This window comes from Amblyomma americanum, chromosome 1 (assembly GCF_052857255.1).
Source record: "Amblyomma americanum isolate KBUSLIRL-KWMA chromosome 1, ASM5285725v1, whole genome shotgun sequence".
Taxonomy (NCBI): Eukaryota; Metazoa; Arthropoda; class Arachnida; order Ixodida; family Ixodidae; genus Amblyomma; species Amblyomma americanum.
Window position 1 is genome coordinate 313,254,535 of NC_135497.1, and position 66,824 is coordinate 313,321,358.

Genomic DNA, 66,824 nt, shown 5'->3' on the forward strand with positions numbered 1-66,824 from the left:
AAAGTGGCTATCATTATATGCTGATGCCGTAGTCGTACGTACATTGTGTATCGAATGGTGCATACACAATGCGTCTACTGCTTGTATTCATTTGAAGAGTATCAAGTGGAAGGAATGGCTTGGGCAAGGCTTGTAATGAGAAGGAAAGATAACCACTGGTCCCTAAGGATAACAGAATGGATTCAAAGAGAAACAAGCATAGCAGGGGGCGGCAGAAAGTTAGGTGGGTGGATGAGATAAAGTTTGCGGGTATACGGTGGGCGCGGCTGGCAAAGGACAGACATGGGAGAGGCCTTTGCCCTGCAGTAGGCATAGTCAAGCTGATGATGATGAAATGTAAATAGCACGGCTAGTAAACTGAAATGACTTCTGTATGGCACTGCTAATTGGTGTTATATGTGCAGGATTGTAAACTTTTTGAATTCGTATTTTCTTTCTGTGTAAAATGCTAGGACATTTCATGTAAACTGGCAAGTGCAGGCTGGCCGGACCAGCACGCATTCACACGAGTGTATTACACCACCTGTAACGCAAGTATGTGCCTGAAATTTGGCAGATATGTGCTCTTAGATGCCTGAAGGCTGCATGAAAAAGGAGGGATAATTTTACTGAACAAGAGCCGAGAAATCAAGCTCTCACCTTTTGGGGCTTTCCCTGGGACACACAAACTTTTTGGACACTGCTAGTTGTAGGAATATTTTTTACATGTGTACGGGAAAAATGAGCACCTCCTGGAGAGATTCCAAATGTCCCAATGGCTTATTTTTGGGATATTTTGAGGTGGTTTTGTGTTTGTTGTGCATAGTGCACCAAATCGCGGAGAATATCAGTCCCGCCATTTAAGAGGCTCCCTTTGAGCTTGAATTTCATTTTGGCTGATCAAGTTTTCGATCTCCCTGCAGTTTGAATTAACAAGGAGGCGCTGGTACTGGTGGCGAGTGCGAGGTTAAAAAAAATCCAGCAGTCAGTTGCGGTGCATCTGAAATTTCAGCTGCTCTTATACATTTGCTCTATGGGCCATGTCGCAGTGCTGCGAAAAAGTGCGAACAATCAGGAATGTCCGAAAAATCAGGGTTTCGAATTTTCAGTCGGCGGCTACAGCGAAAGCTGCCTGGCAAGCCAGGACAAACGGAGCTCATCTCCGACCTTTGACGAGCCGGGCACGAGCTCCAACAAAGTGTCCTCCCACATCCGGTTTTAGTGTTCACGGGCATGAGCAGTCGAAGTCTAGCAGCTTCACGTTCCGTAGCGTGTACGGCTGGATTTTCCTTTTACCGACGCTTACACGCTCACGCTGCTGAGCACGCCAACAAGCGACAAGCGCTGCTATTTCCTTCACTGGCTGTCCAAGGAACTACCGGCTGGCCACCGCGCAGCAGCTCTATTATCATTATCCAGCTGTGACATCATATCAACCGCTGCACCGTCCGGGTTTAGCGCACGCACCTGTGTCAACCCCAAACCCCTGCTGCGCCGCTGTGATTCTATGCGCCGCCGCCACGCTGCTGCAGCCTGGAAGGGTTCCGTTCCAACATAGGAGGCCCCTGACACAACTGCCACCAGCTCTGACGCATTACTGCACCACACCATGACAAAGCACTATTACTGGCAAACATGCCATCGGTCAAAGGGCAACAGGCCTGTGCAGCACATTTCAGGTTGATTTCTCAGTGTACACTTGGAACCACGTGCCTATTCTAAAAAAATAAAAAATAAAGTGCACTGCCCTTTCAGAACACCTGCTTCAAGTCTTTCGTGTCAACTCTGACAAACTGTTTATTAAAGATTCTGTAAATTAGCAACACAAATCAAATAAAAGTTGCCATTTAATGTCTGCATAACTGTATATACGGCTTCATTGAAAGCAAGTGAAAAGGTGTCGTGGCTAATTGTTTGGATAACTTTTAACTTATTCATGAACACACGCTATAATAAAAATTCAGCTGCTCAGGCATGACAGCCATGAAAGCAGACATTTTTTACAAACTAAAGAAAGGTTAAACGAAACTACCAGAGCTGACATATAAGGCAAGAGAAACAAAATTAAGGCAGAAGAAAAGTGAGAACTGCTGAAAACACTTTATTTAGTAGTGCTCACTAGAAAGGAGAAGAGTCTAAGAGAGCACTCATCTCCATTAAAAAAGAAAATCTCTGAAAAGCATGCAAAATGTGCGGCTTTTGTTAAGTAGACAGGAAAATGTGGCACACTGTGTATGGTTTATACAAAATCCTTGTCTTATGGCACAATACAATGCCCTCATAAATAGTGACAATGGCAAAAGGAGGTCTCCTGTGTGAGATTGTTGTTTCAAACCAAGCAAAAGCAACGCACCTTGAACTGTTTCAAGATGAAGAAAACAAGAAAACATCAAAGTGAAATGCACCATTTGACACAATGTCTCTACTAGTAGGTGAAATGCCCTTCAACGAACCTGAGCAAGCACACAAGGAGACACTTAACTCACACCATAACCAATACAGTAAAAGATGTGATGAAAACTAAACAAATGCAAAATGTCAGATATTTACCGGATCGGACACCTTCTTCCGGACTTACAACAGTTTACCAAGAAACTGTTTACATCAAAGTTAAAAGAGGACTGGGGCCGTACTGCGTAACTTTTAATTTAATTTTACTTTCCTTTGGTCCACTGTCATTGGTACAGTACATCACAGCCTATGTCACAAGGAAGCCAAGACCAATGACAGAGAACCAAAAATAAAGAATAACAAAATGAAATGTTACAAAATATGGCCCCTGGAGTCTGACAGAGTCCAACTAGCCATGTTGCACAGTCCAGAACCTTCAAACCAGTAAAGAGAGCTGCTGGCTACTGTGACTTGTGCATCATGAACTAACATTTTTAAGAACTCCATTTAGCAGGAGATCCAATGACGCGAGACAAAAAATAAATATTTTAACTTCTGAAAAATTTGGCAGCAAAATGTCACCAGTTAGTCTGTTTGACTTTGTCAGACAATAAAAGTTTGGTTTACCCATATTTATAGCTAGAGCTGTTCCACTTCACTGGCACATTACAGTGTCACACATGCATACAGAGGGCACAGGGAACAATTGATAAATGCAAAAAAAAAACATTCCATTTCACAAGAAAAATCACGACATACTGTACAACTTCAACACAGAAGAGAAGGTCGAAAGAGCATTGTTAAAATGAGTACATGGAGGTGGTTAAGCAGCTTACAAACTACAACTTATTTATAAAAAAACAACAAACAAAAGACCTTGCATGCAAACAAAAATAGATGGATGAAGCCTCACTTTCAGAACATGGCTGTTGAACTCATTGTGGGTACTTGTCACATGGGCAGCACCTTCAAAGCTGCAATGAGTATTTTACACAGAGTACCCTGCACCTTTCACAACAGTGATGTAAAAAAAGAAAGTCAACAACACAAGTTGGAGAAGCATGACAGGTGCTTAGGAACCACATAAAATTTTATACAAAAAACAACTCTGCTCCATCCTCAGAAAGCTTGTGTATGAGATGAGGTCACCAGCTTATAGAGCCTGGTTGACCACAAAGAACACAGCATGATACTGACACTGATCTTTCACTGCCTGCATATGCAACAAAATGAGCAACGGTTGTACTTGTCGGCAGTGGTCTCACAGATGTGCGGGGCAAAATGAACTTGCCTCCAGTGTCCTGACAGAAGCAGCAAAGAGATCACCAAGAGAAAAGTTAACAAGGAGGCTTGAGGATTGAGGCAATAATGAAGAGCTTTTTCTTAACTGTTCTGTTTAACCCATCCTTCCTACCTTTACTAAAAAGAATTCAGTGTTGTCCTTAAAATCAAACCTGAATATAATGTGCTTTGCAGACACGTCTAGTAGGCAAGAAATCTATCACTCGGGCTTTGTGAAAGCTGCCTGCCTACTCTTGACACTACTCCAGGCCTTAGTGGACTAAGAGGGTCAATTACACAATTACAATAAAATAGCGATACTTAAAAAAGAATTAATATTAAATAACATAGAACACAAACTACTGACCCTCGGTGTATTCGTAGACTATTCAAAAGCCTTCGACAGGATGCACCAATAACTCTGATACAGAAGCTCTGTATATATATGGCGTCCGTGGCGTGCCGCTTAATCTATTTTCCAGCTACTTGACTGACCGCACTCAATCTGTTCACTTGGGTCACTATGGCTCGCAATTCAAATCAGTTAGTCATGGTATCCCTCAGGGGAGCATATTGGGGCCCCTGCCATTCGACACCTACATAAATGATTTGGTACAAATAGATAATGAGGCCGATTACATCATTTTTGCCGGTGACATAGTATATTTATTTCAGGAACGAATGCAGAATATTTAATACGTAGAGGAAACTAAGTACTGCCGAAACTGCATGCATGGTCAAGAAAAAATGCGTTGCTCATAAACACAGACAAATCTAAAGCCGTCACATTCAGAGCTAAAATATGTGTACCTTACGACTGACCTCACCTTAAATTAGGCATTAATATTAACGAATTCATGTTGTGGAACAATCATGTGGACGTGATAACCCCTAAGCTAGCTCGTGTTGTAGGAGTATTAAGAAAATTTCAGAGCACATTACCAACTAAGACAAAGATCGCAATATACCATGATTTGTTCAAGTCTTACATTAACTACTGTAATTTGGTGTGGGGAACCACAACATCTACTTGTAAAAATAAACTTCTGAAATTGCAGAAGGCTGCGATGAGAGCCATAGAGAATGTATCTTTTATGTCACACGTTAGCTCCCATTTCTTACCAGATCATGGAAATTGAAAAAATATATGAATTTCGCATTCTTAGGTCCTGTAAGTTCAGGTTAAACAAAACAATATGTTATTTAGAGACATCGCTAAATTACACGAAAATCCCACAAATTACACAACACAATGACGCAAACACTGGCATGTTCCACATCCGCGCATAAACTATGGCTTTAAAACACTTTACTATACTTTGCCATACACATTAAATAAATTTAAAGTTACACAACAAAATATTACCAGCTCTTTTTCTTTTAAACACATAAAAGAACTTTTTTCTAATGCACCTGTATATTTATTGCAAGAGTACCATTTTAAAGTGAACATATAATAATGTCTTGTATTGTTGTATTTGCACAATTTTTGCTGTACTGTACTGCTTCTGGCTGATTTTTGTTATCTGTTATCTTTTTAGTGTAATTTGTGTTTTCTGTCCTTCACTGCCGAGCATAGAAAAGGTGTGGGAGCTTTGTCAAGCTGCTCTTGAGCGGCTTTTACTCCCATAGACCTCGAACATGTATGTAAACATGCTTGTTTGAAATAAATTAAAATTCAATTCAAACAAATACCAGGGCACTGCTAAGCATAATATGTGGTATAGATATATCACTACACTCCCTCTTCAAGAAAGAAAGCTCCCACTGACAGGTTTACACTAGGGGTAGGGGTGGTCAAACTGGGTTCCACAGAACTCTTGGGTTCCTTGTGACCTTTGGGTTCTCCAAGCCCCTAAATGCACGGATGCGTGAACCTCCCATTTCCTTTTACTTACTTAATTTCGATGCTAATCATACTGTAATTGCTTATAGCAGACTGTTTCAGTATACATCCCGTCATTATTCACTGAATTTAGGTATTTTTTTGAGAAGCCATGCATCTTTGTGCTCTTTTTTTTTGCACGCATGTTAGGAACGAAGGAACGAAGCCAAAACGTGGGGTTCTTCAGCGCCATTTGAAGGCTGCTGGGGTTTCTCGTGGCTAAAACGATTGAGCCCCCATACTAGGGTACAGCACAAGACTGCTGCTCCAAAATCACAGGAAGAAAATTTACCATATGAACGCGTGTAAGGGCCGCACCTGTGTATGGGCAGCACCCTGTTTTCCAGAGGGAAATATTAGAAAAAAAATATCCCCGTAAGGGCCGCACCCAAACTTTCCACATGACCCACGTGGGAATAGCCTTTGAAATGCATGCGCTCTGGCCTCCGCGATCAGCTCCGGCTGCGAGCAATGGCGCCCTTGATCACAGAAGCGACACATACGCACAGGAGCTTCCAGGTGCCGCCCATGGATGGCACCAGAGGCTGTGGCTCATGATCATCATAGTCAACTTTTTCCTCCGCCGCGAGCTCCCACCAGCTCCCGCTATCCATATCGGCATCAGTATCACCAGCTCCAGCGTTTTGTGGCTGTCAAAGGCACAGGAGTTGTGGTTCATCATAGTTGTGGCTTTCACGTGCTGCCGCCGAGTATTGTAGTTTTAGCAGTTTTAGCACGATGGGCAAGCACTTTAATAGCTTCACGGCTAGGAGTCTGCTGTCGAACACGGCAATCATGCGGCGGGCAGGAAATTCGATGTGGCCGAGAAGCGCCCGACGATGGTGCAACCAAAAGGATGCATTGAGGAACACAAGCTGCAAAACGCGCACATTCAGAGGCAAGTCGCGCAAGTTTCCCGAACTGAAAGAAGAGCTGCTCAATGGCTACGCATTGACAACGGACGTGCTGCACGACTTCTTGTGGCATGAGCATGCACTAGAGCGACCAGAGCACAGCACCACCTCGGAGTCAGAATACACTGCGAGTGGCGATTGAACGCAGAATAAATGACGCTTATTTCCTGATTGGCCTGTTCTTGCTTTAAAAAAAAAAGTTTTTTTTTTTTTTTCGCAAATCGCGTGTATGGGCCGCACCAAGAAAATTGGCCCTCAAATCTGTAAAAAAAAGTGCGGCCCTTACACGCATTTATACGGTATACGCGTGAAGTAGCACGATAAATGAAACTAGTAAAGAGTACTTGACACAACACATTAATGCATTTTTGAATGATGCTTCTGCAGCAATCAAGACCTCAGATGTAAGTACAAAAGTACAAACTACAGGATATTCAGGAACTTAAACAACAGATTATGACTATCTACATTTACATGGCAAAAGGCAAGTTTACCTGATGAGCATGAAAAAACACATCCATGCACAGAAAAAGAAAAGAGTTCAACAAGCTAAATTCTGAAAGTATGAGGAGAACACTAGGACGTTCACGGGCCAGCTATGAAGACTCAGGAATGTGTGAATGTGACCCCCTTATCTCGGTGAGTAATACAGTAGCCAGTCTATCAAAACAACATCAGATAAAGTTGCAATAGACTGCAATGTTTTATGCGATGGTAATGGGTAGACAAACAATGGCATTCAAATAAAACTAGGGACACAAAACATAAGCTTATTTCATATGAGTTGTGGATGGCTCAGAAGAGGTAGGAACAAAGTAAACGGGATGCCACATTTTCCATGGTACCATGCATATAAGTGCATCAGCATAACTTTTTTTATAAAACAATTAACTGTAACTTTTCAATGCGTACAGCATACCTGCAACAATTAGGTAACTTCTAACTGAAGCAACATAAAGCTGATGAGACACTCTTTGAAAAATATTCATTTAGTGGTGAGAGTCAATCATGCCTCCAAATCAAAAGCGACAGCAGAAGAAGTCTACTAAAGAGTTAATTCAATCTCTTGCCTGCACTAAAATGAGTGCAGAATAAAATGTTTATGATTTCGGGTCTCAAAATGCGATAATTCACAAACAAGCTTGAGGGATCACTTTTGGCACTAACCAAAGGCTCTTAGTGTTGAAAGTGAGCAACAGCAACAGGATGCATACAGCAAGAGCATCTGTGGCACTTACACAAAGGCATTGTCAACACATGCAATGTTGCATAAGAGCACATATGTAAGCTGTCACAAGGCAGAGCTTTACATGGCACTTTATGGCACTTTCATCAACCCCCTCCTTACAAAGTAGCAAATGAAAAACTGCATAGGATTGAGAAAAATTAGGCCCAACAACAGCAGGGAATAATGCAGTAGTTTAGAAAACAAGCACAAGCATTTTTTTTTTCTTTTTAAACCAGAATGGCAATTCAATGCAGTTTTTATCCAATAACCTGTTTCTCTAAACTAGCTGGACCCATAATGTGGCAGCAATGAATTCTAAATCTTGCAATACTAGCAGGTATGGACTGCTTACCAACAAGAATGCATTGCTTCTTTGAAGCAAAGCAGTGACACATGCAAGAGTATAAGCAGCAGCAGTAGGCGACAGTGCACTAAAGGTATATGGGGGAAGCTGGAACATAGGCATGAAGCTGCTGTGCCCAGCTGAACTGTGGCACATTTGCACAACAGTTTCGTGCACGGGGACCTACAGACTAAAAATTTATACGTCCATATCAGGAACTGTACTCAGATACCTATACCAACCCCCTGGTAGCAACTGCATTTCATTTGTTTCTACACGGAACTGGACACTGAGCCACAGCAAGTTACAGGTGTTTGGGGTGATAGACACATCATCTTGCACTCCCTAAAACCAGGAGCAAAAGGACAAGATGCAATTGCCGTGCACACGACTATACTGAATGACGAAATTGCCAACAGAAAAGCAAAACAAAAGCAACGCCACAGTCATCCCAACTTGCACATTTTCATCGCTTCAGTCACCACACGAGGTCAAGGTAACCATTTTTGCTTTACGAGCCAACCATCCTGATATACTCTGAGCCTGAACTAATCCAGCATTATGATATTTAGTTTAAAAAAAGTTCATGCAAGTACATATTACTGCTGCACTTACTGTGTATTTCTGCTACCTCCAGACCTACCACCACAGAGTGGAGCCTGATAATAACAATATTTAAAAAAAAACAAGCCTTCATACTGAGAGAAAAATGTGAGACCTTTATAAGGCGGGATTAAAAAGATTCAGAGCATGTTTATGGCCGCATCAAATGCACAGTGCATTTGATGCGCATTTGATACTTAAGCATGAACCAAATGTGTCACTTTATTTCTTTTTAAAGTTAAATGTAACCCATAGTCTGTGTAGCCGCTTTCTAACGTTCCTATCTGCAAGATGAAGAAAACAAAAATGAAGATATCACATATCCCTCTTGCCAGTAAAACCAATATTTTGTCAATAATAATAAGCACCACAGCTAACACAATAAAATGACCTGTAAATATTTTCAAAACCTTTCAAAGTTCAACAAAAATGACTTCAGGCCATGAGAAAAAATATGGCAAACAAGTCTGCTTTCGCAGTAACTCACAGAATTAGAATAACATTAAGTACTGCATGGCAAACAGAAAAGAACATAATCAGATCAGGAACACATTTCTTTAACAAAGGTGCTTTTGACAACATCACAAAGCATTGTTCAAGTGATAGTGCAGGAATGCTGCTGCTATGACAGCTGCTGCCACTGCAGAGAAAATGCAGCACACAGCAAGCACTTCCTGGTGCTGGGGTTCAACGTCTATATTTCGCTGCTGCTACCTAAGCGAAAACATGCACGAAAGCTTTGTAGGAGCAGGAATGGGCCAGGTAACATTTCACATAACTGTTTTGCCACAAGAAGAAAATCTAATTTGGAGTGCTAATGCATATGTAGAGAGGCCAAGAACAGATCAAATGGCACTTTTGGAGAGCACCCTTCACAGTTATGTCACCGTGCAACTCCAGCTGAGGAGGAAGAAAGAAAGAAGAGGTCAGTTCCACCATGAGATTAGTACGAAAGACAGTTAAGAAAATAAAAAGAAGTAAGGGGCTTCAGTTCAATGACTGTGAGCATTCACATATGGATGAACCACCATGTATCCTCCTGAAAGTACTGCAAATCAAGAGGACTCAGTCTGCCATCGAGCGAGGGAACACATGAGCTAGTGGCGGGTGAAAAAAAAAAGCATTTCCCGAGTTCAAAACCTACAAGACCCAACAAGAATTGTTAGGCCTAAGGAATTTCAATGACAGGGTAAACAAGAACGGTGGGACTGATAAAGGAAAGTGCATCCGCAAGCCACCTTACAAGCATAGATACCATGCAGGACCTGCTCATCATTAGGAAGGCACCAGGCACACGTGGAGAAAGTTGGCGGTGCAGTGATAGCAAGTGCCCCCTCAGCTCTTGCCACTGGCACCAGCTCCAAGAAACTTGTGTAGGCTGGGCTCGCCTTCATCAATGGTGAGCCGACTGATGTCTGGGAGACGGCTCAGGGAAGTTTGGGAGCTGGGTAGAGGGGCACTGAACTGGCGCTGAAATAGGCCTGCACTGCTTATTGACAGGGGTGGCACAGGCCCTGACGACCAGGGTGGTGGTGATGCAGATGAGGTGCTGCTGCCCCCGTCTGCAAACACGGGCAGCTCCGGCAGGCTACCGGGCACAGTGGCCACACGGGCTGCTGGTGACCGACCCCCTCCTCGCATATCTTCATTCGTGGTTCCCTTCATGGCACCCGAGAAACTCAGGTCGTCCAGCTGCAGCAGTTCGTAACACCCAGTTACTCCCGTCTGCTAGAAATGTGCACAGCAGTTAAGCCTCCATCACTCTCCATTATTCTTTTTGATCACAACCATGCGAAAACTGTACGTGCCCAGCATTTCTCCAACCTTCCCCCTCTTTCTCTACTCTTCCTGACATGAACACTTTTGCTTCTTTCACTAAAACAGGCCTTAACCTTTTCAGATGCCACTCACCATTTCTATAAATTCTTTTTTTCTCATAAATAGTCAACAGAGAACAAAAGAAAGCTATTTACCTTGTTCTGAAATGAGATACCTCTACCACTTATTTTCTAGAAGTGTGTACACAATCATGTACAAAGCGCTTCAGTGGTCGTAGATTTGTGATACAGGGGAGTATAGTATAAAACCTGTATTTATTTGATGCCACTATATTCTTATTGCCCTTTACGCCAACTGGCTAAACTGAGTGATAACGAGGACATGTGGCGTGCCTTAACCCAATGACTAAAAGCGAAAAGGATCATTAGAATAATATCGCTAATTATCCTGACCATGGTTTTGATGACAGAATAGGTGAAGAACAGTAACTTGTTCACTTGTTCAATCAGGCAGCACAATCCCCCCAACGAAACGATCGAATTCCCTTTGAAAATATTAGTCTACGGGAAGTAGCCCACAGTTTTTACGATATACCAGCACCGGGCTGCAGCACACATGGCTTCCCTATCAATGGACTGGATAGTAGCGATGGATAGTGTCGATGGACAAGAGGTTTCAATTCCCTTAGCACTGTCTTACTTTGTGATGCGGAAGCATTGTCCTGAAATACACCTCTTCCTTCACTTCTTCACTCACATGTTAAAAGGTCGCTGAAGTGCAATAGTCATGTTCCATTAATTCGTTGACTTTGTCTCCAGAGTAAACGTACGGGATGGTTCCCTATCGCGTTTAAAATTGATCTTGCGCATACTTTCCTACCCGCTGCGGTGGCTCAGTGGTTAGGGCGCTTGGCTACTGATCTGGAGTTTCCGGGACCGAACCCGACCGCAGCAGTTGCGTTTCCACGGAGGCGAAACGCTAAGGCTGTGGGATGTCAGTGCACGTTAAAGATCCCCAGGTGGTCGAAATTATTCCGGAGCACTCCACTACCGCACCTCTCTCTTTCTTTCTTCTTTCACTCCCTCCTTTATCCCTTCCCTTACAGCTCAGTTCAGGTGCCCCCTGAGATGCCAGACAGGTACTGGACCATTTCCTTTCCCCAAAAACCATTTTCATTTCATTTTTTCATACTTTCCTTTGGCACCCTACATTTTTTTTTAATAAAAATGCAGGCAAGAAGGTATTCTGGACAAAAATGCCTCACAACTCACAAGTACACATATGCACCACTGATCACAGCTAGATGCCCACTGGCAAAAAGCATACTGTTCCCTTCCATCAAGGTGCAATGCAGCGTACATGTTTATGTACATTCAGAAATTGTGGTGGTGAAAGATTACCAATCACAGTTAATCACTGCTACTTGCCGAATTATAGGTAATGTGAGAATTTTTCAATCAAATAAAAACTTTTCTGAAGCTGTACTTCAAGCCATATGCGTAAAATAAAATGGTAATATCAGCCTTCACGCCAATGTTGAAGCACATGCAGCTAAGTTCACATTTATGTGAAATGTTATTTATTGAAATGGCTACATAATGTAAAAAAAAAACAGTTATACAGTATGAATGTTTCTGCATTTGTATGCAAGAAAGAAATCAGTGTTAGGTTTAGCAGATTCTCAAAAAAAGCTGACTTTGTAATGCACACAACTGTATAAACAGCACCTTAAAGCGATAAGAGTACACTTTAAATGACTTACTTTAGAGAAGATTGCATACTACAGCAGAGAGCTGGCATTAAGTAGCAATGAAAATATGAACTGAAACTGAGCACAAGTGATCGCCAGGCAACATGGAATTGCATGGACAATTTTATTTGCTGATATGCTAGAAGATCTCAAAACATAGTTCACAAAATTTTTTCTACTGTATTAGGGCTTTTAGTGATGCAGCATTGGCAAAATTACAGGCAACTTCTTTTTACTTCCATTCACCACCATTCTCTTTAAATTAATGCTTACCCTCACTTGCATTTTTAAGCTGACTGCTGCAAGCTCTGCGAGATGATGTGCAACCACAAAGCAAGTTCAAGTAAGCGCTTGTCAACTGCTCACTCTGCACCACAGCCTGCTCACCCATGACAGCTGCCTTCATCCCCCTAAACATGACACTTCTCCAACAACAAAATGCTGCATGCATCTGAATGCTTTGAGTCAATGTAGTACATTACAAAGCTAATGCTAAGCTGATAGCAGTACTCTCGTAAGATCCTTGTCCCTTCCTAATAAAACAATCGGCAATGAGATAAGCATATGTGGAATTTCGATACGCTGCTATGGAGAAACTTGTGCCATTTTTCACATTGTCGCATGTTAGCAATGTCTATGGAAGCTATGATACAGTCAAACCCACTTATAACAATGCCAGTTATAATAATATATCGGCTACAACAATGGTCAGTCGTGGCACCGTCAGCATTACCACGCGTTCTATGGTAAAAATAAACCGCTTACAGCAATGTTGTCATAGCACATTATCGGTTATAACAATTAAATCTGGTCATTGAGTGCCATCCATAAAAGAAACAAAAACATAGAAACGCTACAACCACACTAGCAAACCACGCTGACAGCACAAAAGCGCACACGTGTGGAGCTGACTGACGGACCGAGCCCGCGCAGCGACGGCTTGATAGCGAAAGAACCCATGACACGCACTCGGAGCGCTCGGAGACACCACCACAGGGTGCACCGAGGATGCTTGCTTGTCGCGGCAACGCAGGTGGGAGAAGCAACGGATGCATTCCCCTGTGCAAAAGGCCCACACAGAGAAAGTAGGGAGCATGGATGCATGGTAGGGGGCCTTGGTGGAGCAGTCCATTATTATCGTTTCTAAGGGGCGCGCCACTCACAAAAAGAAAACGCACCAACGCGTTTTTCTTTGTTTTTGCATTCTGAGCTATAGCTGGCACCAGCAGCGCATGCGTTGTCCCATCTTCCCCTGTTCTTCACTAACTTGGCCACTGTCCCTGCTTTGCAGATCTCACGTGCCCCAAGGGCAGGCGTCACTGCGTCAGGCGAACCGCTGCGTTGCTGCAATGGCCAAGCGCACCATGCGTACTCCCAATCAGTCGGTGCGGTGCACACGCGTTGCCAGCGCGGTTTTTCTCTTTTCAGCTGTCGCCGCACCCTTGGCTCTGCATGCTCCTTAGATTTCTCATAAGAATTTTTTCTGGAAAGCAGGGTTGATGCCAGTGATAAGGAGGTGCGCGAAGCTCCTGCCGGTGCAGTGATGACAGTGCTTTGGTCATCGGTGAACGATGACGAATGCAGCGTGTCGAGTCGAAGAATTCTTGCATGCTGACGATGCAGCCATGACAAACTTAGACCTCACCAAGGAGACGATCATGGCAGCTGTCACCGGCGCGGACAGCAATGAACAGGAACCTTTGTAAGTTGTAATACAATAGTAAAAGCTCGTAATTCGGCCTACATTAATTCGGAAATCCATATAATTCGAACTGCCAGCACAGCCCTCGCCAAAGCCCATGTAAGTCTATGGCATCGTATGCTCGCTAATTTGGACCTTACGAGTCTCGCACCAGTTAATTCGGATGGGCTCCCGAACAGAGGCTGCATCCTGTTCAAACTTGAATTCTATGCTGCAGAGTCATCCGTGAACCTGGGACATGCGTACAACGCCAGGCATGACGACACACGCACGGCTCTGTCTCTAAATGAGTCAGACCGCGTAGTTTCGGTTTCGCTTTTCTGAGCTTCAGGCAAGGCCAAAGCAGCTAGCTAACCAACCCACCATGCCTTGTTGCGTGCCTTGCTGCATGCCTTGCTGCACGCCATGCTGCGTGCCATGCTGCGCGCCGTTTCGGGTGCCGATTATCACGATCGCATTCATCCGTATGGTTCTGTCTCCGGTTCTTCCAGTGTGCCGAAATTGTGCGCTCGTCCCGTGCTGTTCGCCGTTTGTGCAGTGAAGCCTCCTCACACACGACACCGCCACTTGTGAAGGGTGTGACACAGTAGCAGTGGAGCTCCAGCGCTTTCGCGTTGCACCGTGAACACTGTCGGAAATGCTCTTACTACCTTTGAGCAGTTCTGCTTCGACACTCTCATGAGTATGCATGCAATAAAGCATTTATAAAAATGAAAAAAAAAAAAATCATCGCACCATTCTCATCTTAAAAGCAAGCAATCATTATCCAGTCTTTCATCAAATATTCAGTGATGCAACTGGTTCTTGTTGTTAAACTTTCAGGACCATTCGATAATTTGAACATTTTTCTGGTCCCCTGAAGTTAGAATTAATGAGCTTCTACAGGCATTAGAACAATCAAACCCCTCTGGATCTTTCTTGTCAATAAATGCTGAAAAAGTTTGTCACCTTTTTTTTTTTTTTCGACACAACCCGGCTATAACAATTATTGTTTATAACAATGGTATTTCTATGGCACTTGAATATTGTTATAAGTGGGCTTGACTATATTTGGCCATGATCATCATGGCCATGTTTTTGAATTACAGCATGTATTGATTTGAGACGTTCAAAGACCTACAGGGGTCCTTTAACAACACTCTCAAGAATCAGACAAAGCTAATACATTCATCAACTAGATACTACCATCTTCTACAGCCATGGCCACTGATACTAAAGGCAGTGATTTGGCCGCTACGAAATATTATTCTCTGATCTAAAAACTATAGTAAAAGCCAAAACTAAGAGCATAGTATTTATGACAGGGCTATAAAAGAAAAAAAAAAAGGTGGGGGGGGAAAGGGGGGGGGGGGTGTAACATATGCAGGCAAGAGTTGAAAGCTTTACCTATAGTGGACAAAGAATTGAAGTGAAATGCAGCATAACTGTGACATTACTGCACCACATACAGTTTAACCTCTTCAAGAAAAACACTATTAAAAGGACAGTGAGGACAACCCCATCCAACTTATGCGGCTCTGTGGTTATGCTGTGAATCTGTGGTTTTTTCTGGCACCTGCCACATAGTGGGGAATGCATCTGTTGCTGAGAAAAATGGATATAAAAACTTTTGCACCACTTGATTCAAACTTGCAATGTCAAGACCAGAAAAAACTCCATGATCAACCTCTGGAAGTGAATTGCGGTGTAACTAACCTCAGGGATCCACGCGTAAAATGTTGTCATCACGCACTGCAGTTTGCCTGCAAATACAGTCGGTGGTGCAGATGCATGTATTCCAATTTTTTCTTTACCTTTTCTAGCTTATAAAACCTCCGTTTTCAGTAAAGGTAGTATATATGTAATTATAACACAGTAATCTGTTGATACATGCCAAACTGAATTCATTCTTAGTGGCCCTTTAAGCAGCACTCTCTAATAAGCTGAACAGTCCAGGCACTGTTGTTTCCCATAGATAAAATGCAAAAAAAACAAAACAAATACGAACCACTCAATGTGCACAAAAAAAGTGGTACACCGCAGCTGGGTGAAACCAACGACATATTGCTTGCAGTCGTGTGGTGCAACTTGGGAGTATTTTATAAATTTCACCTCACTAGCTACAGGAATAAGTATGTAAAATGTTTTATATTCATTTTAGGGCAAAGCACATTTCAATAAGCTGTAGAACAGGTTCAAAAACAGCCGATCCAGTTTTTTGTAGCAACACACCTCCTGGGTGGTCCTTCTTTCTGGCATTTAAAGAAAATCTGCGAACTATGAAAAAAAAAAGAACACGTTCTTGCTCTCGCGCTACCATATCGTAGTGCTCTCAGCCGTGGATACGGCTTCTGAACAAACAAAGCATTCTGACCGTATCAGTGAGCAGCTGCCACCATTGTCAGTGTCAGCCTGAAACTGTCAGCATCAGGCAGCTTTCATGCTCTTCCTATGCTATTGTTGCCTTCTATGCTCTATGCTATTGTTGCATATACAGATATTCTTACAGCTTGGAAAGAGCAGTGAAATATGGGCTTGCATGTGACATATATAATTGCACTCCTTCTCAACACTTCCTTGCAGCACCATAGAAGCTACATAGCTCCTGAACCAATCAGGAGAGAGCGCAGAGTTTAAAGGTACTCCTGCACACCTCGTTGTCATCTTGTCTGCTTGCAGTGTTCGCAGAAATGCCACAAGTGAAAATAGGTACAAAACAATGCTGTCTACACAAACCACAAAGAAGCACCCAAGCAACATTAGCATGACAGTGGCGGTTTTCTAATAGGAGCATTTACCACGCTGAGATTTACCATTCAGCGCACATCAGAAGCTGCAATCAAGGGCACAAATCCACAGTGGGTCAAAAGCAGCGATTTGGCATGGAAGCTTGAATGGTATGGTCGCATTTGTCAGTAAATTACATAGCTGTTTTGTGCCTTGCTACAGCAGAAATAAGCAAACTGTACGACTCACGTGTTAAAGCCAGCCTTTGAAAGGAGCCCCATGAAATCCTAAGCGAGAATGACAGCAGATGCCGTTTTTGCAAAAGCTGGAGCACTACCCTTCCACACTCCTCGCTCTGCTGAGAGAACTTACTTGCCATTTTAATTAAAATGTGCAAAATTTTGCTCTGACGATGCCTAAACACTTAAGCTGAACACACTATAAAAAACATATATTGCGAGAGCATTTAGGAGCTTGTGTCACAGAAAATCCGGCGTCATCAGCGTCGTTGACTGTGAACGAAAAACTCCCCAGAGAAGCAACCTAGGAGGCAGGTGGGCCACCTAGGCCACTTAACCTTGTGGCGTCATCACAACCTGCCCACCGGACTGTGAGAAAACTGTGCACCGTGGCAGGTGGCAGTGACATTAATGACTGGTCGAAAGAGGTTGCTCGGGAAGAGCAACCTGGGTTGCATAGGCCCCACCGGTGGCAGCACCTGCCATCGCAGGGCAGTGGCGCATCACTTAACTGCCTCACCACTGCATCAGGAGTGGTATGAGGACTCCCAGGGATCTATGGATGTTAAGTAGAGAATCCTATTCAGCATATATGGGTATGAACCCATCAAAGCTATCACATTGTACCTTTAAAGTGGACCTTTAGCGTCCCTACCAGTATTTCTTTTATGGCACTGTTTACTGGGGCATAGAGAAGAAGATAAGAGAACTATTTTTTAATGTCCCCACTCTTGAATGAGAAGGCATCTGAAAAATTTATGCCAAACTGCATAAAAATTCTTTCTCTTAATATACAACAGAAGCCTACCAACATCACTAATTATTCCTCCTGTAGATAAAGTCATTCTGCAATCAAGGAGGAGGCTTTTATATTGGCACTATATTCCGCAGTGCAAGAATGCAGCCTTTGCGCACTTTAAAACTTTGACAGCGCTGCGAAAAACTACTCAGATGGAGTATAGGCACATTCTGCTCTATATACACAAAAAGCATTCATTTAGGAACATTTGGGCTGTAAGTAGACTTTAGCAAATAACTGTGCAAATACTCCTCTTGAATTACAAAACAAATTTTCTAGACAAGGCTAAAAACCATAGCAATTGAATGGCTAACTCAGGTTCCGTGCAAGATTAGTACAAAAAATTAATAATAAATAAAAACCATCTGGAGTGCTTAATGGAGGTTTCAGTGTATACTCCCCCTAATTTGTGCTTGTGGCAGTCCTGATTGCAAGTGTATGTACACTTCTGTGCATTTTTAAGTTTTGAGTATTTCAAACTAAGCTGTTAAGGTTATTCTGATACACTAACCTTCTGATGAACTGAACAAATTTATAAGGTCCTGTTATACAACCTTTGTCTGTAAAGTTTCAAGACTTATTTTCTTCTCTAGAAATGATTCCCCAAAACAAAGGTTAGTGCAGATGTGTAGCGCCATCTTTTCGGCAGCCGCCAGATGGCACTACATGTAGAAAAATACATTGTCACTAGTTATCTGCGCATTCTACTGTGAGTGAATGTGGAGAGATGGACGTCCACCTCAAACAGCGTGTAAACATAAAATTCTGTGTGAAGCTTGGCAAGAGAGCCACACAGACGTATGAGCTCCTTCGTGACACTTACAGCAACGAGGCATTATCGCGGGCGCGAGTTTTCGAATGGCAGAGGAAGTTCGTTTCGGGGAGAACGTCGGTGGAAGACGACACAAGGAAGAGGCACCCTTCAACCTCACGGAATGAAAACAACGTGGCTCGGATCAGGGAAATCGTACAGCAAGACCGCACCATTACAGTCCGCATGCTATCATATGCTCTCGACATTAGTAAGACAACATGCCAGCAAATTTTGCGTGAGAACTTGGGAAAACGAAAATTGAATGCCAGACTTGTGCAGCACTCGCTCACACAGGACCAGATGGACATGCGGGCATCAGTGAGCACTGATTTGCTCTCCGAGGCAGAGAAGAATGCTGCATTCGTTGACAGCATCATCGCTGAAGACGAAACATGGTGTTTTCAATACGATCCTCAAACAAAGAGGCAGAGCGCCGAATGGCGGTTCACAAGCTCTCCAGCGTTGAGAAAGGTACCACGACAGAAGACCAAAACAAAGACGATGCTGATAGTTTTTTTCGATGCCAGAGGTGTCATACACCACGAGGTTCGTCCCACAAGGGCAGTCGGTGAATCAGGAGTTTTATATCCGCGTGCTCCAACACATGCGTGATGCACTGCGACGCCGTCGCCCTGACTTATGGGGATCTGGACAATAGAGCCTTCTCCATGATAACGTAAGGCTGCACACTGCTCTCAGAGTGACAAAATTTCTTGCCAAGCACAGCATTACTGTACTTCCCCATCCGCCATACTCGCCTGACCTCTCCTCATGCGATTTTTTCCTGTTTCCTTGTGTGATGAGAGCCCTAAAAGGTCGCTGGATGGGGAGCGTGGAGGCCATTCAAGACGCCATGACAAAGGAGATGACAGCCCTGCCAAAAGAAGCGTTTTCCAACTGTTTCCAAGACCTCAAGAAGCCTTAGAAGCTGTCTATAGACTGCAAGGAAGACTATTTCGAAGGGGTGCTGCACAAATTATTTCAATGTTAAACGCATTTTTTATAATGGACTCAGCCTCGGAACTTTACGGACAAAGGTTGTATTTGTCCCAAATGGGCATCAAATGTGTTCCTCACATGAAGTCGTTTCTTTGTTTCTCGGGCTTTCCCCTCCTCTCGGCAATTCCAAGATGCTGGAAGGCAAAGCATTAGCACAGCACTAGCACAGCGCTAGCACAGCACCAGCTCATGCCCAGGGCTGAGCCTGTGCTCATGCATTCACCAATGCTGCACGAGAAATGCTCCCGATGCTTAGCGAATCATGTGTAAATGTATTTTTTTCCCCATCTTTTTCTAGCTAACATGTTCCTGAATGCACCCCCTACCCTCCCTCCTATGTAAGGAAAGCAACCAATGGCAGCATTCTGTACTAATGAAGCAGTGTGTGGAATGAGAAGTGCAGATTGAAAGAAGTGTGAGAAACAGCAGAGATGGGGATTTCAGAGCTGTTTTGAAAAGAATCTACATTATTTATTATACACTGATGCACAAGCTCTGTTCACTGGTCAGCTCTTCTATAATGCATCTAAAAATCAGCCCAAGGGCAGAGTTGCTGCTCGCGCAACAGTCCTGCCTTTTGGCACCACCCTTTCAGAGTTTGAACAACAGCACACATACAAGGACACAGAGAGAAAAGACAACATGAGCACTAACTCAAATCTGAATATTTCGCATATCCTTGCAGTATGACCGGTAGATGGTATGAACTCGCCAAAAAGCAGTCATTCTCTGACAATAATAGCATGTTCTGGATGAAAAAAAAAGGGTAGGGTTTTAACGTAGTTAAACCGAGTAGGACGAGCGAAAGCCATTGAAGCAACACTGCCTCAAAGGCAACCGTATGCAAAATCTTATCGACAGCTGCGAGCGGGGAGTGTGGGGGAGTGCCGGTTTCGCACGTTGACGGAGCAGCTGCGCAAGGCCTCCGCCTCTGGCGCTCTACCTAAAGCCAATGGTTGAGGCTTCATACATACCTTGGGTTTTTCAGCTTTGCTAGTGAAGTAGTGCGTTTGCGCTAAAATGGTTATTCTGCATTTAGAATGCCAAAGGACATCAGATTGCTTTTGCCTGTGTGTGCTTGTTTGAGCTCTAAAAGAAAACGACAACAAATAACTGGCCCGACAGACAGTGCTTGTGGCATCAGCATGGATGTTCAACTCACCCGTAACTGGAGGCTGCTTGTGGTGATGGAAGGGGACGAATTAGCCGTTGAAGCAGCAGTTGGCTGCTGGTGCGGAGGAGTTGCTGGTGGGGGGCTTCCACCAACTCCCACTGATCCCGACATCCAGGCCAGGCTCCCCAGCTCAAAGGGCTCTCCGACAGGGGGCACGGGAGAAGGTGTCTTCCCCACAGGCTGTGCCCCAGACAGCAGGTCCAAGAAACGCGGTGGCGGTCCAATCTGTACAACAACACCCTGTTTTTCACACTCCCTCAGAAGAAAAAAGAGAGAGTGTAGCACTGACAAAGCATAATACTCCATGAAATATTGTACTCACATGAATGTGTTTCTTGCAGGAAAAAAAATCTGCACCAAAAATTACAGGAAACACAAAGAGACAGAATCTTTGTTTGCATGTTTTCTTCTTTCAAATGATGTGTTAGACATTAATATACATGGATTGCTGTGTGAAATTCGCCTACAACCACTAAATAAATTATAAATTAATTTCTTTTTGACACAGTTCCAGTTTCATGAACCGAACAATGACCGCAACATGCAATTGACCTTAAGGTCACGCGAGGCAGAGAAAAAATTACAGGATGAGTGCTAATACATCATTTGTTGCCATTCCAGCTCTTGAAGCTGGCTGGTTTAAGTGCTCATGCCTCACGTGACCTAAAGGTTAAACTACATGTTACATCCATCGTTCATTTGATGAAATTGAAACAGCTGAGAGAAGAAATTCAATTATAAATTATTTAGCAGTCATAGGCAAATACCATACAGTGATTCATGTAATCTAATGTCTAATGCATCATTTGAAAGAAGAAAACATGCAACTATAATTATATGTCTATAGTCCTTTAATGAGAGGAAAGGTGGAGAGATCAGCTGATGGTAACGACTCTGGCCGGCCACTCAACACAGGAGAAAGAGGAAGGGAAGGAAAGGGAGAGATAGAGTGCAAATGGAGGGTGATGATGTGATAATACAATGAATTGCATAGACTGACCCAGACAATACAGATGTCCCCGCATACACTGGCTGACAAACATCTCTCAAGTAAATCTGACGTGTAGCACAGGCAGCCCATGTCTTGCACACCTACCGATATATATCACTTGTACACATGCGTTTCTTCTTTCTGTTTTCAAAAATATAGTTAGTTTCAGTATAACTCAATTAGTTCCCATGTTATGAAAAAATAACTCACGATTAATTAGGTAATTTCTTACAGGTAATTAAGATCGTTAACTTCAATGTTCTTTGGTATAGTTAAGTGACATTATGGTTCACAAAATTTGATTTTTGACTCAGCCAAAAAAAATAGCACAGCTCCACAGTTTAATTCTTTCTGAATTCAACGTCATAAGATTAATTGAAATTGCACCATAAAAACATAAAAAATAATTACAGGATTGCACTTAAGTCGGCTTAAGAGCGCAAATGCGAAAGCCTTTCCCTGTCCTCAATCTACCTTCATTTTTTTATTTTTGGTTATTTTCTGTAATTTTCCTTAAATTGTCCAACAGGCATCGCCGGCTGGGCGATGGCGTTCGGTGGACTCCTTGCCAAAACTGCAACGCAATGTCGTGCCCCACTTTTAAAGACAAAGCTTAAGTGTCCTCCCCTTTTTGTTTTGTTTTTTTTTTACTTTCTTGTTTTTTATTTATTTGTATTTTACTTTCGTTTTTAGTTTTTAAATTTCTAGCTTATTTCATTCATATATGTTGCTTAAGAACTGTTGCTTAATCAACTTTGACATTTTTGTTTTATTTACCCCATAACTTATGATTGACAGTTCGCGTGCACAACTTCCGTCTACAGCTTCCGTCTACAACTTTCGTCCATGCCACTCATGAGCCAAGAAAGGCTTTCGCCTTAAAACTTCCGTAAGGCTAGTCATGTTGGCAAAAACAATGAAGCTGAGAAAGGTTTGGTTTAGTTTTGGTTTATGGGGGTTTAACGTCCCAAAGCGACTCAGGCTATGAGAGACGCCGTAGTGAAGGGTTCCGGAAATTGCGACCACCTGGGGTTCTTTAACGTGCACTGACATCGCACAGCACACGGGCCTCTAGAATTTCGCCTCCATCGAAATTCGACCGCCGCGGCCGGGATCGAACCCACGTCTTTCGGGCCAGCAGCCGAGCGCCATAACCACTCAGCCACCGTGGCGGCTGAAGCTGAGAAAATTGCATCAGAAGTGCACATGCCAGCCATTCGGAGGTCATTGTAGAGGTCTGAATAAGAAAACAGCGGAATGTGGACATTCTGAAAATATTTCACAGCAGTAAGTAATACCAGGATGTAGGAGAAGGAGCACAGTTTTCAAACAAAACCAAGATGACGGCCATCTAGGACATGGTCGCGGGAAGCAAGGGACGCAAAGTTCTGCCACATTTCACTTTGAAATCGCAGTTTCCACTCTTCGTAGGCGCGAAATATATATTTTTTAGTAATTGAGGTACTTTAGAGTGTATACACACCGAATATCCATTTTTTCAAAATCGAAATTTTCACATTTTTAGATCATTTCAAGACCCAAGTCTCCCCTTCAGGGAGTTTCTGCTGAAAGAGGGCGAGAGTCCAATCATCTTATGCTAGCTCCCAGTGCTCTCCTCACATCAGTGCAGTAAGAGTACTTGTAAAGACTGTGATGAATTATCTCTGGAAAGTTGGGGTGCACGCTATTCTGGCTAGTTTCAACTTTAATCTTGTGGAAGCAGTACTTGGTGCAGGCAACACCAAGCCATGGGCGATGATACAGAGTCCCTTGGTGTTGCACAGCCTTTATTAAAAGGTGTAAACGTAAACCTGCATCGAGCCTAGAGAGTACTGTTGATGGCTCACATCGGTCCAGTGCATTTGCACGGCAGCTTGCGTTGAAAGCGCCAGCAAGGCTGCAACGTCGCTTCTCAAGAATGCTACTTTGATGAAAGTCCCATCAACATGAGTCAGCTCAGGTTCTGCATCAGCACGTTCATTTCCTGCTATGCTACAATGGCTGGGTATCCAGTGTAGTCTTATTATATGGCCCCATTTAAATGCCTCAGCTAGCAACAGCACAATTTGTCAATTTCTTCAACTAACTGCTTGCACACTTTTTGCTTCACGCATGTTTTTCTGAGCTTTAATGCAGGTCCTGAGTCACAGAACATAGTCCATTGCTTTGCAGTCTGCTGACCAATACAGTTGATGGCCTACCGTATGCTGCCATGGAAGATGTTTCATGCATGAGCCTTAAGCAGTAGTTTAAAGCTTCCAGGCAATATCACTGCTGCAGCTGAAGAGGTACTTGTCATTGATCCCCCTACAAAAGCATGCTGAAACCTTAGTATCCATTTAAATTCAATATGGCTGCTCCAACATTCAGACACATGCCAGCAGCGACCTGCTATAGCTGACACTGTGTACTGTTCATGCATCTTTGTGCATCACAGACATAAAACCTTAAAATAACAGGCACTCTGAAGGATCACACTCAGGTTACTAACCATAGGTAACTCATTCCAGCAACTCACAATCCATTATGTAATAGGCAATGCTCATTTAAGGGCAGCAAAATGGCATTTAAGCATAGAGCAGTGCAAAACAAGTAGGGGCTAGACTTTTCAGCTTAAACAGAAAAACTAAATAAACAAAATTACGCCAAATTGAATTTTAGAAATTCGGCTTTAACTGAAGAAGGTGAGTAGCCCTGGAAAAACGAAGTATGGAACTGAGCGGCACGAAGAGATGGTGGTATTGTTGGATTAGCCGAGTTGTGCATTTTGAGGCACTGCTCCGCTACTTTACTAGACTCTGCAGGTTTCTCCATTGCATGTAAAGACACTGACGTGAAAGCACGCATAAGTGTCGCGGAAAAAATTTTATGTTCTGGCTACTGTGATGGTTCAGCAACAGCTGCATCGCTGCCATCACTACGGAATACATGTGATACCTAGCCGTGTCGCTAAATCCAGTGCAACGTCTCAATGTTAACACAACAACCCAGTTTTTAGAAGAAAACTTCTACTTGCGTTTTGGCCTGAAGTATCTTCAAATTACTTTTTTTAATGACAATACCTCCATCTAGAAGCACAACTTTAAGTACGACCATTTGTGCATTAATTAATTGGTTATCGAGTGGCTGTGCTGACAAAAAGGCCAACTTCAGGTAACTTCTGACTGCATAGGAATAGCACATTAGGCCCCCCCCCCCCCCCCCCCCAAACAGCAAATTCATCCGTAGAAAATATTTGCCAAAAAAAAAATTAAAACTTCACTTTGAAATAAACATAACAAAGTACACTGAATTTTCAAAAAAATAGAACCCAAAAAATCCAATCCCTAAGAATAAGCTAAACCATCAGTACTACTGTGAGATTACTTCTTAATTACAGTCGACGACCGATTTTTCTGACTCTCTAGGGACCGCGAAAATGACCGAAAATTCGGGCAATCCGGAAAATAGAATTTCACCGAAAAAATCACGAACTTATTATGGTGGAAGAAGGGGTCAGTTGTACTGCACACATTCTAAAGCTCCTCATGACTAAATTTCGCCACGCGACATGTGCACAGACGACGGACGGGGACCGCTTTTACGAGCTCAGCCTGGCTGTGCTGCTCTCGGCATGTCGTCGATGAACGCACAGGTTGGGACAAAGTCTAAACGAGAAAGCGAGCACACCGCTGTGGGAACTGCACTGTGCCCGCAATACGATGGGCCCAGAAAGAGAATGCGAAGATGGCAAAACAATATTAACCGAGAAACAGCCGAAGCAAGCACTCCGTCGGCGTTGGCCTTCATCATTAGGCCTAGCGACTAGAGCTAAAATCTGCAGCGTATCCGGCGATATGCACTCTCCAGTGGCTTACGTATAATGAGAGGTGTCTTGCCTGTCATCGAAACGCCAGTTGTTTACGGTTTAACGATAGAAAAGTCAGGATTGCGGGGTGTTTTGACGCGGGTACGCTGACCTCGCTTTGGAATGCACCATTTCCTCCCACGCTCACCGTCTCCGTGAAGCCGTACGCCTCCCACGCGCTTCGCTGCTACCTCTTTCTGTATTCAGGACGAAAGACTCAACAGAGATGAGTTCTGCGAACTCTGACTACTGTTCAAGTTCGTGCGGCGGAGGACATTCAAAACAGTACGAATTCGAAACCACACAGGCGCAATGTGCCAACTAGAGCAGAATTTCAGCATCGCAAGTTAAAAGGCTCCCTTTAAGCTTGAATTTCCTTTTGTTTGATCAAGTTTCTATCTCTCCTGCAGTTTGAATCAATGAGGCTCCACTGTACACACTATATGGCGGCTTGGGTATTTGCGGTGAGTGTGAACGAGGTCCGAAAAATCTAGCAGTGAGTTGCAGTGCGTCCGAAATTTCAGGTGCTCTTACACATTGGCTCTATGAGCCATGTTGCGGTGCCGCGAGCAAGTTCAAATAATCAAGCATGTCCGAAAAATCAGGCACCCGAATTTTCAGCACACAGAGGCTTGTCTGAAAGCTGAAAACAGGCTTGGAAGTCTGACAGCCTCTATACTTTTATTGTTCTATTCTGTCTTCATTATTACCCTCTGCGTTCCCCTCTTCCCTTTCCACCACTACAGAGTAGCAGATCACAGGAATGTTCCCCAGGACAACCTCTGTGTTACAATAAACAAACCCTCTTTTTGTCTTTTCTTTGGGGCCGTAACTGCAGAAAATTTTTCTCTCCAATACAGCTGACAGGTTGTTGAACTGATTCATGTGAACCAGAGGCTGAAGAGCGTGCATTTCTTTCATAGCACCTAAATGCATCAACTCTAAGAGATATTAACACACTGAAATGACTAGAAGACAAAGAAACACTAGTTAAGACAAGCGTTCCAGAAAAAGAGATGATTTGGACACAATGGCACAAGAGACGGGACTGAATTTTGTCCCAATTAGCCATTTAACCGCCACATTATATTCCGAAAAACGCACCTACTTTTAAATTAACAACTAGTGCCCTCTAGTGTTGAAAACTGCAACTATCCCAATTGCTGACTGTAACTTGTCTTTGGCGGTGGGAGCAGCGCAACATCGGGCCGTACAAGTATGGCTGGTAATTGGCAATATTGGTACAATCTTCCATGACGAGTACAGCTCAGGGTTGGTGGTTAAAATGTTAATCACCAACATGTCAAACTTTTCATATTAGCGTGCTTCGAATAACCTTGACTAAACTTTTCAATCCGCCTTTTTCATGTTCCTGTGCTGCCACCTCGCGTACAGTGCTGGAAGCTCATTGGAAGGGTACTGTGCGCCCAACCCGGCCGGAGTGAGTGCCGCTGCGGAGCACGTTTTGTAAGAATCTGTCAACGATGGTGTGTCCTGGGCAGCACCTGGTGCCTGGAAGATTTCTAGGATTGACTGGTGGCTGTGTGCGAAGTCCGAGGCAGGCTGCTGAGCCCACCGAAGAATTCTTCAATATCTCCGATCATGCGGCATGCGATGCGATCGCCAGCTGAGCAAGGGCCGCGGCTTCAGAGATGAAGGCTACATTCGGAACATAATGTTCAATGAAATATCCCCAATCAGTGAGAATGGCGTTTTCCGCTGTATATGCCTGCCATCCATGAAAGGTGGATACTACATCGTGCACGCCGTAGCACAGAAAACGACTGGGGACAACAGTTTTCACAATCCCGCCACGGTGGCTGAGTGCTTATGGCGCTTGGCTGCTGGCCCAAAAGACGCGGGTTCGATCCCGGCCGCGGCGGCAGAATTTCGATGGAGGCGAAATTCTAGAGGCCCGTGTACTGTGCGATGTCAGTGCACGTTAAAGAACCCCAGGTGGTCGAAATTTCCGGAGCCCTTCACTACGGCGTCCCTCATAGCCTGAGTCGCTTTGGGACGTTAAACCCCACTAAACCAAACCAAACCAAGTTTTCACAAGCACTCGTTGTGCTCAAGCGCTTCCGAATAGCTACACGAGCGATAAAAGCACAAGCGTACTCACAACATGGCAGCTCTGCTAGCATTTTACTTTATTTTCCCACAGTACACCGCTGCATAGGTTAAACAAGCATGCGCGTCCATAAAGACGTACGCGAGAAGCGCACATTGAGCCATTCCGAAGAAACCACGCAGAGCTTTTCATCATGGATATGATGCGAACACACGCATAACGCACCTTCTGCTTCTTCTGCCTCTTAATACATGGCACGTACCCACATGGGGGTATTGGCCAAGATGTAGTGGCATAAACAAGGAAATTTCCTTAGGAGATTACGACAAAATTGTAGCACCATGCGTGAATGCTCTCGTAGCTTCTTTTTCGTTGTCCGCTCCACCGCGCGTTGAAAGCGGCTCACAGCACTTGCCCATTTGGCCTTCTTGCTTGAGAAAGCAAAAAGCATCGGAACGAAGTCTGGGTGCCGCGGTGACATTCGAGGCCTTCCTGCCCATCAGTAAAACATTTCGTGATGGACTGCACACGCATTTAACCACAGCACCTCATCCGCACCTGTCACAAAGTGATTCCCGCACAGTCTTGACGGTGCCCAATGGCGGCCACGATCGTCGAGCCGGCGAACGGCTTTTATCCACGCTTCGCGTCGAAGGCAGTCCCGGGAAGCGTTCGGAGAGCGAAAAAATCCGAGTTTGCTTCCCTTTACATATTGGGCAATGCAGCTGTATGCAACACATGTCGTAGGCATTGCCAAATGCGTCGCACTGAACGCCCGACGGCTGCAGCAACGCACCTCGCGTAGGCAGCCAGTTTGTTTACACTTCCACGGCCGGTCTCGAGTGGCACGCGACCCTTCCACTATGTTTCGCAACACCGCCGCCAGGGGATGGGCGCATGTGCAATCGCATCGTGAAAAAGGCGGATTACAAAACCTGTCATGGCTTACGAGTACAGAGCTGCCAAATAAGTGCAGTGTTGCCTGCCTGCACAACATAACTCTGACGGTTATAAGACAAAAACAGTTTCACCCATGCTTATCAACAGTGCCTTGGGGACAAAATTCCAACGGTACCTCTAAATAAAACGAACAAAGTTTGCCCATGCTGACAAAATCCAAGAGAAGCAGTGCTCCTGGTAGTACAAGCATGTCACCTGAAGTGGAGATGGGGAGAGGTCAGGCTGCAGATGGTCACTTTTGCCTTCAAGTCGATTTATTTTCTTTTCAAGCTCCTGGATGTGCTTCACCAATAAGTGGATATGTTGTAGTAGCTCCCGGTTGTGCACAATCAGCTGCTGATTCTGCGACTGCACATCAAAAAGACAAAAGTAACTTTAGGTGCTTTACTGCATTCCTTACTGATACATACTTTGTACTGTATAGATCACTATGGCTACACTCTGCAATTAAATGATAATACAACAAACTAAGGCACCACAAATACGTGTTGGAAAGATTTTCAATGCCAATGTAACCGGACAGCGTGTAAGGGATGGTTTTCTACACATTTCTCTCTACACTACTCACAAAAGTGCTGCACAGGACTAAAAAAATGACAAAGACAACTCGATATCTCATTGAAACTGCAGAGGTCACTTTAACACTGGCACATGACAAATGATCAACAGGAATTTTGCTGCCAAACCAAGAGTAGTACATACTGCAGCATCCGAATGTAATGCTTCATTAAAATTTCTTTTTTAAATTTAACTTTGGTGACAACGTGAAATTATAGGCTGTCTCAAAATTTGTCAGCATTATAATAGACGCTACAAAGTGCACTGGAGCATCCAAGACTGAATGATAAAATAGAGTGCATCAGGAACTCTCGTGTGCTCCACACGTTGAATTCCTGAGCCATTTGTGCAGAACAAGATAGTTTTCCTATTTTATAGCAATCAAGCTGACTGGTTTTGGATCAGTTTGGCTAGATCGAATGACAATTTGACACAAATGGGAATGTCACACAAGAATACAGAGCAAACAGGCATGACCACACTCTGGGGCCCATATTTCAAACTTCAATACAGTGTACAATTGATCCCTGCAAGCACTCGTAGATAAGCGATTCAGTGGGAACAGTGGTGACACTCACTGGTAATGCTGTTAAGATAGTGGCATGTTAAGATAGCTGTTAAGATAGTGACATGCGTGCTGCTATCAAAACGGGCTTGACTTAACAACTGTATTCCTTGGTTCATGGCTTGAAATGTAGGAGACAAGGTACAGCTGCCAGCAGCCTTGCAGGTGAGCCACTTCGAAAACAATCACTTGTTTTTTTGAATGCGTCAAAGCAACTTAGGCATCTCTGCAGTTGCATGGCAGCTGTACTCAAAAGTAATGCTTACAAAATTGTTTCCATTCACTAATAAAGAGAAATAACTTCTAATGTGTACTTTATCAGAATGATGATGGTTTCAATAAAACATATCATTCTGCTTTTGAGTGCACAGTGCACTTAGTTAAACAAAAAAAAATAGATTAATCAAAATGTGGCGAGATCAGTGCTTTCTACAGCCACAGGAGGTGAGTGTAGATGATGTGATTGCAACACTGCACTTTTTGTTGCAACTAAGCTCTAAAGATGCTCCATTGCTTCAGCTGATTGGCGAGTGCTTCCAAGGGTGTCCCCCAGAAGACCAAAGTTAATATATCACCCGGACTGACTGGCATAGTACCAGCTAATACTTCAGTGCCAGCAAACCCTCGTTAACTTGAACTCGCATATCTCGAAATATTGGTTAAGTAGTATCTTCATTTCATGCAATAGACACCATGTATTGGGTACTTCACATATCTCAATACTCCCTTTGTCTCAAAGTTTTTCGCTGTTTTTACGACTTCGAGTTAAAGAGAGTTTTTAGTGTTGTATCTCCGTGCGTGTGTGTGTGCGCGTGCGTGTGTACGTGCGTGCATGTGTGTGTGTGTGTATGGTATGAAGAAGCAAAAGCCAGAGCCCAATAGCGTGAATCCTAATATTCTTTCGGGCACCATAACTGAAGCTGTGGAGCACTCATGGTGTCTAAAATCCAGAGCTAGCATTTTCTTCAACAGCATGTGCCCCCGGTGTAGTGTAAAAATCAGGGCTGTGTGAATATTCTAAATTTCTAATACGAATTGAAAATGTTAGTTATTCCGTTTATATTGAATTCATAAAATTGTTATTCAAGAATTCCCAAATATTCAGCAGTGATCAAACACCGCACCGACTTTCATAAATCCGACTGTGGCAAAACCACAATATCTGAGCAAATTATCCAAAGATCGAGTTTAAAGTGACAGGAAAACAGTACAAAGGCATCCTCTATGCTTTCTTTCCCATAGTTTATCACGTGGACTGATCACATTGGAACGCTGCAAGGCTTGACCTTATGCGAAATTCCGCAAGTGGGCTATACATATCACACATATTACGAGCAAGATGGCCGACCACCCTCTTCAAACAATCACAATGTGAAAGCAAGTGGTTTCTTTGTTTGATCCTTCCATAATGTTATATACCTAACGCCCAGACCCATGGCACTTGCCCTGTCGCCTTCAAAACTCAAAACTCTTCTAGGGCGAGCTTCACCACCTTGTTTCAGTCAACTATGATAATGCAGAAAACCGAGTTTCAGAATTTCGTACGGGTCACAATAGGGGGACCGAGTCGCGGTGTCCCCAGCAGGGCAAGCGACCATGTAAAAATCCCACCTATTGCATGGTGTATTGCAGACCGCGCACATCTTATGTGCGCATGACGGCACGCGTGACAACGACAGGAAAGCCCTTGTTGCTAGGTCATAAAATAGCCTGGCTGCGTAGTTTCGGTTTCTGACCTCCACCGCCAGCCTGCGGCAACAGCAACTATTCACCACACATTCGCTAGCTGTCCGAACCCAGGTATGCGCCACTTTCGGATGGCAACTGGTGCGTCACTGGTCATTTCACATTAGAAGCAATCTTGCCATTGCAATGCTAATGTGCGTTGCCCTCACTTATGTCCATGCTGTTCTTCCTGCACATCGAAACTATGCACTTGTCACGGGGTTTTCACAGTTTGTGCAACGGAGCCTCCTCATGAGGCTTCATTGCATTTTCACATTTTCGAAATTTTTTTTGCCCTGGCGACAGGGGGCATTTTATAACTTGACCTTCGGATAATTCAGGCATTTGTTCCAATCCCTTGAGGTCTGAATTAATGAGGTTTTACTGCTTATCGCACTTCTTAGACCTCGCACTACAACCACTTATTTACCTACCACATTATTTTTAGTTGTTTTAGTAATTTTAGTGTCAATTCATAGATTTTGTTTTTTTGTTACTCTATGTGTATGACCACAAGACTGGTCGCATGCTGTTGTACTGTCTAATCAAGCAATATACATTGGGACTTTCATACCTATCTGCTTTGATGAACTTTGCAGCAAAAGCAATTGAAAGAGCTGCATGTGTCATGTTTTTCTAGCATGCAAGCACGGAGTTCATGTAGACTAATGTCGCATCTTCGATAAACATTTCTTGAAACAGCAAAATGCAAACAAAAAGGAATGAAGAGATGTTCTTTGAAATCAGTAGATTTGCACTTCTTTTTTCTCATACATGAGCACCATTTACAGTGTCATGTAGAAGGCCACATTTATAGTAACAAATGATGTGTCAATCTGCAGCAAAACATTTTGAGAGTTCCAATGAGGAATAAAATTACACCTAAATATGTAACTAGCCATTCGTACAACTATTCCAAAAATAAAACAAAGAAAAGAAGAAAGCCCAGCTAGCAAACTATTAACAGCCATCTGTGGTTTCACATTTTTCTATATTATTTAAATCATTTTTCTGCAGTGAATGTTTAAAGGCCTGATACTATTTATGCTGTTGGCAGCACTGGACACAAATTGGTACTAAGCTGCCTTGAACACTGCATTAGCAACCTGAAAAATGATGGTAAAAGGAGGCAATGCAGAGTAGTTCAGGGTGTTGTCCTCACCATGGCCTCGGAACGGGCAGTTGCCTCAGCTGAAAGCTGGTCTCGCAAGTGACGGGCCTGACTGATGGCCGACTGGGCCTGCTGTGCCTGATGCTCCATCTGGGCACGCATGAGCTGTAGCTGATGGTACAAAGACAACGACGTCCCTTCCGGCACCAGAGACACAGGCATAGCAGGTGGTGGTGTAGACAGGCTGGCACCCTCAGTTGTAGCACTCACCTGCAGAAACATCCCACCAGTCAGAGAGCCTCTGGCAAGGAACGAGCTCAGCGAGAAAACACAGGAACTAACCTAAGGTAGCAATACAGGAAATCAAGACAAAGTGAAGAGAAATGATCAGTGACAAATTACAAATTAAGCTTACAGTGCAAATCTTATCGGGACACAGCAAATAATTCTTTGCATTGCTCAACATCTTGCAGGCAACGTGTGTTCGTATATATCATCACGGTAGTATTAAAGAGTCCCTGAAAGGGGTGTTTGAAGTTGGCTATAAAATTCTCACTATATGTAGAGTACAGGCAAACGAGCGTACATGCCGCGTACAAGACTTCAAAAGCGAGCCGATAATTTACAATACAATTTTTAAAACTCCCACTTGTGTGCCTAGCGGCGACCTGCGGTGCTGGGCTTTTGCCCGAATCTGTGCTCGTTACGTCAGCATCCACGCTCATTATGTTAGCAGCGGACTGCTAGCATTGGTTCACGCGCCTCGGCAGCCGGCGGAGGGGGCGAGTGCGAGGGGCCAGTGGAGGAGCGCCGATATTTCGGCGTGCAAAAAGTGATGAGAGGAGAAGGAAAGGCGCAAAGACATGAAAATTCAAAATTTGACTACACATAACTCAGCTTCCATAAAAGACATCTAAAAAAATTCTTGCTGGAGGACATTTGTGAAGCAACGTCCTTTAGCATCCTAGGCACATCGCATCTTTGTTGAGACCACCTTTTACAGCCCCTTTACGGGCACTTCTCATCTCTACTCCAACCTCTCACTATAGTACTACGTTTCATACATCAGGTGCAACGCTGTCAAAGCTAGCTTTCTTTGTTTGCGCTGCCTGCATCTGCGACCAAAAAGTAGTGCATTCCTTGTGGTGAACGAAATGCAGTAAACGCTTTGCCTGCAGGCTTATTACATGACACATTTGTCATGAGCTTGATTAAATGCACTCTTATTGCTGACGACACCCTGTCGCTTTCTCATGCCTTAGACCACTAGGCCACAGAACAAGTGCGGAGTAACATGATTCCCTTTATTTTTCCGTGCGGACTGCTTCCGTACCTTTCATAGTGTTGCACCTGATGTATGGAACGGAGTATAGACTGGCTGCAGACACGCAGGTGGCACACTTCAACAAGAGAAAAAAGCCAATCTACCCACAAACATACAAGGGTGCACAAACATACACAGCATAATCAAAATGAGAGACAAAAATTTATCCTACTTTCACATATGTTTCAAGCATGTTCAAGCCATCTACATGTTGTGAAATAAAGATGACAAACCATCAACATTTTTCATACCATGCGCCCCCTCAATTCCGAACACCAATTTGGTTTATGGTTTATGGGGATTTAACGTCCCAAAACGATTCAGGCTATAAGGGATGCCGTAGTGAAGGGCTCCGGAAATTTTGATCACTTGGGGTTCTTCAACGTGCACTGACATCAAACAGTACACGGGCCACTAGAATTTCGCCTCCATCAAAATTCGACTGCCGCGGCCGGGATCGAACCCACGCCTTTCGGGTCAACAGCTAAGCACCTTAACCACTGAGCCTCCACAGCGGCTGTACGCTAATTTTGATCTAAGGTTTCAGGTACTATCGCACTGCAGCGGAGGCCTAGTGGTTTCAGCATGTGCCTCTTATGTGGGAGTTGTGGGATTCAAACCCCAGTGCCACTGAGTACCCAATAGTTTTTCTGTGGGCACAATGGTTACCCTGGCCTCATGGTTGGTTACACTGAGATGAAGTGCTTAGAAAAATGGGTCTTTGACAACATCTCGAGAAAACCAAATAAAATAGCCATGGTGCTCTTTGGCCAAACTGCCCTTGTGCCATTAAAATATCAACATTACTACTATCATAAAGGTAACTTCGGAACCATAACCAGTGCAATTACACTGCATCACTGGATGCTACAAGCACCTATATGCCACAGAATAGTTCCAGTGCTAACAAAAACCATTTGTGGGAACAGCGAGCAGTCTGGCAACATTAAGAAGTAGCACACTTTGTTAATCTGCACTAAAAGTATAGCCTGTAAATCGACCAAACAATATTTCTGACATAAGCATGTCCCACAAAAGTGTAAGACATTTACCCTGCACAATACATTCGTATGACCTATTTATTTTTAGTAACCGTTTTTAAAAAACTTTGGCTGCAAAAACTGACAATGCGAAATGATTTTTTATTGCCATTTTCACAGACATTATTCTTTTCAAAATAGCCTGATAGAGACAACGAGCATGCATAAAAATATTCAGCGACGTTACACTCACAATGGCATTTGGGGCATACACACAAGCATTTACTATTGCACTCAGCATGACGTGCAATACCTCACCCAACTCCCTACGCCCCATTCTGACCTCACCGCACCCTTTATTGCCTCCCTTGGCCCTCCCAATACACTAATTTGGAACACTGTCTCTTCAGCCAAGTCTCTATTAAATCCCCACCCCCCCTCCCATTTTCCTTACCCCTCCCCACACTCCTGGCATGCCTCACTGGCGTCGGCCCAATAGGATGATCAGACAGCTCTGGTCCGGCTAGCCACCGACCTGCTCAGTGCTAAACAATGTGCTGAATATAATGTTTTCTCTTTCTTTCTCTCAGGTGATGTCTGAGCATGTGCATTTCCACTGGCCTGAGGCATCAACCACACTGCTGCCAGTCCAACTGGTATGAGAAGATTTTATTCTTCACTGGTCATCTAGAGTTGCTTCCCCTTTAATATCTTTTGCACTTATATTCGTCTCCACAAAGGGTTGACCAATCAGTATGCAGTGCTATGCACTAAAGCAATGCAGTAGTAGCACTGGAGCACTACTGCTCCCACAACACAAGGCAGATGGCAAAACTCGCATATCAGGGGCCGCTGCAAGCAAGCAGGAAGTGCTGAGCAATGCGAGAAATGCAAAACCCTTTCCTTATTAATGAGTGCAATGCTTCACAGTGTGACCACCTAACTCAGAAGCCCACTCAGGCCAGAGTTCATTCACTATAGGTCAACAAGCAACAGTGTGATGACATTTTCCAAAAGGCTTCTTTCAGTTACAACTTAACAAGAGATTACGCCCTTTGTTCAATGAGAGTCATTTGTATGTGATAACATGCAGTGGTGACAGCATTTGTGTTCCAAACAAGCAGGCTGGGAATTGGCAAAAAAAAAAAAGAAAGCTTTGCTACACTGTTTACTCAGCACCTTCAAATGGCCATGTGTGGCAACCAATATGAACTTGGTAGGTCTTTGTGCATATCCACAAGCTTGGTAAGTTTTTATGCATATGATACTTCTCTACTTAACGTCTAAATCCTTTCTAATTCTAATGTGATATAAATCCTGCTACTATCATGCTATGACATTGCACAGTCAGATAATGCTACAATCAGGCAGTCAACTAAGTGTATTTTATCTTTCATATTTAGTTTTGACTTCTTTTCCGCAGGTGCGCCCAATAATCAGTATCAGCTTTGCTCCAGCCACATCAGCATAGGAGCTAGTTGGTAATGATCCACAATGAATATGAACAAACAGTCTAACTTACAAGAGATTATGCCCTTTGTTCAATAAGAGTCATTTGTATGTGATAACATGCAGTGCTGACAGTATTTGTGCTCCAAACAAGCAGGCTGGAACTTGCATTTGCACTGAGCATTTGAACTCTGTTTCAAATTGAAGTGTCTCGTGACTGCCTAGCAGGACCACGAGCAGCCAACATGCGTTATAAGCACCGTTTACATGAAACCGCTGTCAGGCAAGGAGACACAATTTCATTGTTTGAAAAACGCTGTTGCGCAGCAGAAGAGAAAGAAAGAAGTTGCAGCGCTCGTGATGTTCGTCTCTGTTCTTTTGACTTCGTCTTCTGCTGTGCTAGTGTATTTAAAATCATGCTGAGTAGTAAGGCTAGAGCAATTCACCTCTGGCCAACACATCTGCCTTTCCTGTCATCGAGTTCTTCATGTTCTGTCTGCTAACTCGCTACTGGCACAAACAAAGAATGGCGACAACACATTACAGGGCATTCAAGGTTTCTGAAAAGCTGTACAAACCCTGCCACTTCCTGATACACATGACAAACCGTTGGTTTTACTTAGCATAACATGCTCAGCTCGCGGTATCTGAAAAATTTTACTGCAGGAATTTCTAATAGTATGTGTTTCAAATTAACGCACGGTCTACAGAAGATTCTTACAATGTTACAATGTTTTATGGCTGTCTACGCTGCTTATCTTTACTTTGCACTCATTTTTTCAAGCTTCTGAGCACGAAAATCGCTCCACATTTCATAAGCAGAAAATAGACAAAAACTACAAGTAGTCACCACAGAGCAGACTCTCATTGAAGAGGATCCTACCTCGGCAGCAAGAGCTTTTTATTGACAAAAAAAAGCCTGTGAAAAAAAAATGAAAGCTCCCAGACGTTTAAGTCACTTCTCTTAGTTTGCATTTTTGGGCCAAACTGCACATTAAGAAGACTACTGTTTTCATATTGCATGGCCAATATTTCCTCTAAAGGTGCTTTCTGGACCAAAATTTTTCGAGAAACAACACTATACACTTATCACACTGAAGTGTTAGGTTTTTATGTCAAAAAATGCCAAATTTTTAAATAGCGATGCCAAAAGAACCAGAGTTGCTTTTAAGCGGTACGATCATCAAAAATGAGTGGTCATAAAAGAAGAGCTTTCCTGAGGTCATCTATACAAGAAAGATTAAATTACCAACATTTTTGAAGTGGTAATTTTTCCAAATTAATACACTCCTTAGCTCACTCTGACGCAAACAACTTTGACACTCATAATAAAATACTGAAACTGAAACTATGTCCATCATGCTTGAAAAGTGGACAATAAGGCTGCTATACAGCACGGTAGTTCTGTTGGTCATTCAATTAAAAAAGCTTTTCTTCAATCTCAACTCCAGCCTTTGCCACTTCTAGTCTGCCGTCCATCCGCAGAATAACAGCCATCCTAAAAGCTAAATAAATGAAGGCCTTTGTTGAGGATGCCTATTTTGTTGTCATTCGTAGTTATAAATTATGAAAACAAACAAAATGTGGGCTCAAACACACAGACACATACTGAGTGACGAAAAATCAGTGTGTCCAGTCAATAAAATTGGCAAGTGCCTAGCCTGTAGCAAACTTGGAATATAATCCCACTCTAAAAAATGCCAAATATGTGTAGAACCGCTTTTCCTTATTGTTAGTGATGATTTTTTTTAGACCAATTTAGCTATATTACTTCAGGGTTTTATTAAAGTTATCAAAACATTACAGATCATCAAAGCACCACTGCAGCAGATGAAAATTTAATCTTTCAGAACTCCAATGAGCCTGAATGAAATTCAGAGTTGCGACTGTCATTGAAATCAAATGTCATTTTCAATGCATTTGTAAAACCACTATTCAAGACTACTGCCATTGGCTAAATGACTGTCGAAGCTGACTGCGTACAGGGCGCAATAAGGCAGAAAACAACCATGAAATTCACAATGCCATTTATGATGAACCTCTGGAGGTACAAATTAATGCTGCAACGCCTAAGTTTGGTCATGCATCCTTTGCTGATTATTCTGTTTGCTCAATTCAACGGCTCCACTAGAAATGTGACAGGTGACTAGCTGTACCATTCACTAGACGGGGTCAGCGGCTCAAGCAAAGGAATTCTTGCTAACTGTTCAGCTTGGCCTTAATGAACTTAAAAAATTGACAGTGCAGAACTACAGTGCAGATGAAAACTGTCAGGGAGTAGGTACAAGCCAATAAATTTCACTCCGATCGGCACCAAAACAGCTAAGGACTTGTTCAGAAAAAGGGCGACTACTTATGCTTGGCTAAACGTGCTACCAGAAAGAAACTGGTGGCATGTAAGCACAACAGCAGCTAAATACTTCACATAAACAGTGCCATCTAAAATCTATCTAACTTTTCAAAATTTGTGGGTTGTCAGCATTACACATCAATTCATTGTTTATGCCTAAGCTGTCAATCTAAGAAAAAAAAAGAAGAGAGGCAATCTGAGCTTAACACATTATTTAGCAGCCTTAATCCAGTGCTTCTATTTCTTAATGCAAAGCTGATTTAGATTTTCAACAGCACTGAAAACCTCTTGGTTTATTACATGCTACTACACTGCTATGCAGAACTAACTGGCCATTGTATTAGCTCTGCTTACTGAGAACTCCTTGTGCTCTTATGCTAATGTTGTTTAACTTGCACTTTTTTTTTTTCACTGAAGCCTCTGTGAAAGTTCCCACTGAGCTGCACCAGTTCGTAGTTTCTACTGTAGCTGCAAATGCAGTGTGCACAAGCATCGATCAGCATGACCATAATGCCTACTGTGTAGCAATGCACTCACCACAGGCTGAGTGCACACAACCTGGTTGGCAGCTGGCTTTAGAGACTGAGAGACCTGTTGCTGCTGTGACTGGGACTGCTGCGGCTGCAGGAGTGTTTGCTGTGAGCTCCCTGTCGCTGGTGATGAGGATGAAGCCTTCGAACTGCAGTGAGAGTCTTGGTGTGGTGTTTCAAGCGGACTAGCTCCAGACTGCGGTGCCAGCGGCTTGGTGTCACCACATGTACTGTCTCTGTCAAACTTTTCACTCTGGTCTTTGTCTGCAAGCAGTTAAAGAATGTCTAGACTTAACACAGTGAATCTATGTTAAAAAAGCAAATATTGATGTGTTGGTACACAGCCACATGTGCAGCCTTAAGCCACGCATAACCATGGATTGCACTAAGGCCATTGGGCACTTCACTGCCGCTTGTACATTGTATGATGCTATGCACAGCATCGGCATCGCATGAGGTGTAGCACTTAGTCAGAGACATATGACCTCTTAACAAATCACTTTTCATTCCTTGACAACTTCCTCCCTACAACAAGGGAAAAAAAATGGTCCTTTTAAATGCTCAAATGCATACCAAAATCACACACATAAAAATAAAGACTACCATGAATTGAAAGAAGTACATGAGGCTTGTTGGGTGCCATTATTCAGGCCTGAATTCTATGCCATTCACCACACATTACCAAGAATTCATTCTCTCAAACATATAAAGTCCCCCTAACTATTGCCCTCCCCTGGGATGAAGGACTGCACTTCTTTACACCTCCTCCAACCACTTTCAAAAGCCCCAAAGAAAGGCCCCACCCCTCCCTTAAATAGCCCACATACCCACATGGCTCCGACTCATCTAGACCACATTACCACAGGTGATACATTCTCAATGGGCCTACCAGAGACCTGTGGCCTATTCATTATCCAGGGTGATGTCCTTAAGTTATTGGTTATGACATGTTACGCTGGCAAGGGCTAACTATCATGTCGTAAACACATGGTACAGAAAAAAAAATTCTTTAAACTTCGGAACATTTCCACACAAGTTAGCAATGCAAAATAAATGTGCCAGCTGGACACCATATCAATGAAAACTCCTCTTTGCTACAGCAGAAACAGAAATAAATAATCTGTCGACCATGGCAGGTTCCCTTATTAACAAGCATTACAAACACCTTTTTCATAAAGAGAGTCAGAATGGACACCTGAGCTGCACTTGACTACCAGGTTACAAGCTCTTGTGATACATACCGTATTTACGCACATAATTTGCGCACTTTTTATTCAGAAATTAGGGCTCGAAGAAGGGGGTGAGCAAATTACGGGGGGATTTCGTGAGCGCGACTTAAAAAACTCCACAAAGGTCATAACGCGCAATATAGGTATAGTGTATGTTGCCGCGTATACGTCAGCACCCGGACCCGCACCACACGCTGGCCGCCCCCCCCCCCCCCCCCCCCCCCCCCTCCCTTGCGGGATGGCATGACGGTGCATGCATGAAGCTGAATAAGACGCTAAAACAGTGTCATCGCTTGCGGCCCAGCCAATTGTTCGGTAGTTCCGGATTCCGTAAGTTTACTTTGGCAACTTCGTCCGGGATAGCAAGCACGGATCAATAAATCAATTATCACACCACACAATTCTTTAGCACTACCGCGCGAGCGTCGACCAAACTGCTTGTCGGCGCCTTATCACGGCGCAGAGCTGCGAAGCCAGCGAGAGTAGCCCCGTGCGCACTAGTTGGCCGACACGATTGTCGTCTATGGGCAAGCTTGTGCACACGCGGCTATTCTTGCTGGCTTCGCCGCTCTGCGCCGTGATAAGGCGCTGACAAGCAGTTTGAAACTTGCCGTATAGTTGTGATATCCCATCGCAAGACACGACCGAACAACCAAACACAAGCCGTCAGAGCCACCAAGAAAAGCGCAGCCGGCAGTCGAGTCACATGCATCAACCAAACAAACAGCAGTGTTGGCTCTTCTACATAGAGTTTCTTACTATTAACTAGAGGGAAAGCTGGCGCCCCGCCTATGGGAGTTTGCATGGAGCTTGCTGAACACTACCTGTGCCACCACGGGCGCTCTAAGCATCATGGGGCGGAGAGCTACCGACTACAGAACTACAACTTTTGGCCAAAAAATAATAAAAAAGCAAACATTGTTTGATAATCACTAATGCCCTAGCGTTAAATACCCTTTCCATAAATCGCAACAAACGAGCAGAAAAGCATGTAAATGTAAAGTTTGTCCAAAATAAGCGATGGCTTGCTATCCTATTGGCCAAGCATTGCAGACCACAAAAGCCAATATTTTGTGCTTAACAGGCGCATTTTAAAAAAAAAATGTTTTTGAAAAAAATCTTGTCGCTTCAACATTTTAAAAGATTTTTCCACAGCATTTCAGAAAACAAAAACCTTTTATTGGCGTCTTGTGCTGTTGCGTTTTCGCTACTGTGGCTTTTGCGCACTATTTTTACGCCGAAGTCGTCTGCGGGCAAAGCGCACCGTAAATACGGAATGGTACGTCTCAGTAACGCCACTCTGTGTTCCTGAAAAAAACCTACTGTCCCGCACCAAGTAGCTCATCGCCCCAAGATGCTTTGCACGCCCATAGAGGTCCAGGTGGAGCGCCGCCAGCTTTCCCTTTAGTTAATAGTTAAGAAACTCTATGCTCTTCTATCAGCTGCCGATCCTTCCCGGAAGCGCTGCTGGCCGTTCCGAGTGGCGATGCCGCTGGTGCCGCCACGATTGTAACAGCGGCCTCTGACACCACCATGAACGTCCAGTGCACAAAAGGTTGAAAAAGCTTTCCAAACAAACACGCGGAATAGCCGAATGACACTGGGTATTGCCATACGGTAGATCCCGCGTGCATGATGGTGGTCTAGCGCAGCGCGGTGCATAAAATATGCGAGTAAAAAATGTTTTTTTGTAAACCCGGGTGATAAGTTAACGGTGCGCAAATTATGCAAGGGCGCAAATTATGCGCGTAAATACGGTATGTACTATCGTGATCAAAATGTTACGGGACATGTATTCTCGGAAAAAAATTAATTCCAGATCAGCATGGCAACCCAATCGAGTGGTAATGTTACCAGTGGATAGAACTACATGTCCCCACATATAATGACATATTTCAGGCCACTGGATTATGACTGTGCCGAAAAATATTTTTTTCCGCACACCAGCTTCTCGTAACCTTTTGATCACAATAGTACATTCACTAAACCACTAATTATGACACTGTTTGGATTCTCAACACAATGAACTGGTACTACATGCATTCTGCCAATGGTACAGTTCCCAAAGGCTTAGTTTGCCTTATTGTGCATTAATTCCTGTGGAGATTCGAATGAGTTCCCGCTTCTGCAAAAGAAGAAGTAGAAACAAATGAGAGGGATGGTGTGGTGACATATATGAACTGGAAGCACAAAAACGCATAGCCGAAAGGACCCGAGTACTTCCCTTAATCCAAGTTCTCTCGTGCTGCCAGTTCAAGTGCACAGGCAAAGGTAGCCTAGCCTGCTTGGTGCCAGGAGAGATTTTTATATACCACCTAGTTCTCGGTTTTCTAAGGCACATTACATGTAAGGAATGAAGTCTCCTGGACACCCTTCTGTGATAGTGGACATGCAGGCATATGAGTACCATTTACCAGTATGCTTTGTCAACCCTACTTTTCAGGATTTTATTAATTTTAAAAATGAAAGATATGTTGAGAGCACCCCTGCACACCACAGTGGTAGCCCAAGACTTCACAAGTTTCATGAGTACAAAGATAAAGGGTTGCAAACTTGTTGCAGAGCATGAGGCATGACAATCAGATGGAGTCATTAAGATAGATCAAATTTAGGCTGCAAAAATGAAGGCTCAAATCACCATTAAAGGTCTTTTATACATAAGAGGCCTGGTAACATGAGCGAAAAAAACATCCAATATTGCCTCTGCGTATTGTGCAATTTATCAAAAAGTTATTTATTTAGGTTAGGCCAACCAACTAACTTTTTAATATTGCCTTCAGGAAAAAAAAAAGTGCCAATACAGAACTCGTAGATCACCTTGAAAAACAGCCAGCTGAAATGTTTTCAACAAGATACCAATTACGTAGCTTTCTTTACTGGCCCTAAAAGTTAGCACGCAAAATTAAAAATCAACTACTTTACAGTGGCGCTACTTGAGTGCCCGAATGCTGTCCCCAACAAGGCTTCGTGCCTACAGTGGGCGCGAGATATCAGATAAGCAGATTTTTCTGCCCAAGATCGGCTCTGGGATGCTCAAGTAGCACCACTATCAAGTGGTAGGTTTTGAATTTAACACGCTTTCTTTTAGGGCCAATAAAAAAATCTACATAAACGGTACCTTGTTGCAAACATTTCAGTGGCTGTTTTACATATTTTGGATTTACACTTTCTTCCTAGAGCCAACACATAAAAAGTTATAGTTAGTCTTCACTATTTACCTATCTCTGCAAGATGGAAAAATTCTGTGAAACAGGCCACAAGACTATCATTAACACAGGGTTGGCTTCACTTGCCTAGGAACCTCTGTCCTTTTTGAAGACTTGGTTACATTAAACTGGGACACCTGGTATATACTGCGTGAGCATGGCTCTAGAATGAAGAAAAAAAAAACTTTCTTATTTCTGCTCTCACTGTTGTTTTCTTTATGTGATGAGCAAATGCACACCTCTGGAAATGGAGTTGTCACTGCTGCTGTGCCTGGCACCCGAAGGCAGGCTGTCAGTGGTGACCAAATTGGAGGTAGCATTGGCCAGGCTCAGTTTATGGCACACTTCAAAGGCCTGCCCAATGGTACGTACCACCCTCATGGCCTGGCTCTGCGGCAACACATTCACAGAACACAGGTTTCAGCAAACTGCAACTCGCACCAAAGCAATACGATGTCCTTGTCCTTCGCTCAGCAAGTCACTACTATATCAGAACACGTCAACAGCACCTATGTGCAAATAAAACAACCCTCTGCACACTGAATGCAGCTGATGATGATTTCCCTCCAACAGAAGCAAAGCCAAAGGGGTATAATGAGATAATGAGATCAGAACACACTCAAAATACTAATTTCGCCTAGTATAGCATGTGAATGAATGACCAAAATTTTCAGAATTAAAATAAAACATCTGTGACAGAGACGAACTTAAGCTCGTGCACCCCATTGTATGTAAGCCATTTCTTCCCCCATTTTTTTTTTTTTTGGCTCAACCCACCTTATCAGCCATGTATACAAATAGATGGCACAACAGACAAGCCCAACACCCAAAGTGAGTAAACGAATGAGTACCAAAGTAAACCCAACCTCAAGGGCATGTAATGTAATTTAATTCTCCATATATCAGAAAAACCCCTGCCACTTCACATTACCTAAGAACTTGTATGCTACAGAAATGCACAACCTCTAGTGGCATTTAGCCAGTGCCCTCTCAACAAATAGCCTCGTCCGAATTTATAAAGCTGAAACAGAACAAGTGTACTGGCACTGCGTTGCTTGCAAATGGCTCCAGTAACTACCCAGCATTCACAGTAGTTACCAATAAAAAAAAGGAACAATTACAGAACCAAGAAGTAAACTGTCAATAAAGGGCCACCTGAAGGCAAAAAATAAAATGCTGAGACACAGAGCACCAAGCTGCTTTAAATTGTCGCCACTTGTGTGAACCTATTAAAGAGAAACTTTCAGGCACCGCTCACAGATGGAATGACAACAATGACAACAGCAGTACACCGAGATAATTCTGGCAATGACGACACACGAGAATCACTAGAAAAATGTTCACATAATTACACACAACTTGGTTATCCTTATACAACTGGGACCGCCGTCCTAATTGCTGCTTCTTTTTTTTAACGTGCTTCTATATGCATAAGTGAAACAGTCAATACATGACAAACCAATGAGAAAACAAGCAGATTGGCTAATTACACTCCTACACCAGTGTAAAAATAAAAAAAAGCTACGAAGTGAATACTGGAGACTTTTTTTAATTTGAACTCACTAATTCGAACTTGCTTAATTCGAACTGCCAGTTTGTCTGAATTGATGCCTTGGTCTCGTCAACAAAAAGTGTATCAAAAAGGGTCCCTTTTGACTCTGAACAGTATGAAAAAATTCTCACAATTGTGCCCTTCAAATTCTAATTATTTAGAGTAGACTGTGTCAGCAAGTCGCCCAGCATGTTTGGGTTTCTTCAACGAAGGATATCCCAGGCACAACACCATGACTGGGGCACCAAAAGAGGACACTAAGTCATTGAAGCAGCTTGAAACATTAAACAAGAGTTAATGCAACTACATGAAGCATAAGCAGTACATTACTGCTTGCTTCTCTCAACAAATTTCCGTTCAGCAACTATACTGCCACAATCAACACAAAACAAATATAAACGTCAGATCTACTACTCAATCAGAGTTGACCAAGGTAAAAAAAAAGGTGAACACATAATCCAAGTCAAGAAACCGAATTTCTTCTAATGCTTCTGGACTCCAAATATAATGAGGACGCTATGCTGACATGCATAAAATAAAAGTTGCCACAGCATGGTGTCCCTCACCTGGAGGTCTATATCCTCTAAGCTAATGCTTCTCTGAAGACCCACAGTTCTTGCTAAATCTTTTCGTGGGGTGCACCTTTTTGCAGTACTGATAGAATTTGTAGTCTTGCTGTCACGAGTCGCATTCTGTGCAGCCTTGGTTGAAATACAGCTCAGGCTTGCCTTGTATTCATTGTCCACTTCAGGTTCACGGAAGCTGATTTTCTTCACCACCTTGTTTGTCTGTAAAGCTGATTCTTTCTCTTGGCTTGCCTTTCCTTGCTCTGTGCGAGAGCCTGACCTTCCAAACTTTTGAGAAAATGCTCTACGCATCTTTGAGGTGTATGGCTTTTGCCATCACTTTTGGCAGCTGTCCATATCACCATGTAGCCAGTTTTCTTTTGACACCATAAAGTCTCTTATGACCTGGACAGGCCAGCAACCAGGTTAGGTGGACTGGTGCAACCCATTAAAGGGGCTCTACACACTGACCAAGGAGAGAGGTGCAACAACAAATAAGGCATCGCATATACACATGGCTGATGCACAACAACGATGCAATGCCAAAAGCAATTCTCCACAAAGCAACTTGAAACAAGTCAAGATGGTGCAGTGAACTGAAACATCAAAATTATTTCCAATGCACAAAAAAAATGAGTCAGTTTCACAAATGCACCCAGCCTACACACGCTATGTGCACCACAACACAATCACTCTCTTTTCCTCCTTATACGAGAGCACATCACCCCACATGATGCTGTTCCATCCTTCAGGTCTGTGCATAGAAGAGCCAGGTGCACAGAGTGCCTGCTTCATTCGTGCTCAGCCGTATAAATGCTGCACATAGGAAACAGCTCCCACAGGGCACTCCAGTACACACGCCAAAAATTGATCTCAATCATCCTTCAGTCAGCAGCACAAGACGTTGTGTCTTACGGCCTGAGGCACAATACAACAGTGCAATTTTCAAGAAGCATGATAAACAGCTAGGACTGCGAGCAGAATGAAGCTTAAAGAATCCCTCGCATAAGCTCACACAACAGAAGTTCCATTTCCTAGCTGGCCAGACGAAGGACCGGAGGCAGATTGCCCAGCTTTACGTCAGACGAGTCGTGAGCGAGCCGGCCCCTTTCCCCAGCCATTCTAAATCGGGCCCTCTCCCTCGCAGGCACTGGAATAGCGCGCCGCCGACTCTCGAGGAGGAGGCCAGCAACTCAGCTCCGCCTCTCTTCCCTTGCTGTGCGACACAGGCAGCGCATGAGGGCGTGCACTTTGTTCCTGGCAAGCTGCAAAAACAATCTGAAACTTGTGCATCTGTGAGCAGCTGCCTCCTTTGTCGCTCACTTGTTTGTTTCATTCTTACTGTAAATTCTAGCTAGTCTTCATGGCTCCCAGCAAGGGGCATGGTACTTTATCTATTTAGAAAAGCACCACCACACAATGCTAAGAAAGCCTAGTAGACTTTTAACCCACTGTTAATAAAGTGAAAACTACTAGTAGTAGAGTGCAGGTACCTAAAAGCAGCTTTTAACTCAATTTGCCAGTTGACAAAGCCAGTGATGACAGACAGCTTTCTCTCAAAGGTGCATTTTCTTGTTTATTAAATGGCCACATACATCATGAACTATCACATACAAACATGTGCAACTTACTTTACCAAAATGCCACTTTTGTTTATAGCATGCTTTAAGAACACAAAAATATGCTGCAGGTTTCTGCACAACTACTTCAGAAAAATCAGCAAGCATATTAAACTAAAGCAGCCGCTTTAACCACAGTTGCACCTTGTAATTCCAAGACAATGAATAGAATGGAATATAAGATTTAACATCTTGAAGCTACACATGGGCTATGAGCGGCATCATAGTGGAGGAGTCTAGATTAAATTCAACTCCCATGGCTCTTTAACATATACTCATATTGCACAGCACACAAGCATTTTTGCATTTTCTCCCATAAAAATGTGGCCCATGGTTGGGATATTAGCCAACGTCCTCATGGCTTGTAGTACAACGCCTTAGCTACTGAGCTACTGCAGTGGGTCATGTGAAAAGGCTACCCGGCAGGCAGCTTTGTACAGACAGTACTCCAAGCGGTTTGCACACAGATTGCAAAAATTCATGCACTCTTGACAAACTGCAAACAGTATCACGAATGCTTTTATGTGATCGGGATAAATAGAATGAAATTAAATGAAATACAAGGCTACAGTAATAGCTATATTATTTGTTACATAAACTGTTCATGGTAGCTACCAATATTGAATGCCTTGGTGGCTACCAGTATTGGATGCCATTACAGGCCAGCATAAACATAAAAAGTGCAAATAAGCACTGCCACAGCCAGAATAGAGAGCATACTTAGGCGTTTCAAAATTCCTCTCATATGCTCCCTTGCAAAGCTTGAGCAGTATTCAATACTTACACAAGTAGATTCCATTCGTGAGCCTGCACAAATTGCAGAAAACCTTCCTTATTTTTCCACGCAATGCGAGAAAGAGTTAGAATACTGAAATGTACTTGGTGTTATTCTGGTCACCACTGTCCAGCATTTTCTTCAACTCAAAACAAAAATGCCTTGGCAGAAAATAAGGGCAACAATTGACCACTACACACATAAAAACAAGTTTAGCTTTATTCTTGTCAAATTTTGTATGCACTACCTCAAAGCCTACATGAACCCTAACTAGTGCAAGACGGATATGAACTTTAAAAGCAAGGATAATGACCATAAAGGTCACTTTCACAATGCATCACACGTTTGTCCAGACATTTGCACAGCATTTCGCGATGCTAAAAAAGAATATAGAGCCCTTTGCCAGAAGGAGGAAGATGAGGCTACATGAAAAGGAAGAACATGGTAAGAGTCTCAATCTGAGTGTTTGGACGTGCGAACCATGCCATGAGGAAAGGGGTGCATGGCACCTGCAAAAGTAGCGGAGAGTGAAAGCAGTGTAGTTACAGGGCCATGATTAATACAGAGCATGCTTTGGCATGGGTGTTCTTTTTTGCGCATCCTGTAGACAAAATACAAAGGTTTCTTGGGGTTTTCCGTGAAAGCACCAGCATCCTTTGCTAGTATATGTATTGAGTACCTCCTAATTTTCGCTTGGTAAGGCATGAGGGGAATCTGATCACAGAAGCATGCTTCGTATTATTATGGCTGCGACTGTGTAGCCTTGGTTGCAAGTCTTCCGGCCGCGCAGTTTGCTCTTAAGCCGTGTAGTAGAGTACTTGCGGCCCCGTTAAGCTGGGGTGAGACTTTAAAACGAGTAATAATAAAATATTTTGCAGCAATGGTATAATCAGAGCTGCATTAATGAAACCTGGCACAAATAATATGCCGAAGTAGTAGTTACAAAAAAGTCTCAAGTTTGGTCAAAATTAATTTCACAATTTATTTTCAATTTTTTATATATTTGCTCATTTTTCTTAGAAATGGCTAGTAACACAGCATTGAAATTAGCAGTGCAGAAAGACAAATTTATGCTACGGAAGTGGAACTAGAATTTTAAGCCTGCAGCGAAAGCTACATTTTCTAGAATTATTTTATTTGTTTTGAATGAGTGAATTCACTCATTTAAAACGAAGAAAAAATTCTAGAAAATGTAAATTTTGCTCTAGGTTCATAATTCTCATTCCAGGTCTGTAACATAAATGCACCTTTCTACACTTCCTTTCTGCAAGGGTGAAATTTAAGGGGCGCCATAAGTGCTCGACTACAAAGCTGAAAATCAAACCATATGGCCTGCAAATTTTTCACCAAGGGTGTACACATGACACATTTTGCCAGAGGGGCAAAACACATAGGCTGATGCTACATTGATGCTACATTTTAAAGCTAAAGCTTTAAAGCTAAATCTTAAGGAGGCTGCTACCTTTCTACTAGAAAAATAGACTGATTGTGGATTACAAAATTTTTCTTAATGTACATGCCTAAATGGAGACCACTACGATGCTTGTCCCATCCCAAAACACTTTCCGGTGCACCTAAGAGCAGGATAAGCTTCTTTTTCTTATTGCACCTTGGGGGGAAGAGTGTTCCAATCCAAAGTAGTTTCATTTAATGCCAACAGCTTCAGGCTATGCTGGCAGAAAGAAAAAGATGGAAGCCTTCACTTGACATACATATGAATGGTCTGTGTCTCATTTAGAAATAAAGGAATAATGTTGGCAATCATCTGTGTTTATACCAAGATAAAAGCAGTGCACAGTGCTTCCCTAGAAGGAACATGTCCATCTCACTAGTTACCACCAGACCGTGACCTCACCTTACCCCACAATAGCCACTCAGGTTCCCATAAAAGCACTAAGCATACAAAAAAAAAGCACAAGATATGAGCAAAGCGCAGGGAACTCTGACAATACTTCATTCAAAAGCCAGAAATAAACATTCCGAGCAACTGCAATACCTCCTTCCCAAACCGTAAATGAGGAGCACTTTCATATTCAGAGAAAGCACTTTCATATTCAGAGAGAAAATACTACACACATGATGAACACAGGTGTTTAAGAGAGTCATCCAAGTTCTCACTAGTAAGAATTGAGTCTTCAAAAAATGATTTGCCAAATTAATTCTCGTTCTGGTACATAAAACTGTTATCAATGGCCAAATACACTCCTGAAACACTAGGCATTACATTAAAAAGATTTATTTTACAAATCAATTACTGGTGGCATGTCCATCATTTGCTATAACTTGCTATATAGTTGAAAAACATCCAGCATCCTAAAAATGCGCTCCTAATGCAAATGGCATAGATGGTGTGTCCGGCAACCAAAGAGCTTGGGCATGTCCTTAGCATGTTGCTTCACAAGTAAAAGGCACTTGAAATTTTCCTGAATTGGTCTGCCAGTCCACAGAGTGTTATTTCACCAAATTTCTTCATATTCCGGCTCTGCACTAATATGCGACTTTGTTGGCTGAATACTTATTAACATTACCACAAAGACAAAAAGCCTAGTTGTCATTCTTCACCTTACAGGTTCTTACACTTGATGAAAATCCAAATAGATAAGGTCATTCTGAGGTAAATTTCCTAAACTGATGAAATTACGGCATGATAAATGCTACCAACACAGTCTTGCCTGCACTGAATCTGGTACAGGAACTTTTCCTCTCTACTGTCTGTAATTTTGAAACAGCGCAAAGACAGCGCCTCTACATGCCATAAAATCAGTCGTGACCCAGCAACCTTTTAAGTCAATACAACATGAAGAGCGCTGCCAAAGTACGGCAAGCTAGAAAACCAACTTTTTACCATGTTGTCCTTTTATTTATTTATTTATTTATTTATTTATTTAATTAATTTATTTATTTAATTTATTTAATTTATCTATCTATCTATCTATCTATTTATTTATTTATTTATTTATAGTGTGGTCTTAAAAACAAGACCACAGCAGATGAGTACACACATTTGCACAATAACACAAAAAGGCAAAAAGAAAAGAAATACAGCAGGCAAGGTATCACCAACAACAAAATTACTAACTACACCTTACTACATCATTATTAAAACATTAGGATATACCACAGTGGTGTAATCACACACAAGAGCCTAATAGAATATGATTAAGCAATGAAGCAAACAGAGTCAAATTACCAAGTAGATTAGCACTCAGAAAAGTGCCAATTATTGCAGCTGTGCAGCTTAAGCAGTAACAATGAATTCAGTGTTACCACATGATCAGCAAGGTAGTTCCATTCTGTAATAGTTCTCGGAAAATAGAAATATTTATAGCTGTTTTTGTTAACATAAGTTTTACTGAAAAAGGATGTTGCATGCGTGTAGCATCGCCACTAGAATAACAAATTATTTGCGAGGTGTCAATACAGTAATGCCCATTGATCAAATGGAAAAATAATTTCAAGCAACAAATACGGTTCATATTAGTAGCAGACAGTAAGCCACTTTTTCTGAGAACGTTATTGATAGAGGTGAGGCCATAGGAATAAACACGTATAAACATTCCACTCATAGTTATCACAACAGCTGAAAGAAAACTAAACCTTGTTGCTGGGCCAGTTGGTGCATTTTGTTAGTATTAACACAACACAGGATGAACACAAGGAAGAAACATTGGACAAGGCATCACTAACAACTGATTTTTCACCGAAAGACACACATATGTAAGCAGGAACATAAGAATTTTACAATGCAGTGATCAAATCCAGCTGCTATTTATAGATGTTATTCCCAGCTGACATCATCTAGCAGTGATTCCAAGCACATTGATGTTGTTCAAGACATAAGAAGCACAGCAGGGTGTGATGACAAGTGATGAGTGCTATTTTGACCCTTTTTACACAAATAATGATTTTTATTGGCAAGCATTGTTTGCCATGTTTTCAATAACGTGGGAACAAGAATTCATACTGTAAGAAAGCTGAAAGCTATCTCTTCTCTCATGAAAAAATAAGACAAGTCAGTCTTAAGCTGATCTACATCTTGAGTTCTCATGGTCACATTCTCATGGCATTATTATGAATTTATGCAATAAATAAGGAGTTTCCCGAGATCAGGCATTGTTATGTATGTTTCTTAATGCCAGTAAGAGACTAATCTGAAAACAAGAGGCTCAAACATGCTGTGTGAATGACCCACACTTCATAATTCAAATTTGCTTCTATAACCAGCAAGATTAGTTGTCTGGAGCATATGTGTATGTAGACACAATGGGGAATAAAAATTTAACAACCAACATTTTCTCTTTTTTTAAATTATTTTCAGTGAAGAATATGAAAAATTTGACACTGCCACAGCTGCTCCGAATAACATGTTTAAAGACTGTCATTTCATTGTTTCTCCATCAGGTTACAGCTACCATGTCATTAGTGGATTTAACAGAGGTGCTGAAATCACATACAGCATGAACACATCAAAGAAAATATTCCTTGTGTTTTGTGTGTAAAGCCATGATTCTGAAGAAGCGCACAAGAGACAAAACATCAAAACAAAGACACTTTGAGCTACACTGAAATTTTAAATTTCAAGATACTCCAAAAAGTACTATTCACTCACTGTTCAAAAACTTATACATATTGCATCCTCTGTGGAAACACTTACACGTTAATGACCATGCATGAATGGTCCTACAAAAAAATGATTTTGCATGAAAGAAAAAAATCAAATCAATGGCAATATGCTTGCTTTCTTACATAAAGCATCACTTAAGGGCACCACTTGCTATTGTAGCCTTCAATATGACGACGATTACAAGAAAATCCACAAGAAAAAGCATAGAAACAGCTGCGAACATTTGTGCACAAGACAAGAAAGAGCTGAGGTGTAACAACATACATTCACAAAGGAGGGAAAAGGCTGCCCCCCCTCCCAATCGGCATGAAAAGGGGGGGGGGTGGGGGGGGGGCAGAAATTTTGTCCTCTATTGATATACCCAGAGGACAAAGAGGTTCTACCTCCCTCCCCTTATGCAAAGACCTGTGAACATCTATGAGTATGCCACTTCCAGTTGCTATCCCCACCATCCACAAAGCAGGTGTATGAGTGTCATCAAAAGGTCTATACTTCACTGAAGGCAGCTACAGGGCACTGCTTAGGTAATGCCTCTACTACATCGGAATTCTATCTGCCTTGTTTCCACCCAGAACAAACAGTCAGCTTCCCAATTCTCAAAGTTCTTTCAATTATCGATTAAACGCACGTACAACACAACTACATGATGCGTGTTGTCGAACCAAGCACAACCTTTCATCATGATGTCTATTTGCAAGTTGCACTTTGGCCCTAACAAGAGATGGCAACACTTTTGTGCAAGGTCTACAAGCTGCTGTCTAACCAGTTAAAGACCTACAAAGTGAATGAAATTTAAACAACAGGCACACACTAGATGAAAAGTAAAAGCACACACCTTCTTTTTGGACTTGAACACGTTGCACTTAAACCCATTGCTACCACCATCTCGCGCAATGTAGCTGAAGATCTTCAGGTCTTGCGAGTCATGGGAAACGTAGAAGATTCTGAAGAATGCAAAGACAGCACACAGCCATTCAGCATCGCACTGGGGTCAGAGGAAAGTTCTTCCATAAAGAATTTTAGACATAACTTTGTCATGAAAACATTCATGTTTCTGTGTTTTGGCTTTACAGTCAAAAGCTCCAAGGGCAAACTGGGCAAAATTAACTTGCAAAAGAAGCATTGATCTCACACTAGAAGAATATTAAACTAAATGTATGAAGCAGCTCATTAAAATTGTTAACTTAATGCTACAAAACATCCGTCCTTGATCTGTCTCAGTTCAAACTGAGCACTCAAAATTATTTTCCTACTCTCGCACAACAGAACTGCAATGCCCATTTGGCACTGCGCTTCAGGTTTAGTGGTGAGAAAGAAAGAATAGCAGAAGTGACCGCTCACTGGAACGGTGGAACAGCAATGTGCGGAGTTCCAGTTCACTAACAAAGATGATAATGAGAGTGCGAGGCAATTCTCATTCTTCCTTCTAAGGGAGTTCAGCAGACAGTATTCTGCGAAGAATTCTGTTTTGCATTTTTTCATGAAAGGCTTCCTTACAATAAAACAGTAATAAAATAGAAATAAAATGAAGATATTGCTGCTCACTAAGACAGGTCTAGAAAGAAAGGCCATGTGCAGAGTCAAGCACAGACAGCCAACGACTTAGTCAGCACTGTGGCACTTTAATGCCTTGGAAGCGGCGTGCTTGACATAACTTGCTTCCTGCCAACCTCCCCTTGCTGCAACCATGGGAACAAACTGGCACTATCATTAATAGTAGGTTCACGACCACAGTGCCATGCAGTGCGATTCTGCCCCTCCGGTTGTCTGTCACTTGTGCTAATAATTTTTTACTTGCTACTGTAGATTTGATGTCTCAAGGCCAGTATAGCATACCATTCTGGCTCCGATTCTATTCTATTTCTGTGTTTCCCAATCTTCGTCATTAGCTGAAGTGATGCCACGGCCTGGCTATCGCTGGGCTTGAGCCAATAATGAAGAGCAAATGCGGGGTGTGGCATCACTTCAGCTAATGGCAAAGAGTAGGAAAACAATGAAATGGAATTAGAATGAAATTGTTAATTATCTCATCAGTTCTGCTATTTCCTTAGTAAGAAAAAAAGGAAGAGGCTGACATGAAAAACTTGCACAATATTCATACAAAACCCCAAGCAGCAGGCTTTATTTCTCCTTCACTCTTTTCTTTTGGCATTGAATGATCAGTAGCCGCCAGTGGCCACATAAAATCTCAGTTCTTCCAGTAAGCTGAACATGACAGTTGCAGGTGTTCACTGTACAGTTGCAACAAGAATTATATGGCACCTGTTTCAGCATTCCAACTCTTCTCCCGCATCTTGTAAAAGAAAAAGGAATGTTTGCTGTGTTCATGAGCAAGCACACAAGCTCCATTTACTTTCTTAGGTATCAAACACCCCTCAATTTTCACTAGGTAAAATATGGGAAAAGTTTTATTGCCAAGCTTGCTCCATACAATTGTCTGCAACTGTAGCTTTTTGATTATATTTACTGCTACTGGGATTTGGCGCCATTAAAGATAAAAGCAAGCAGCCTGATAGATGCTCAAGCACAAAAATGTGAGTATGTAATGCAACAGGAAATCAGGTGACAGCTTTAATTAAAAACTGTTTGTCTTAGCTAAAGATTGTAGCTCACTTCCTTGTAGCTTAACATCCGGCATCCCCCAAGCCTCTGTTTAATACCCGTGCCGCACGGGCAAATTTAATGCCATTAAGAGCTTGCTGCCTTAAGTTTTCATGGCATTCATGCAGTGCCACAAGCAAAAATTAAACGGCAGTAGCCTTACTGCCATTCGCGACCTACTGAGTTCGCCACAACTCGTTCACCCGAGCAATGCATACTGTCACCCCTATTCCACACACAGAAAAGCATGCAACTTTGTTAATAACAACTTCCTAACCAGTAGCAAATGGTTAATTCATAACTTTCAGTCAGATGAGAGAAGCCAACAGCCACAGAAACCAAGCAGCATAGGGGATTTTTTTTTAATTTGTGGTGTTGATCACTGGAGATTATTAGTGAATATTTTATTGCTTAAAGATAATTGACTAGAAAAACAGAAGAAAAAAACAACCACATGCCACCGGCGGGATCCGAACCCACGTCCTCCGAATTATGCGTCCGGTGCTCTACCAACTGAAGCTACGGCGACGGCTCTCAAATCATCTGCTTTCGGGGGTATACATGTTAACGCGTAACCTAACCTTAAGAGCATTTACCAGCACCACCCTCGTCCATAAGCGGCGGACGTAGTATGTATTGTATTACCACTGGTGTGACGTGCAACAGTATCAAACGACGAGTGTGGAAGCTATGTGAGAACCCTCTTATGCTTCCTAAGGCATCAAAGCTGCCAGAACCGAGGCCGTCGTTAAGCAATTAAGCAGACAAAGGAAGGGAAATGATGGGCTCGTTACACATATGAGAGAAGTCAACATCCACAGAAACCAAGGAGCATAGAAGATTTTTTTTTTTTAAGCATAAGCGGGTTCTCACATAGCTTCCACCCTCGCTATTTGATAACGTTCCATGTCACACCAGCGGTAATACGGGACGCAATACATCCGCCGCTTATAGACGAGGGTGGAGCTGGTGAACACTCTCAAGGTCAGGTCACACGTAAACATAAGTACCCCCAAAAGTACATTTAGCAGCCGTCGCCGTAGCTCAGTTGGTAGAGCACTGGACATGTTATTCGAAGGTTGTGGGTTCTGATCCCATCGGTGGCATGTGGTCATTTTTTTCTTCTGCTTTTCTAATGAATTATCGTTAAGTGATAAAATATTCACTAACAATCTTCATTGATCAACACCACAAATTAAAAAAAAAACTATGCTCCTTGGTTTCTGTGGCAGTTGGCTTCTCTCATATCTATAACGAGCCCCTCATTTCTCTTCCCTTGTCAGCACAACTTCAGTCAGACGAGGCATCTCTACTGCATTTTCAATGCGAAGACGCTATTTTTACCAGCACTTCTGACAGTTACTCGTGACTGGTGTACCGACATGCGAGTTTATGGCTACTTTTTCGACTTGCCAAGCAAGAAGAGCGGTATTTTCTGCAAAATAATATTTATATTACAACTGAACAACATTCCCATGATACTGTGCTCATTAGTGGCATTTACTGCCATTTCTTGTGTATGGCATTAACTCCCCCATTAAATTTTCTGATGACTGTGTTCTGTGTCAAGAAATAACTAGCCCAAAGGATTTCTGTTTCCTTCAAACTATACTTATCAGTATTTCTAACTGATGTGAAAAAAATGGTTCATGACTCTAAATACTAACAAATGTAAGAGCATGAGAACCTTGCGCCGTTCTCATCCCCCCAGACTGTTCCAGCTCATCATCATCTGCCTAACTATGCCCACTGCAGGACAAAAGCCTCTCCCATATCTCTCCAATCAACCCTACCCTGTGCCAGCTGCAGCCACCTTATCCCCTCAAACTTCTTAATCTCATCTGCCCACCTAACTTACTGTCCTCCCCCTCTTCCTGCTATGTTTGCCTTCTCTCACAGTCCAGTCCGTTATCCTTACTGACCATCAGTTAACGTGCCTTCGCATTACGTGCCCTGCCCAAGCTTTGTTATTAATAAAAATCAACTGGAGCGAGTTCTTTCATACAAATATCTTAGTGCTCACATAACCAATAATTTCTTGTGGAATGTGCACATCAACTTCATTTCAGCCAATGCAAATTGCATTCTCAGGTATTTATGTCGCAACTTCAGTCAAGTCCCCTTTACATCTTAAACCGACACTGTATCAAACTCTAGTAAGGCCAAAAACTAGACATCTATAATATGGGATCCAGCTTAACATACCTTAAATGACCACACTGAATCTGTACAAAACCGCTCAGCTCGTTTCATTACCTCCAGCTGTGACTGTAGAGCTAGCATCTTCCCAACTAAATCAAATCTTAGACTGCCAGATTTACTTGTCGCCAGATTTACTTCTCCGTACAAAAATTTCTCGCCTGTCCCTCTTACATAAGACATTTTTTGTTCTTCACTAAAAAGCAAACTTCTTTTTCAGCCTTCATATGAATCTCACATTGAACACCGGTTTAAGGTCGCCATTCCCTGTTGATGTACTAATGTTCTCCAAATGAGTTTCGAAAAACTTGCACAGAGTAAAACTACCGTCCCTCCCCCATTGCATCAATTGTGGATTCATCACCTTTCAAGTCAGCAATTACTGACCCCTTTTTGTAACAGCACCATTATTATTAACAAATCTGCACTTTGTACTTTTGTATGCATTTTTCTTTTTGCACTGTACTCACCCCTTCTTTAATACCCTTCTGGGCCCTGAGGGCATTGAAATAAATAAATAAAAATAAATACGGTGCTCACCTGTAGATTGGATGGTTCATTATGAGGTACCTATTGTCATCCCATGCCCACTGGTTTTTCTGAAAATGTAACAGGCTTTGCACTATATAATCTATGACAAAAGTAGTTTAAATATAAAACAGCACTGGCACAACTAAAACATAGCACTGCACAGAACAGCAAACCAAGTAGCCTGTGCACAGTGCCGACCAAATGCTCAGTTATGAACCAAAAATTTTCGAAGGGGGTGAATGAGTTTAAAAGGTAATTGCTGTATGCACTGCAAAATACTGCAAGATTTTGGTGAAGTTATGACAAACACAATATAGTGACAATTAATTTAATGAAAAAAAAAGAACTGAAGCAAAATTATCTATAATATTCTGCATTTAGTCACCAAAATTTAAAGAGCAGTGAACAAAGTGGCAAAGCGACAAGAAGCTAAACCCCGGAAGTATTAATGCACACACTAGGTTTTGAGCGTCACCACAATATTCACAGGATTATCGTCAAGAAATTATAAGAATTACTCACATGTTTCTTGCGCAGAATGATTTTCACCCCATCAACTGAGATGGTAATTGTCACCTTCTTTTTCTTGATTGATTTAGCTTTGAACTCGTACTGCAATAAATTAATCTTTTACAGTACCACAATCAACAATGATAGAGCCAAAGCTAATATGTTTCAACACAGCAGGCCTGTTAGTTTCATGGAATAAATAAACGACCTGCAGAAAATAGGGTGTTAAAAATACGATTACGAGGTCATTAAAGTGGTCAACTGGAGAGGAGTATTAAAGCTGACACGGGGACCACTAAAATCGACATTTGGGCCAATCGGTGTGCAGTCATAATGCAGAAGACCGCGCTTGAAATTACAAATCCGTCCTGCATTCCTCTTTTACTGGCTCGTCGTCTCAAGCGCTGTTTTTTTTTTTTTTTTCACCATGTGGGATTACTAAGTTAGTGTTTCGAAATGTAAACAACAGCACCAAAGAGCACCAGAGCAGGCACTTTTCAAGTTAGCCGATTAGAGCAGCGATTGCAAAGTGCGGTCTCGCTTCCAAGTGACAGATGCCCGACGTGTAAACCACGGAGAAAGTAGGTATTAAGGAGACAGCAATACACAACCCGGCGGAATGTACTATATGAACGGCCGCAGATCTTACCCGAATTCTGCGCATAGCTGCGACGATTTCGACTCGGCTGCTGGGTCGAGGGACATCCATGGTGCCAATGTACTGGGAAAAAGGATAAAGGCAAGGCACGTTTAGGCATTAAAATACGCTGACTAGCTCTTTTTCTGCACTCATGTCTTCCTCCAGTCGGAACAGCACAAATTAAAAACGTGACACGCCCCGCACGAACGACCGCCGCGCGGAAGGAGAGCCGACGATCCCGCTGCTCTTGCTTGAGGATACAAAGCACGAATACACTGGCTAAGCGCACGCACGATCACCTTTGCACCTTATTCTCAGCGACAGCAGTCAGCTCACCTACTCAAATAAGGAAACAGCAAATCAACCAAGTGAAATCAACGGGCACTTACCTTGGCATTAAATGATATTCCATGTTGGAAAGCTTCTTCGCTGTGCAGGGGTATTCTGCTGTCGTACGCATCATCACTCACTAAATTATACTGCTTCTTGGATGGCATGATGCTGCTGCTGTGCACACCATACTTGTCGCTATTATGTCTCGGTCACCGGTACTCGAACACTTGGAAAGCCCTGGATGGTACACATCACAGGAGCGAGTGTTGGAGACCCGTCGCTATCACAAACACACTGAGCAGGTGAAGGCTCCACGAGATGCCCAAAGCGCCGAAGCACCGCACATCCAGCCTTGGCGACGGCTCGCTCCTCGGATGTTCGAGTCGTATCTCCCAATCTTCAGGCGTCTCAGTTTCGACGCCGTTGCCTTTTTTGCGCGCCTGCGACGCTCACGTTGTAGTACAAGCGTGCAGGTGAAACGTTTCTATCGGTGCTTTTGATCTAACAGCCGGATTATCCAGCACCCGCAATACAGTGGCGCATGGTCACAGCAAATCCTTGCAAACTGCACCCAGTTCATAATGCATGCAGTTTACAGGAAGCCATGTTACGTTTGTTTTTCGCTACTTCTATAGACCTTACATGACCGTAGTACACCCGCTGCAGTTTTGGCCTATTGAAAATTAGCTTGACTTGCCTTTTTTGTATTTTTGCAGAATGATGATGATGGTAGCCGTCACTGAATATTACTATAGAACTTTTCGGCAATGCAGTAGTGCTCGTCAGCGTTTTACAATTAAAACAAACTAACAAAATAGTTGCTCATAAGGACATACGAAAAAACCTTGATTATCTATTTGCGACAGAAACCACTGCACCTAGACTGCACTCACCAAGTGTAAGAGCGCAGCGACGGCACAAAAGAAGGAAAGCTGTTGTGTCCTCCCCTTCTTTTGTGCCGTCGTTGCGTTGTTAATATGGTTCTTCTGTATACTTGATCGCACTGCGCCGAACAGATGAAAACATTGAACCTTTCTTCGAATTGTTTGAAAGGATGAGACTATTGATAGCTGATAGCAATCTCTGTTTAAAATAAACTTGCTTCATGAGCTTTTCTTTTTCCCACTCGAACGTTGCAGTGTAACTTGGTGGAGCGCAAACCAGTGGCAGCACTCCCGTCTCGCGTGAAGTGAATGCACTCCACTACGCGTTCCATTTCGCATTCTGCATTTGTGCTTGGCGTAGCGGTATTAGGTGTGTTGATTTTTTTCTGTGGCCTTTTCATTTGTGTGCGCCGTCAAAGAAACTGAACTGCATGGCGATAGCGACAGCAGCACTCTAGGATCTCTCGGGCTGGCTGCGAACCTGTTCATTCGTGCTACTGCAACCCAGCTTTTCATCACTATGGGCGACTATTACGACATCCTTGAGGTACGTCGTGATGCTCCCACGGAGGAGATTAAAAAATGTTACCGGAAGAAAGTGCTACAACTCCATCCCGACAAAAAGAGCACCGATGATTCAGAAGAGTTTGTGCGGTTGAACATTGCTTGGAAGACACTGTGCGACGACCAGAAACGCAGAGAGTATGACGCAACTGTACAGCATCGCACTGCCGTATCGAACCCACCGATCAGCGAAGAAGTTCTTTTGTCCGAGATGAATGTGCGTGCAGATGGCACTGCTGTGTGGAGTTGCCGCTGTGGTGGCGAATATGTGTTGCCCGAAACGCCGAGTCAAGAAACGTTAATTGGGTGCGACGCGTGTTCCTTTCACATTTTGGTTCGTGTGTAATAAGTTGGCAGCCGTCTACTACGTACGCAGCGTTACTTTACGTTTGTGAAACCGTTCGCGATCCGCCTCGCCGTTTCAAGCTGGAAACAGCGAGACGAATCGCTTGCCATCAGATTTCATTCACTTCGCACAAAGGCGCATGAGCGACCCAGTTGGGGTGCAGTAGTAACGGCGCAATGAAATTGTCGCTTGTTGCTGACCTTCGGATGTCGTATGTACGTTGCACTGAATGCCCGTGAACACGTGTCATTGTGGCAAGAAAGATACTTTGGCATGGACGACCGTAACCTCGCACCTTAGTTTCTTGTCGCGAACCGCAGTCTTTTATAAACTACTGCAGCCTTTTGGTCGCTCCCTCGGCGACACATTTTCGGTTGTTTTGTAGTGCAAGTTAGGTATGCCTAGACTTGGTGCTGCTCAACCAGTCACGATGCTTCAACTTTCATGGTTTCCGAGGCGCCGCGCGGTAAATTCAGCACCTTCAACCCACACAGTAAACAGCTGGAGGCCACTTCTTGCGTGCAGTTTTGCCATTCACAGCATTCGGAACGTCTAAGCTGATGCCGACACATGCTGTTACCAAACCTCTTGGAAGTACTATACTTTTCATAAGGCTTGGCAAACGAGTGTTCCAATCCTAGAGCCGATCTTTACTGCACTCTGTAGGGCTAGTGCCTCTATGCTTTAGAATTCCCACTAGATGACAGGATGGTGCCGTCAAGCCCCATGAGCTGCATTCTATTCAGTGCTGGTCCACGACACCAATTCTGAAAAAATGCCACTTGTGCCAGCGCAGTGCAGAACCAGTTCCGTGATGCAGGTGCAGTGCGTCAGCAGCGCCACACCTCATAGGTGCGACAATTTTCAATCGAGCACGTGCAGGTAGGTTTTGTCGTCTGCACGCCTTGGAGGTGTTGAGTTCTCGCGTGTATTTTTTAATGTGCGGCCGCTTTTGTGCCTAACGTGACTTGAGTCAGCCATGGAGTTGCCCATGGTCAATGACGATGACATTGCATAGCTCTTGTTATGGAGTAGTTCTACTTTTCTCATAATGAATACGAGGAAACCGACTCCGTGCTGTCTTTTGCCCTGTCTTTTGCCGCAACTCACTTGCTTGGACCGACGGCAGTCGAATCCCGAAGTCCTATAAAAGCTTGGTCGCAGGCTATTTCAATTACAAATTCACAAGGCTTTTCAGTTATCAGAGAGACGTTCGAACAATTTTTCAGCGCGCTTAAATTCAAGGCACCTGCATATTTTCCGATGCCTATGATAATAATAATAATTGGTTTTTGGGGAAAGGAAATGACGCAGTATCTGTCTCATCAGTGCCTCCTCTATACTATAGGAGGCGCTGGTCTTATATATCGTGTTGTTCATGTTGTACCTGCAAGGGTTGGAGACCAAGCTAGAGAGGAGCGGACTAGGCTTCAACCTTTCTTTTTTCTAGCAAGGAGAATGGATTAAACAGTAATTACCGGGGCTAATATACGTGGATGGTATAGTGCTAATGGCTGATGACAAGGAAGATTTACAGAAGCTGATAGACATATGTGGTACAAAGGGAGATAGATTAGGTTTCAAGTTTAGTGTGAAAAATCTGCTGTCATGACATTTAATGATGAGGGCGGGGAGCATAGAATACAGGAGTTCACGCTAGAAGTAGTGGATGAGTACGGGTAGCTTGGGGTGTGGATAAATAGCGGTGCTGAGTATCTGAGAGAGCATGAAAAATATGTAATGAATAAAGCTAGTAGGAATGCAGCTGTCATGAAAAATAGGGCACTGTGGAATTACAATAGGTATGAGGTGGTAAGAGGGATCTGGAAAGCGGTGATGGTCCCTAGCCTGACCTTCGGTAATGCGGTCCTGTGTATGAGGCCAGATGTTCAAGCAAGGCTGGAAATTAAGCAACGGGGAGTAGGGAGGTTAGCTTTGGGAGCACATGGCAATACACCAAATCAGGGGGTACAGAGTGATATGGGATGGGCGTCTTTCGAGAGCAGAGAGGCTAGCAGTAAGATAGCATTTGAGGAACGATTGAGAAAGATGGAGGAAAAGCAGTGGGCTAGGAAAGTTCTCAGATACCTGTATATAAAGAATGTTGACACGAAATGGAGAAAGCGAACTAGAAAATTGACAAGTAAATATCTGGACAGCAGTAAGGGGGCAAATCAGCAATTATCGGTTAAGAAAAAGGTTAAAGAAACAGAGAGCTCTGTGGAAAACAGGGATGCTGACGAAATCGGCACTGGGAACATACCGGACCTTTAAACAGGAAATTGTCAAAGAAAATATCCATTATAATTGTAGGGGAAGCTCTTTGTTGTTTGAGGCCAGGACTGGAGTTTTGCAGGCTAAGACGTATAGAGCCAGGTACCATGAGATAGACACTTTGTGCATTGCGTGCGGAGAGGAGGAGGAAATGGCTGAACACTTGATACTTTTCTGTAAAGGGCTTCACCCTACAGTGGAAAGCAGCGGGGCTGACTTACCCAAGGCATTGGGGTTTAGGGATAGTGAAGGGAAAGTGGATTTTAAGAGGTTAGAAGTAACCAAGCAAAGGTTATCTGATTGGTGGCTAAAAGCAAGACGAGTAAAATTTCACAAGACATGGCTAGGTGGCTTGAGCCACCGCCAGATTTAAAGGGTTCAGCCGTATCCATCCATCCATCCATGCGCGGCAGTAGCAGCCAGTAGCGGGCATCGGAGGCGCTGCTCTAGCTGCTCGACTAGGGTGCGCATCGAGGCACCCTATGCTCGACAGGCGCGGCGCGACCCGTCTGTTCAATTGTATTTGAGCGAAGTCGTTGTCTTCTGGCCACTTGCAATGAAATTTTAGTTTTTTGCACGTATCGCAGTTGTTGCAGTCAATGTAGTTAGCGTGCACAAGTAACGTAACAAGACACCCTCAGAAAATATTCTATTTTTACAGATTTGCCTCGTCCTGGAATGTCGCTCACGCAGCATGATGCGAGTCGCACGTAGTTTTGCTTAGTGGTAAACTCGGGGCAGGTTCAACGACAACATACAAGCAACTCATTTGAGCTTGGCGTATGCTTATTAAGTCACCTACAATTTAAGCACTTTGCGGAAAATAGGCTTGCGGTCAAGAAACTTAACAGCATTCCTGTCGATAGCGCCGGCGGCATGGTGAACAGCGGCTTCATGAACTTGTGTGCAATGAGTTCCAGGAGAACTTTTTGCTTTCAGCTCTCCGTGCTTTTGTTTTCGTTTGCTTGAACAGTCGAAAACGCGCGGAAGGCGCCGTCTGGCGCAGAGACGTCGTCTGCTACGGCGCGGGCGCGCGGTGACGTGCGCATGCGCGCATATGTTGCAAGCGGCCGCCACACGGATCGCTAGCTACTACATCAAGTGGAAAGGAGGAAAAAGAGAAATGTAAGGGCTGCAGGTTTTTGGCGTACACGGCAGGCATGTTCCTAGAGGAGGCGATGGCAAAACACGCTCGGATTCGCCCTACCCGCAGTTTGCCAACAGCCTACACACCGTCATTGCGCCGTAAGTTTCGTGTGAACTCGCATGCACACAGACGGCCTGTCACAATTAACATGGCAGCTACAGCACAAAACACAGAAAGTTGCCTGCTGTCGCGTAGGTTTCAGCGCCATTTTCTCGCAGAACGACATCGAACCCGTTGACGACAGCGAAAAGGTCTCTCAATTCACGTTCAATATTTACGAGCTAACATGCGTCGTCTGCTGAAAGCCGTACGCACGTGCACTTCTTAGCTGCATTCGATACAGCTGTGGTTCACTGCACCGCTGCCCCGGTTCATTGTGCACTGCACTAAAGCCCTCGATTCCCAGCACCCTCTGCACCGCTGTCCACGATTGATTTCAGTGCAGCCTTGAGGTCGGTTCGATTCGCCTGCACTACGTGAACTGGTTCTCGCGGTGCTGCACTTCGCCATTCGTTTCAGCGGTGCAAGATGGCGCCGTCTGCACGACGCCATTCGTTACAAAAAAGTGCAGACGTTGTGCAGGTCTAGTTCAGGAAAGTGCAGGAAAGCTGTGCACCTCCCTAATGGTCGGTGCCGAAACGGTGCAGCTGCAGCCGCCATGGAAGCAGACGACGGCTTGCGCGACGATGACTTGCGCTTGACGATAAACGGCGGATATACTCATATTATTCCACTCGTCGATGATAACAGTGCCTCACATGAGCCCGCCGACTCTCATGGAACGTGAGTGGCCACCCGAGAAGGCGGCCCTCACCGGCACCTTCGATCATCGTGCTCTCGACGGACCCGTAACCGGCGTCTATCCTTTCTACTAATAAAGTTATATTAGTACTCGAAGCCGGTTATGTTAACTAAAAAGTAAACGCGTGCATGCAGCGCATGATGCGCGTTGTTGCAAAAAAGCCGCTTAGCATGCAAATCGGCGCGCGCACACCTCAGTCGCGTTCAGTAATATTTAAAGGACACACGTGCGTTTCGCCTTCGCTTAGCTTCCGCGAGGTTGCATCGAGGCTGATTCATGGCAACACTTCTCTGCGATGTGCTGTTTGAAAATTCTTCACGCGGTTCAGGATGTTGGCGGCCGTTGATTTGGGCGCCACGCTGCTGGCTGCAATTTGGTGGTGACGCCAAGGCTAGCAGACGACCAGGCCTGCACTCAACCATTCGTTTTGGAAGTAGCCAGTGCCAGTTGCAGCATCTGAACTGCTGGAATTGCCGCTGCACGCTCGCGGCACCGCCACGGCACCGCTGCGGGACTTTACAGAACTAGTGCAGGCGAATCGAACGGACCTTTGGTGCCGCTTTGGTGCAAGAAACCGCGGCACCAGCCTCCAAGGAGGTGCAAAAAAGAAGTGCACGTGCAGACGGCTTTCAGCAGGCGACGCATGTTAGCTCGTAAATATTGGACGTGAATCAAGGGGCGTTTTCGCTGTCGTCGACGGGTTCGATGTCGTTCTACGAGAAAATGGCGCTGAAACGTACGCGACAGTAGGCAAATTTCTGTGTTTTGTGCTGTAGCTGCCATATGTTAATTGTGACAGGCCGTACGTCCGTGTGCGTGCGAGTTCACACGAAACTTGCGACGCAATGACGGTGTGTGGGCTGTTAGAGAACTGCGGGCAGGACGAATCCGAGCGTGTTTGCTACAACCGGCGCCGGTACCTGTGCCTGCTGCGTTAAGCGTGCAGGCATGCAGATATTGCTGATTCGACGCTGCCTGGCCATTCTGCTGCGGCTCCGTATACGGGGACGCTGGGGCTAGCACTAAGCAGCGGCGAAGCCCTCTGGTGCTGCCGAAGGAGTGTTTTTTTATCATTGCTTATAAGAGATAAATTAGCGAGGCGGATTCTCGCGGTGATTTCCGGGTGCCCTCCCATAGGCGTCGGAAAATATGCAGGGGCCTTGAATTCAAGCGCACCGAAAGTTCTTCGAGCGTCTCTCTGAGTGTCGGAAGAGCCTTGTGAATTTGTGATTGAAATAGCTTGCGACTACACTTTTATAGCATTTCGGAATTCTACTGCCGTCGATCCAAGCGAGTGAGTTGCAGCAAAAGACAGCACGAAGTCGATTTCCTCATATTCACTGTGGGAAGAGTAGAACTACTCCGTAACAAGAAC

At 43.5% G+C, this 66,824-nt stretch overlaps 1 protein-coding gene across 2 annotated transcripts; it reads right to left on the bottom strand.

Moving 5' to 3' along the window:
- Positions 1–2,055: 2,055 nt before the first annotated feature.
- Positions 2,056–60,129, bottom strand: LOC144115356 (carboxyl-terminal PDZ ligand of neuronal nitric oxide synthase protein-like). 2 transcript variants are annotated; one of them, XM_077649709.1, is made up of 11 exons: positions 59,489–60,129; positions 59,109–59,180; positions 58,472–58,561; positions 57,959–58,017; positions 53,454–53,562; positions 43,722–43,872; positions 39,055–39,311; positions 32,466–32,684; positions 28,651–28,803; positions 20,575–20,811; positions 2,056–10,316 (listed from the first exon to the last, which is right to left on the bottom strand). In XM_077649709.1, the coding sequence occupies exons 1-11, from the start codon at positions 59,594–59,596 to the stop codon at positions 9,960–9,962; spliced, it is 1,812 nt and encodes a 603-aa protein (XP_077505835.1). In that variant the 5' UTR covers positions 59,597–60,129; the 3' UTR covers positions 2,056–9,959. The 2 variants fall into 2 exon arrangements, with proteins under 2 accessions (XP_077505835.1, XP_077505836.1); XM_077649710.1 differs by lacking the exons at positions 53,454–53,562; positions 57,959–58,017; positions 58,472–58,561; positions 59,109–59,180; positions 59,489–60,129 and adding an exon at positions 45,601–46,026 and having other exon boundaries at positions 6,666–10,316.
- Positions 60,130–66,824: the final 6,695 nt, after the last annotated feature.

Bases quoted from the DNA above. Each gene is read 5' to 3' on its own strand.
- LOC144115356 (XM_077649709.1), bottom strand. From the start codon at position 59,596: ATGCCATCCAAGAAGCAGTATAATTTAGTGAGTGATGATGCGTACGAC. The intron at 59,181-59,488 runs GTAAGTGCCCGT...CCTTTTTCCCAG, and splicing joins GAATATCATTTAATGCCAAG to TACATTGGCACCATGGATGT. The intron at 58,562-59,108 runs GTAAGATCTGCG...AATTTATTGCAG, and splicing joins CAGCTATGCGCAGAATTCGG to TACGAGTTCAAAGCTAAATC.